General features: G+C 40.9%; 4 protein-coding genes across 4 annotated transcripts; all 4 read right to left on the reverse strand.

Annotated features, from left to right (window-relative positions):
* Positions 1-5,754: 5,754 nt before the first annotated feature.
* LOC121682489 (mucin-5B-like) lies at positions 5,755-17,640 on the reverse strand. The gene is made up of 29 exons (XM_042062646.1): positions 17,336-17,640; positions 16,911-17,025; positions 16,603-16,690; positions 16,394-16,500; positions 15,945-16,161; positions 15,738-15,863; positions 15,520-15,637; positions 15,052-15,190; positions 13,581-13,688; positions 13,297-13,366; positions 13,054-13,191; positions 12,804-12,968; positions 12,610-12,704; positions 12,381-12,507; positions 12,011-12,266; positions 11,319-11,383; positions 11,046-11,146; positions 10,650-10,801; positions 10,020-10,158; positions 9,550-9,660; positions 9,266-9,445; positions 8,919-9,158; positions 8,665-8,821; positions 8,118-8,246; positions 7,101-7,251; positions 6,969-7,012; positions 6,684-6,866; positions 6,175-6,571; positions 5,755-5,881 (listed from the first exon to the last, which is right to left on the reverse strand). The coding sequence occupies exons 1-29, from the start codon at positions 17,638-17,640 to the stop codon at positions 5,755-5,757; spliced, it is 4,350 nt and encodes a 1,449-aa protein (XP_041918580.1).
* A 12,345-nt stretch (positions 17,641-29,985) lies between these two features.
* On the reverse strand, positions 29,986-36,737 carry LOC121682490 (intestinal mucin-like protein). Its single transcript, XM_042062647.1, has 18 exons — positions 36,717-36,737; positions 36,116-36,293; positions 35,381-35,628; positions 35,090-35,273; positions 34,047-34,230; positions 33,736-33,914; positions 33,559-33,628; positions 33,337-33,470; positions 33,138-33,172; positions 32,705-32,873; positions 32,410-32,496; positions 32,267-32,307; positions 31,991-32,113; positions 31,756-31,854; positions 31,486-31,614; positions 30,630-30,672; positions 30,377-30,488; positions 29,986-30,286 (listed from the first exon to the last, which is right to left on the reverse strand). The coding sequence occupies exons 1-18, from the start codon at positions 36,735-36,737 to the stop codon at positions 30,082-30,084; spliced, it is 2,241 nt and encodes a 746-aa protein (XP_041918581.1). The 3' UTR covers positions 29,986-30,081.
* An 8-nt stretch (positions 36,738-36,745) lies between these two features.
* LOC121682491 (mucin-2-like) lies at positions 36,746-43,665 on the reverse strand. The gene is made up of 8 exons (XM_042062648.1): positions 43,331-43,665; positions 40,763-40,966; positions 40,295-40,462; positions 39,812-39,928; positions 39,233-39,463; positions 38,775-38,926; positions 37,135-38,396; positions 36,746-36,937 (listed from the first exon to the last, which is right to left on the reverse strand). The coding sequence occupies exons 1-8, from the start codon at positions 43,663-43,665 to the stop codon at positions 36,746-36,748; spliced, it is 2,661 nt and encodes an 886-aa protein (XP_041918582.1).
* A 3,372-nt stretch (positions 43,666-47,037) lies between these two features.
* On the reverse strand, positions 47,038-63,938 carry LOC121682492 (mucin-5AC-like). Its single transcript, XM_042062649.1, has 26 exons — positions 63,914-63,938; positions 63,234-63,495; positions 62,193-62,307; positions 61,783-61,873; positions 61,572-61,678; positions 58,841-59,057; positions 58,634-58,759; positions 58,416-58,533; positions 58,019-58,157; positions 56,805-56,912; positions 56,572-56,641; positions 56,330-56,467; positions 56,080-56,244; positions 55,886-55,980; positions 54,463-54,589; positions 53,884-54,139; positions 51,821-51,873; positions 51,538-51,638; positions 51,175-51,326; positions 50,949-51,087; positions 50,687-50,797; positions 50,407-50,586; positions 50,065-50,304; positions 48,893-49,049; positions 47,729-47,857; positions 47,038-47,228 (listed from the first exon to the last, which is right to left on the reverse strand). Exons 1-26 carry the CDS (start codon positions 63,936-63,938, stop codon positions 47,038-47,040), a joined length of 3,612 nt encoding a protein of 1,203 aa, XP_041918583.1.
* Positions 63,939-71,612: the final 7,674 nt, after the last annotated feature.

The following is a 71,612-nucleotide window of genomic DNA, read 5'->3' on the forward strand; positions in this document are numbered from 1 at the left end:
TGGGAAAGTGGCAATGTTGGATACATCTTAGCCCTGCACTCAACTTCTGTTGGCTGTATACAACCTATACGTCCAGAATTAATGAGTTGGGAAATTGATTCAGTGTCTCCTCCATCAGTGCCAGGTGTAGGGGGTCCGAGGTCAATCCAGTCAGACCACTCACAGGTACAGGGTGTTGTGCCGGGTACAGGACTTGTTGTTGGGACTGATGTAGTTGTTGAAGTTGATGACATAATTGGTACAGGTGTCGAGGGCGTTTCAGTGGTTGTAGTTGTTGTGGAGGTTGTTGTTGATGTTGGAGTTGTAGGTGTAGAGGGAGTTGATGTAATTGCGGGTGTTGTAGTGGTAGTAGTTGTGCATGGTCCACAGCAGCGTACTCTGATTTCATAATTGAAACACTCTTGCTTATTGGCCTGGTTTTTGTTCAGGCAAACAAGTCCAACCGATGGATTGCAAATCACATCTTGGCCCAACTGGGAAAGTGGCAATGTTGGATACATCTTAGCCCTGCACTCAACTTCTGTTGGCTGTGTACAACCTATACGTCCAGAATTAATGAGTTGTGAAATTGTTTCAGTGTCTCCTCCATCAGTGCCAAGTGTAGGGGGTCCCAGGTCAATCCAGTTAGACCACTCACAGGTACAGGGTGTTGTGCCGGATACAGGACTTGTTGTTGGGATTGATGTAGTTGTTGAAGTTGATGACATAATTGGTACAGGTGTCGAGGGCGTTTCAGTGGTTGTAGTTGTTGTGGAGGTTGTTGTTGATGTTGGAGTTGTAGGTGGAGAGGGAGTTGATGTAATTGCGGGTGTTGTAGTGGTAGTGGTTGTGCATGGTCCACAGCAGCGTACTCTGATTTCATAATTGAAACACTCTTGCTTATTTCCCTGGTTTTTGTTCAGGCAAACAAGTCCTACCGATGGATTGCAAATCACATCTTGGCCCAACTGGGAAAGTGGCAATGTTGGATACATCTTAGCCCTGCACTGAACTTCTGTTGGCTGTGTACAACCTATACGTCCAGAATTAATGAGTTGTGAAATTGATTCAGTGTCTCCTCCATCAGTGCCAGGTGTAGGGGGTCCCAGGTCAATCCAGTTAGACCACTCACAGGTACAGGGTGTTGTGCCGGGTACAGGACTTGTTGTTGGGATTGATGTAGTTGTTGAAGTTGATGACATAATTGGTACAGGTGTCGAGGGCGTTTCAGTGGTTGTAGTTGTTGTGGAGGTTGTTGTTGATGTTGGAGTTGTAGGTGTAGAGGGAGTTGATGTAATTGCGGGTGTTGTAGTGGTAGTGGTTGTGCATGGTCCACAGCAGCGTACTCTGATTTCATAATTGAAACACTCTTGTTTATTTCCCTGGTTTTTGTTCAGGCAAACAAGTCCTACCGATGGATTGCAAATCACATTTTGGCCCAACTGGGAAAGTGGCAATGTTGGATACATCTTAGCCCTGCACTCAACTTCTGTTGGCTGTATACAACCTATATGTCCAGAATTAATGAGTTGGGAAATTGTTTCAGAGTCTCCTCCATCAGCTCCAGTGGTAGGGGGTCCTAGGTCAATCCAGTTAGACCACTCACAGGTACAGGGTGTTGTGCCGGGTACAGGACTTGTTGGTGTTGTAGATGTTTTTTTGCTGGTAGATGTCATGGATGTTGTCATTGTGGTCGTGGGGGTAGTTGTGGATGTTGTTGATGTTGTTGATGACGGAGTTGTTGTTGTTGTAGTTGATGAACATGATCCACAACACTGCACTCGAATTTCATAATCAAAGCAAATCTTTTGGAGGCCTTGGTTTTTGTTCAAACAAACAAGTCCAACAGATGGATTGCATGTGACATCCTGGCCCACTTGAGAAAGTGGTAAAGTTGGGTATTGCTTGGCCCTACACTCAACTTTTGTGGGATGTTCACAGCCAATACGTCCAGAATTAATGAGTTGTGAAATTGACACAGAGTCTCCTCCATCAGTGCCAGGTGTAGGGGGTCCTAGGTCAATCCAGTTAGACCACTCACAGGTACAGGGTGTTGTGCTGGATGCAGGAATTGTTGTTGGGACTGATGTAGTTTTTGAAGTTGATGACATCATTGGTACAGGTGTCGAGGGCGTTTCAGTGGTTGTAGTTGTTGTGGAGGTTGTTGTTGATGTTGGAGTTGTAGGTGTAGAGGGAGTTGATGTACTTGTGGGTGTTGTAGTGGTAGTGGTTGTGCATGGTCCACAGCAGCGTACTCTGATTTCATAATTGAAACACTCTTGCTTATTGGCCTGGTTTTTGTTCAGGCAAACAAGTCCTACCGATGGATTACAAATCACATCTTGGCCCAACTGGGAAAGTGGCAATGTTGGATACATCTTAGCCCTGCACTCAACTTCTGTTGGCTGTGTACAACCTATACGTCCAGAATTAATGAGTTGTGAAATTGATTCAGTGTCTCCTCCATCAGTGCCAGGTGTAGGGGGTCCCAGGTCAATCCAGTTAGACCACTCACAGGTACAGGGTGTTGTGCCGGGTACAGGACTTGTTGTTGGGACTGATGTAGTTGATGACATAATTGGTACAGGTGTCGAGGGCGTTTCAGTGGTTGTAGTTGTTGTGGAGGTTGTTGTTGATGTTGGAGTTGTAGGTGTAGAGGGAGTTGATGTACTTGTGGGTGTTGTAGTGGTAGTGGTTGTGCATGGTCCACAGCAGCGTACTCTGATTTCATAATTGAAACACTCTTGCTTATTGGCCTGGTTTTTGTTCAGGCAAACAAGTCCTACCGATGGATTACAAATCACATCTTGGCCCAACTGGGAAAGTGGCAATGTTGGATACATCTTAGCCCTGCACTCAACTTCTGTTGGCTGTGTACAACCTATACGTCCAGAATTAATGAGTTGTGAAATTGATTCAGTGTCTCCTCCATCAGTGCCAGGTGTAGGGGGTCCCAGGTCAATCCAGTTAGACCACTCACAGGTACAGGGTGTTGTGCCGGGTACAGGACTTGTTGTTGGGACTGATGTAGTTGATGACATAATTGGTACAGGTGTCGAGGGCGTTTCAGTGGTTGTAGTTGTTGTGGAGGTTGTTGTTGATGTTGGAGTTGTAGGTGTAGAGGGAGTTGATGTACTTGTGGGTGTTGTAGTGGTAGTGGTTGTGCATGGTCCACAGCAGCGTACTCTGATTTCATAATTGAAACACTCTTGCTTATTGGCCTGGTTTTTGTTCAGGCAAACAAGTCCTACCGATGGATTACAAATCACATCTTGGCCCAACTGGGAAAGTGGCAATGTTGGATACATCTTAGCCCTGCACTCAACTTCTGTTGGCTGTGTACAACCTATACGTCCAGAATTAATGAGTTGTGCAATTGATTCAGTGTCTCCTCCATCAGTGCCAGGTGTAGGGGGTCCCAGGTCAATCCAGTTAGACCACTCACAGGTACAGGGTGTTGTGCCGGGTACAGGACTTGTTGTTGGGACTGAGGTAGTTGATGACATAATTGGTACAGGTGTCGAGGGCGTTTCAGTGGTTGTAGTTGTTGTGGAGGTTGTTGTTGATGTTGGAGTTGTAGGTGTAGAGGGAGTTGATGTACTTGTGGGTGTTGTAGTGGTAGTGGTTGTGCATGGTCCACAGCAGCGTACTCTGATTTCATAATTGAAACACTCTTGCTTATTGGCCTGGTTTTTGTTCAGGCAAACAAGTCCTACCGATGGATTACAAATCACATCTTGGCCCAACTGGGAAAGTGGCAATGTTGGATACATCTTAGCCCTGCACTCAACTTCTGTTGGCTGTGTACAACCTATACGTCCAGAATTAATGAGTTGTGAAATTGATTCAGTGTCTCCTCCATCAGTGCCAGGTGTAGGGGGTCCCAGGTCAATCCAGTTAGACCACTCACAGGTACAGGGTGTTGTGCCGGGTACAGGACTTGTTGTTGGGACTGATGTAGTTGATGACATAATTGGTACAGGTGTCGAGGGCGTTTCAGTGGTTGTAGTTGTTGTGGAGGTTGTTGTTGATGTTGGAGTTGTAGGTGTAGAGGGAGTTGATGTACTTGTGGGTGTTGTAGTGGTAGTGGTTGTGCATGGTCCACAGCAGCGTACTCTGATTTCATAATTGAAACACTCTTGCTTATTGGCCTGGTTTTTGTTCAGGCAAACAAGTCCTACCGATGGATTACAAATCACATCTTGGCCCAACTGGGAAAGTGGCAATGTTGGATACATCTTAGCCCTGCACTCAACTTCTGTTGGCTGTGTACAACCTATACGTCCAGAATTAATGAGTTGTGAAATTGATTCAGTGTCTCCTCCATCAGTGCCAGGTGTAGGGGGTCCCAGGTCAATCCAGTTAGACCACTCACAGGTACAGGGTGTTGTGCCGGGTACAGGACTTGTTGTTGGGACTGATGTAGTTGATGACATAATTGGTACAGGTGTCGAGGGCGTTTCAGTGGTTGTAGTTGTTGTGGAGGTTGTTGTTGATGTTGGAGTTGTAGGTGTAGAGGGAGTTGATGTACTTGTGGGTGTTGTAGTGGTAGTGGTTGTGCATGGTCCACAGCAGCGTACTCTGATTTCATAATTGAAACACTCTTGCTTATTGGCCTGGTTTTTGTTCAGGCAAACAAGTCCTACCGATGGATTGCAAATCACATCTTGGCCCAACTGGGAAAGTGGCAATGTTGGATACATCTTAGCCCTGCACTCAACTTCTGTTGGTTGTATACAACCTATACGTCCAGAATTAATGAGTTGTGAAATTGATTCAGTGTCTCCTCCATCAGTGCCAAGTGTAGGGGGTCCCAGGTCAATCCAGTTAGACCACTCACAGGTACAGGGTGTTGTGCCGGGTACAGGACTTGTTGTTGGGACTGATGTAGTTGATGACATAATTGGTACAGGTGTCGAGGGCGTTTCAGTGGTTGTAGTTGTTGTGGAGGTTGTTGTTGATGTTGGAGTTGTAGGTGTAGAGGGAGTTGATGTACTTGTGGGTGTTGTAGTGGTAGTGGTTGTGCATGGTCCACAGCAGCGTACTCTGATTTCATAATTGAAACACTCTTGCTTATTGGCCTGGTTTTTGTTCAGGCAAACAAGTCCTACCGATGGATTGCAAATCACATCTTGGCCCAACTGGGAAAGTGGCAATGTTGGATACATCTTAGCCCTGCACTCAACTTCTGTTGGCTGTATACAACCTATACGTCCAGAATTAATGAGTTGTGAAATTGATTCAGTGTCTCCTCCATCAGTGCCAAGTGTAGGGGGTCCCAGGTCAATCCAGTTAGACCACTCACAGGTACAGGGTGTTGTGCCGGGTACAGGACTTGTTGTTGGGACTGATGTAGTTGTTGAAGTTGATGACATAATTGGTACAGGTGTCGAGGGCGTTTCAGTGGTTGTAGTTGTTGTGGAGGTTGTTGTTGATGTTGGAGTTGTAGGTGTAGAGGGAGTTGATGTACTTGTGGGTGTTGTAGTGGTAGTGGTTGTGCATGGTCCACAGCAGCGTACTCTGATTTCATAATTGAAACACTCTTGCTTATTGGCCTGGTTTTTGTTCAGGCAAACAAGTCCTACCGATGGATTGCAAATCACATCTTGGCCCAACTGGGAAAGTGGCAATGTTGGATACATCTTAGCCCTGCACTCAACTTCTGTTGGCTGTATACAACCTATACGTCCAGAATTAATGAGTTGTGAAATTGATTCAGTGTCTCCTCCATCAGTGCCAGGTGTAGGGGGTCCCAGGTCAATCCAGTTAGACCACTCACAGGTACAGGGTGTTGTGCCGGGTACAGGAGTTGTTGTTGATGGGGTTGTTGTTGTTGTCGTGGTGGATGTTGTTGTTGGTGTTGGCATTGGAGTTGGAGTATTTGTTGTTGTTTGACATGGCTCTATGTTACAACACTCAACCTTTATCTCATAATCAAAGCACATCGGTACTGGGCTTTGATCAATGTTTTTACAAACTAATCCCACTTCAGTGTTGCAGGTCACTTTTTGATCCAGTTCTGACAGAGGAACATTTTTATAACGGACTGCTTGACAACTGATATTTACCGGTCTTTCACATATTTTATAACCCTTCTTGATGATATTACTAATGGATTCCGTGTCACCTCCTCCAGGGCCAAATTGTGGATAATCAACATTTATCCATTTTGACCAAGTACATACTTTACAATACGGAGTTGATGTTGTTTGTGGAACAGTTGGTGGTAGAGTTGTACAATGCTCATCACTACAGCAAAGCACACGGATTTTGTAATTGTAGCACAATTGGAAAGGGCCTGTTTGGTCTTTGTTCTTACACGATAAACCTTTTGCCACATCACATTGAACAATTTGGCCTAGACTGTTTATGTCTTTGTCAGGGTATTTTTGTGCTCTGCACTCTATTTCCGTGGGCTTCTCACAGATGTGGTGTCCTTCTGCCCTAATTTTGTTATAGATTTCAGAGTCTCCTCCAGATTCTCCAGGTAGGGGGAACGTAGTATCAAACCATTCGGTCCAGACACATTTATTTTGGCATGTAGTTGTGTGTAGAGACGTTGAGTATTCAGTCGGGATAGATTTTGTTGTTTCTGTTGACATAAAAGAAGCATAATTAATGTAAATCACACATTTAGTAATACTGCTCTTGACTGAAGTGGACTCTTTTTTTTTTAAGTCTATCATTTCAGTATGTGCACTTACTTGGTGTAGTGAATGTAAACATTGTTGTTGGGATTGATGTTGGTGTTGTTGGACAAGGATGAATGGACCGAACAATACCATGCTCTTCACAAACAGCAGTTAAGCAGCTACCCATTCCATCGGTGGTGTTATAAATATGTTCACCATTGTAGTAAACCTTATTAAGGTATGTACAGGTGCAAGCTGCAGGTAGAATTGCACAATAGCATTTTTGTTTATCAAAATCTGGCTCTAGTAATGCTTTTACAACAAAGACTCAATATGACTCCGTAAAATAATTGTCACCTGTGGCATCATGTTTGCAGATGATGGTTGTGGAAATGCATTGGCTGTGAAAAGATAAAAGATAAGTTTAATGTCTAACTCATTCAGTCATCTCATGTGTATTTGTTGTATAATGTACTATGTCTGATATACCATGTTTCACAGTTGTTTGTGGAAGGAACTTTCTCTCCATTGCTGTAGTGTCTGCCATCAGTATCAAAACAACCACATTTCTCCCTCTGTACACACTTCATGGTGTCTTCATCAAAAAAGGGCTCATTGACAGGACATTGAGGGTAACAACCTGAGAGTGAAGGGGCAGAATAAACCTTTTCTGTATGCAGGATTAAATATAGTGACCTTGGCTGGAGACAAGGTTTCCTAGCGACATAGGTCTAGAGGTTGGCTACATTTAGTATACATGGCAGCAGTGTCATTGCAACATCACACTCTCATATATAGTTTCCTTTGTTATAGTTTCCTTTCTTAAGATAGAATGGTGAACTGTGACAGGAAGTGAGGTAGGATGGGGGTAGGATCAGGAAATGACCAAGGGTTAGATTTGAAGTCTAGTAGTCTAATTGTTATGAAACCGCTGTTTCAAATTTGTTTGTATTAGTAGAGAGTTGTAGAGTCATGAGCATTATCATGAGTCATGACCAGTAAAGTATATGTGAATGCATCCGAGTGTATACATGGATGTTCAATTCAATACACATTGAAAAGAGTACACCACTCCAGCTGATCTAATTGACATTGCCAACAGATTAGGCAGTTTCTCTCTGATCAAGGTGTTTGTATGAGTCATTTTTATTTCGATTGAGCCATGAATCCGATTACAAACGGATGAAATGTGTTCATGGAACCCACCCAAGTTCACCCTCTAACACCCTTGAAATTCACTTCTTCAAGGAGGAAATGTGTAAATCCTACTGATCCATTTTATCTTTCATTAGGACTGTTGCCTGTTTTAGGATTATCTTCAAAATCCTGAGTGACAATTATAGTGAGTTATGATTTTAGAATCTGAGGACTACAATCTCAACAGAGGCTTACTCAAGACTGATGGCAATTAAGTTGAGAACTGGGAAGCCATACTAAAATGAGTCTAACATCTTTATGAAAATGGATGTTTAATAGTACTGTATGTTAAATATGTGTGGTGTCTACCTTCTAGCGCTGGTATCTGCTCAGAGCACTGCCCAGTGGGATTCCTGCAGGTCTTCATGCATGGAGCTCCACAGGGTTTGTAGTGCCACTCACACTCACCAGGTGGGTTGTAGTAATCACAGAAAAGAGCTGCAATGAGAGGACACGCCATTGGGAAATTATTTAGACAGGATTACAACATTTGCCTAAATAAATCATTAGATCATATTGAATTAAAATGTAGGCTGAATAATATTTCTGATTAATTCACAATGCAGTCAGGGTATAATAGTAGAAATCTTTGAGGAAATAGATACCATCCAAGCCTAGTATACATATAACTACACCCAACCCTAAACTCGACACTAGCATCAACTACTTCTTTAGACAAAATTCAATGTATTATTTTGGTAATTATATATTAGTTAATTATGCATACAGTGCATCTTCCCAAAATAGTCTGTGCACCTATTTTACTGTTCTCTGATCTTAACATATCTTATCATTTCAAGACATGCAAGTGAGGCCACGCTTGAGTTACTTTGATCTAATATGAGCAGAGACTTACGGCAGATCTTTGGGGTTCTCCAGGCTACACAGGCTCCAGCTTCATTACAGGCGGCTGCATAAGCGGCCACTGCAGTGCAGAAACACTCACAGTCTCCACCACTATCACAGGCACATGAGTCACTCACGCAAGCATCATAGAATGGAGAAGGATCCACCTTGTCAGGAAAGATATGCCAGTTAAGCACACAAGAATTGCACCAGGAGAACAAGATGGGCTCATTAAAAGATCCATGAAGCAGCAATTCAGCTTACCTGAAAATGGCACGATGCAAATGCTTCACTTATGATAATGCTACACTTTTTCTGAGCCCAAGATTTTCTGTAAGGGTTGGATGTGCAGGGACTTTGTATCTGTTTTACATCAGGGCAGCTTGGAGAAACTTTCCAGCTATTTCCAAACTCCAGAGACTGAATGGCCTGTCCTTGGTTTCTTGTGCCAAAGTCATTGTTAGCGTTGCCATCATAGTTCCCACAAAGGCCACAAGCATGACCCTTTAAAAAGAATAAAGTGATCAGTGAGAACGATTTTTGACTGGGTCATTTATTCATTCCATTTATTGACACTATCCAAACATTACGCAAATATTAGAGATCCTCACCTTAAACTCTGGACTCAGCTTAAGGAACAGACTTGTTCTTCTGTCCCACATGAGAATCAGACCATTGTTAGCTTCAATCACAAGGTAGATCCCCATTGTGCGGATCTGGTAGGGCACCTCTGCTCCTGAATTTCTTTTAACAACTTGGTAACCTCCATCTGTCAGTATCAACTCATTGCTCTACAAACAGGACAGCATTCAAAAAGAGGACAGCAAACATCATCAGGTTTCTGGACTTCATATAGCAGCCATTCACCATTACAGTCATTGAAATGTGTCCTCACCCCCAAAAACAATTTGATGGCTTTGGAACATGTTGTTCCTGTGGTTCCACATGGAATGTTCTCAGTGATGACTCTGAAGGTTCCATTAGTACTTCCATGTCCACAATAATTCTGCAAAAAGCAAAAATCTGTAAATTAAGTAGATTTTTCAAACTGTACAGATGCATATAATAAGGTTCAGTGACACTGGGATTCTTGTGTGACTCTGCTCTGAACTGCATTAGAGGTGTGGTCCGTGATTGTAATCCCTTTGTACACACTTTGTCAAACTTAGTGAACAGCTGCTAGTGCCCCTCTGTTTGTTCAGTTCTTGCATTCAAAACAACAGAAGTGAAACAAACATAGTGGTTTGGGCCAAGCACTGTCGACAACATCACCCAACAAACACAGTGCAGACAATTTGACTGGCTGAAACTGAAGTTTAGGATACATATTACAAAATGTTTTATCAAAATTACATTCAAACACACCTCAGTTAGGACGTATTCACAGCCCCCATCAAAGTTGAATCTCTTCCCATCAAAAGTGATGTAATGTCCATCTCCATAGATGGCACAGGTGCCATGGCACAAGTTCGATGTGCAGTCCCATGTTGTGTCTTTGCAAGTGCTGTTTCCAAACAAGGGAAAATATTCAGAGAAAAAAGTCTCCAAACAGTTGTACTAAAGTCAAAGTCAAAGTCAAAGTCAGCTTTATTGTCAATTTCTTCACATGTTCCAGACATACAAAGAGATCGAAATTACGTTTCTCACTATCCCACGGTGAAGACAAGACATATTTTACCAATTTAGGTCCACAGACAAACATAACATTCAAGTAAACAAAAAAAGTAAGTAAATAAGTAAACAAAAAAGTAAGTAAATAAGTAAATAAGAGGGCACATATAATAATGAAAAAATAAGAGCAGCAAAATGTGGTTGAAATTGTGCATAGACAGTCAATAAAAATACTAGTGCAAAACGAACAAAACACCGTACGGTTGGGACAGAGAGAGGTCGCTGCGTGTGTACGCGCCGCCATCTTGGATCCAGCTTTATAGTCTAATAATACTAATATACAATAATAATGTACAATAACAAAAGGTGGACTAACAACCATACCATTTATTGCAGTCAACCTTGATGCTGTCCCCAGCTTTGTACTGAGCTCCATTGTGGTAACAGGGACACTGGTCCTCTTTTACACAGCCACCTTTTCCATCAGAGACTAGGCCAGAAGGACACACGCAGCCTGAGACACACTCAGTGCTGATCTGTTTCAACAAAGCAAAATACAGTACATTACTAAGACAGGAGAGATACTGTATGCGTTCATAAATCATTATAAGGAGCTAGCACTGGTGAGGGGAAATGGTACAGACTCCAAGAACAAACTATAGTTCTGATAGACAGAAGCTGGGGATGGGTGAGAGCTGCTCAAGGGTGTAAAGTGGAAGATCACCACTCTCAGGTTAAACCTACTAAGTAAGAACTAGCAAGGGATTCCCCAACACTCACACAGGCCATGTGCAGGGTTTTGCAACTCCTCTGACACTCAGCACCTTTGGCTCCTGCGTCAGCATTAGAGCAGTCGAAATACACCATGGGTGCTGGGCATGCTGTTGACAGATTAGAGATGTTATCCCACATTCACATGAGCTTTCCCACTTATTTCAGTGTATGATAAGGTCAGTTGAGGTCAGAATCAATCTGATTTACTGATATTGGTGAAGGTATTGCCAAAAACTATTTCTGACTGTATAATGTTAGCAAGACTTTGAATGGCTGTACAAATGGACTTACTAGTAGAATATGTAGTTTCTCCCATGCAGCTGAGTTTGCCTGCTTTGCATGTGCTGAAATAATAATAATATTCATTTTAAAAAAGAGAAAAATGTCTATACTCATACTCAGGTTACTTATATGGGGAAAGTCTCCATCTCTCAAACTTAAAGACAATCTTCTGAACGAAATTTCTCTAAGAAATCTATGTAAATGTTACAGTATTGAGAAGAGCTTCTGACTATTCAGTGTCAACTCAGCCAACTTTTGGCAAGACGAAACAGTATAATGGAGAAATCCCAAATATTAGAGCAGCTTCTCTGTGAAGTTACAGACACTTTTAAAGAAGGGGCAGGGTCATTCACAGTTTTTGCCTAAATTGAAGAGCAAGTTCGACTATTCATAACACTACTTAGAAATTATGTGGTACTGGTCATTTTGATTATAGAAACCGAAAAATTCATTGAAATCTGTGACATACGGCTCCTTAAATAAACACATTGTGACAGATTGAGCTTTTCTGAAAGTTTAAACATCCACCCCTCAAAAAGTATGTCCAACTAGGATTTTCCTTCCTGCTGTACTAGTCAAACTGTTATTGTAGTATCAGAAAGCAACCATTGTAGCCATCAACTGAAAGTCAACTACCAAGTGGTAACTCACTGCACTAGTTTTCACTAAAAAAGCAAATAGCTTCTTACCATGTGGCCTTGTCCCTGCTGATGACCTCCCCTGGAGGAATCACCTGGCCCTTGTAGTAGCAGGAGCAGTTAGCTGGTGCAACACATTTTCCCCCTTCATCCAGATATGTTCCCTTTTCACATATGCATCCATCCACAGGTGCAAATGTAGCTGAGCAGGTGAAGTCAGGATCGCTGTAGCAACGGCACGAGCGGTCACTGTTTTGTATGCTGTAGGCATACACCATGTTGCTCGGGCAGTTGTTGGCATATTTCTCTGAAGACAAAAAAAGATGTTTTCAGCACCAATTCCTGCATTGTAAAATAGAATGAGAGTAATATCCACAAAGATTAATGACTGTTTTGTGTTGGATGCTGTGTTGCCACTCACTGCAGGTTGTGTCTCTCCACCCGTTCAGCTGGATGCCTTTAGCTGCACATGCATGCACGTAGGATGAGAGAGCAGCACACATGCAGTCCTCACTCTTCTCACAGTTGCAGCTGTCGTACATGCAGTTCTGCGGCAGAAAATCACCAAAAATGAATCAAATTTGGTTTGCCATGCCTCTTCTCATGGTGGTCTATTTGTTGCAGTTTGTGAAGTGTGCTTAAGGACAAACCTCTTTGTAGATGTCTGGGTTGATCTCACTGTGGCATGGGGAAAACACGCCGTCAGGGTCTGTGAGCAGGGAGCACCACTGTTGGGCATACTTCTCTGTAATGATAAGAAAACCGTATTCATCAGCTTATTATCCTGGCCATCCTTAGCATGCATTTTGCAAACACATCAACAAGCTTGTCATGCTATCTCTACCATTGTCGACGCTCAAGCTGCAGGGGTTCTCCAAACTGCTCTTCACATCAGGACAGCTGGCTCTTGTTTTCCAGGTGTTGGCAAAGCCTGATGCTGTCCCCTCAGTAATTCCATTCATCGCCAAGAAATCATCAGCCTGAATGCTGTTAAAGTTTCCACACAGACCTGTGGGTGCATTGAGAGTAACTGAATTAGGCCCATCTAAAGGTCATTGTTGGACATTGTTGTGTTTCACCACATTGGTACGTACCACATGTCTTTTGCCTGAGTTTAGAATCTGCTGTGATGTACACCTGCATGATTGGTGACAGCTGAATTTCCAGCTGAATACCAACTGAGGTCTGCACGATGATGAAAAATGTGGATGCTTCAAAAATTTTCACCCCAGCTGTGAAAGTAATTAAAGAACACCATATTATAAATGCATTACCAAATAAGCCAGTCATAAGAATTATAAGTTGTTAAATTCCAGTATTCTGTGTCGGCAACAAACCTGTAGACAGGGGCAACTGAGAGTACTTCCTGTTTACAAAAACTTTTCCATTGGACTGGATATTAATCACCTGGGCAATGAAGAAAGAGTTACATGTATGTATTAACTACACTGGTAATGTATTCTTAAATGTAGAACATTTAAATATTTGAATCATTGAATTTACATTTAATATTTAATGTGATGTGATCTAAAAACAGATACAAATTTAATTGTTAAACAAATTGATGGCACAGTTGACCATGAGAGGGTTTTATATATCAACATTAGCAGGTAGTACTCACAGTATCTCCAGAAACTGCCAACGTCAAAGCCTTCAGACAAGTCTCTGTGTCTGTCAAACCACACCTGACAAGATCCCCAAGCACTGTGAAGTCGGCCCCATTACATTGCTGCAAAAGCATGTTTGAATATGATAACATATTAGGTGTATTTCAGGTATTTTGTGAGTCTACACTGAATCCAATCACACCATTACCAAGATGGAACAAAGATATGAGTGGATTCTGAAAAAAGCTTCTCAAAAAGGATAACAATTGAAATACCATGGAAATTATGAATGAAAGAAGAAAAAAAGTTGAATTACATTAAGTAATCATATAGGCAGAATACTTTTCCAGAAATAAAGGCAAAAAGTGAAAGCCAATTTAGGTAAATAATGGTTGGACATTAAACTGGAAGGGATACAGAAATACATGTTTAATGTACTCTCAACCTGCACAATCTGACAAATTAAGGGAACCTTTAAAAGGAAGAAGTCACAGAATGGATAAGGATAAGGGCAGTGGACTGCCTTGAATCCTTATAACCAATTAGTGAATGAAACACATACAGTAGTGATCCACGAAAAGAAAATTGCCTGAGCACTAATGACTACATTGTCAACTGAAATGTCAGATAACATTCCTCAAATTCCTGAGTTGAATTGTAGCTGGGAATCTGGCTCTATAGAGACTACTTTTTGGTTCTATTTTATTGATCTAGGCTAGATATGATTTGGACTGTAACACAAATGAACAAGCTGAATAATTTTCCATTTTTTTCTTAAAGTGATAATGATATCAAATAAAATATTAAAAGAAATATATAAAGACCACTGTGACATGAGTTTAAAATGGAAGTGGACGAGAAGCATTTTAACGGTGAAATTATGCGTGTGGTCTTTCCGTGGTAAACTCCAAGAGGATGCAAGAAATAATCAGTATTGCTTTACTGAGAAAGTAAACGATTGTGACCGATCGCACCGATTGAGCACCGATCGCAAACTCACAAAAGTAAGCTGTGCCATCCAAATAAGAAAGATGCGTTCATAGAAAACAATGATAATAGATGGTATGCAGGATGATGTAGCCAAGTGAAGGAAGAAATTCAGTCAAATGAACGAAATTAAGATGAAGTCTCATTATGTGTCTTAAAGAGAAGAGTGCACAGAAAGCACGTTATTTCTACAAGACACCGTATCTCCAGACAAAAGTACTGGAAAAAACGTTTTCACCTAAAAACATTCCCAATGTGAATGATCATCTAATTTCTAGGCAGATCTAGGCAAGTTATGCACCTGGCATAGCAGAGTTTGACATGATTGAGTGAACAGGCATGAATCATTAGTACCGGTATTTATTTCTTTGAGCAGTAATGATTCTCAAACAGTATTATTAGAATACATGGATTAGCAGGACTGGATCATTATAATTATATAAATGTCAGTAATGGAGTTGATCTCAGCACCTGTCAGAGTTGTGTATGGAAACTGACCTTGGTGAGGACATAGGTACAGTCCCCATGGAAAGTGTAGGCTTTCCCATCATAGGTGAAGAAGTGGGAGCCTCCCTCCACAGAGCATGTTGCTGGGCAGTCCTTCTCTATACAGCTCCACTGGCCACCACCACAGGTACTGGTTAGAAACACAATTGAGTATATTTAGTCAATTTGAACAAATTATCATTCAAGCAACAGTAAGATGTTTCTGTGCAAAACTACTGTAGGTTAACTCTAAAGCCAAAAGATATGCCTTGCAAACATTAATAGCAACAGACTGCATATAGTTGGCTCAGGTGAACATTACATTTGGTTGTATCATTGTGTAAAAACAGTTCTTACATTTCTTGTTGGGTTTCTGACCATGAGCAATTTTAGGAACGTATAAAAACTAGTTACCTTCAAAATACCTCAGGCACCACTAAAATATGCATACTGCTACATGCAATATTCCAGAGTACTTACCAGTGTTTACAGTTGCTGGAATAAGACTCTCCAGGTTGGTATATGTTTCCATTGTTGCTGCAGGAGCACTTTGTTGAGCTGATGCAGCCCTTCCCAGTGACATCATCAAACACAGTGCCTATATAAAGGTAAATAGGTTTTGGGCTACTGAGTAACTTCATACATCACGGACACCAACAATAAATGAAACAGCAGACCGATTTGTCAGAGATTCATACCTGGTGGGCAGAAGCATCCATCCATGCAGTGCTCCTCACACACCTGTCCTCTGTCAGGGTTTGAGCAGGTGTCCACACACAGGCTTCCACACTCCTGGTGCACCATGTTGGAGGGGCATGATTTTGCTGGAGGACATATGGGCATATTAGTTACTGCTGCTTACCTCATCCCTGTGGATACTGACAGAGATAACAGGAGATACTCACAGCAGAACTGCTCTGTCCTCCATTCGCTGGGTTTCCCTCCAGCATGGATGCACTGACGTGAGTACTCAGATATGGTGCCGCACAGGCAGAAGGAGTCAGAGCTGTTGGCACACAGGCAGAGGTCCCTCGCACAGGCCTTGATGAATGAGTCGGCGTTCACTACGGCTTTACAGCTTTCAAAGGCAGGGCTGGAGAGCAGCTGCTCACATACAGACGTCTAATAAAGACAAACAAACAGAATGATCACGAATTTACTAAATACTGTATTTGCATTTCATTGTATTGAATATATAAAATGTATACATATGCAATAAAGGGAGGGCCATGATTTTTTTTTTATATCAGAGTGTACTGTATCAAGAGAATTGTTAACAACATGTTATTCTTTATGCCACTGAATTGCCTCAAAATAGTGTATCTATGGTGCCAGTTGTCTGATCTAGTACTACCATATCTTTGCACGTTGGTTCGGATGTAACTGGCTCTGTACAGGTTTCAGTTGGACCATCCAGCTTCCAGAGGCTTCCATAGTCAAGATTAGAAATGGGCACACCCTCTGAATAAAAAGAGAATCATATTGTACAGTTAAGCATGCAGTAGTTCTCAACTCAAACCACAGAGACACAGAATGGTGTTAGGGGAAAAAAGTATTTACCACTTGTGACAAACTCATTATAATTCTGGACACCATTGAAGTCTCCACACAACCCACACGTTTGGTTTACATATTTCTTGTCCAGTTCCACCTATGAGCATAAAGAGTCTTGTTGTAGTCAATCAGCTAAGAGTTGAAAATGTACTTGCCTTTAATTTTTTTTGTTGTTGTTGTTGATTTGATTTATTTTGGATTTGACAGACAACATAATTCCAAAGGATAACATGTTACATGCTACAGATACTGTAACTATGCCAAAGAAAATATCTATGGCTTAATGAAGGTTGTAAATGATACACAGAGTCCCATACCATGAAGGCATCATCCTCATTCCACTTGGCCAAGAGCCCCAGCTTTGCCTTGATGTTGATGTAGGATGAGCTCTTCTCAATGAGAACTCCTGATTCACTGAATGGCAGTATCACACTAAAAAAATGTGCCCAAGGAAATGCACATCAGACTCTTTAACTTTGAAACATTTTTCAAACGTGCCATTTTTTAACGAAAGGACAGACACTGTCGCTGTCTTAATCTCAAATTATTTCATCCTTCCTTAGAGGATCTAGGTTTACAAAGCCATGTCCTCACATATTAAAACAAGGACATTACTGAGCATACACAAAGGACTTTACTGAGCGTATACCTAAACACATGCAAAGTCGCAGATCTGCCAGTACGCTTCACTGTGATCTCTGATAACAAGGGAGAAAATTGTAAAGATTGAACATCCACTTACAGTTTTCCATTTACAGAGACAGAGCCCTTCACCAGCTCGACTACAGTGCCCTCCAGCACCATGGTGATCTTGCTGATGGTCGGGAGGCCATTCTCCAGCTCCCTCCTCATCTGGATGTTGAAATCCTCATAGCTGCTCTTGCACTGAGAGGCCAGGACGTAGTTGCAGCTGGACGGGAGCTGGAAGATGTCTCCATCAAACGTCTTGAAATGGTAGTTACCCCATGTGCTGCAGACCTGTTCGTTGTGTGCTGGATTTGTTCCTAAGAATATATGTTGTGAGTGTATTAGTCCAGAATTCCTCATCATTACCATTTGAGTTCAGAGTCATCTTCAATGTTGTGCATGTATCTTTTTCATTTGTTATTCTACTTGGAGTAATAATTTTATTTTGTTCTCCAGTTTTAATAGAGTGGCTACATATCAGAAGGTTTGAAAACCTTAAATCACAAAATAGGAATGTGGACATTAATAACACTGAGATTGAATTACTGATTTGCAACCTATAAAAACAGTTGCAAACAGAAGACTAATACAGTTTAGAAATAGATTTGCCATAAACAAACATGAAATTGGCTGACTAAGTTTTACCTAGCTCAATTTATCTATTAGGCTACATTCATTCACATGGGGACTGTTGCATCAATGAACTGCACAGCTGAATTTGTGTAATTTTTTGACATGTGTATATAGCTGTCAGGTATGAAACTGTCAAACTTTCGGAATCATCTGTGATGTAAATATATGACTTTACCTGCAAGCATTTGCATCCTGGTCATTGTTGGAATTACATTAACCTTTGTGGGACCTGCAAGAGTCAAAGAGATTATATAAGACATGTAACCATGAACTGTTGATTGTTTAGAAAGCATATCCCTTTGCCATGCCAAGACATCCCTACTATCCTGTGGGTACAACTGTGGGCAACAACACCCAGATCAACACATAAAACCTTCCCTGTGCACTGCTAAACCAGCCACACAATGAACATGGGCAAAGCCATTGTACCTGTGTCTGAGGTAGTAAGTCCAATGCATACAGCCATCCATACTAGCACCCAAAAGGGTGTCTCCTTTGCTGTCCCCATAGTGGTCCTGTGGATAGAACACTGCTCCACAGTTGTCTGAGAGAGGTGCACACCTGGGCTCTGGACTTTATACTACCACGTCTGTGTGGATTTGCTGGAAGGAAGGTGTGGCAGAACTTGATTTACTTGGGTCATCAACACCTCATCAAAGGCAGCAAAGCAACTCTCTTGCTTTGTCTTGTTTTGTATTTTTCCTTTTAATTTAAGATGTGTTTTAAATAAGGTGTGTGATTAATTAACTTTTTTATTTAATTAAACAAATCCTGTAATTGTGGGGAATTTGAAACTACCATTCATGGAATTTGGGAATGGACCATTTAATTTGTTTGTCTTGTTTTGACTCATTTCTTACACTCACACAGGTGCACAGGGGAGTTTCGTGTTCCATAGATGAAATACTCATTATATCCACTGAGTGTACATTGTAGGTGTCAAGCTCTATTGTCTTTCTTATCTCAAACATTCAGAACTCATAACCGCCTCTGACTCAGGATACGTATAATGACCATATTTAGTTATTTGTGAAGCAACACCTAATCATTGTTTCAATTTGTAGATCATTTAAATTGCGTAGTACAATTACCATCCCAAACGTCATTGAAGTGTTTGTTGCTCAGGTGATCAGGTGGACTAAATAACAACATATCTGCACAGGGTCATTGTAAAAATGCAACAATAATACAATCTTATATTTTATGATTTATGAATTTAGAATTAAGCTACATTATTATATGTGGTCACTGGTCATTCAATATCAAGATAATATCAATTATTGATGTTATGATCAGGCCTATATAATTGATTTATCAGGCCTAATAATTGTTTTAAGGTATCTGACATATTTATTAAGAAAGTCACTTAAACCAGTGGCATTAGATTTCCTCTGTCTAACATTGTTGTTTCTCTAAGAGACTGAACCAAGGCACTCTTCTTGTTATAAAAAGAAAAGGTTTATTTCATAATAGAACATATTTTTGTTATCACGCCTTTCACCTTCTTGCTGTGTTGCGAGTTTTTCCACTTGAAGAACACCAAAGGCCTCCTGCTTAGTTTCTTTTTTGTTTTATAGTTCATACAAATTAGCATGCGTATGAACATTCCATTTTGACCAGTATTTTTCTGTCTCTTAAGTTCAGCAATAATGACGAAAGTTTAAATTAAGTAATTAAGCGGTAGTGTAGATGGCATGTGGCAGTTCAGATGTGAGGTTGGAAGGCCTGCCAACAGTTTGATTTAAAGGTGAATCATTGCAGTGTTGAAACACTTCTTTGTTTATCCTAGTAGTCTCCTAACAATGCAGGTGTGTTCATATTTAGAGATGGATAATCAATTAGTGACGAACAAAAGCAGTGTAGTCTCCGCCAAAATTAGTCAGTTGCATGAATTGGTGTTAGGCATGATTTTTGTTGTGTCCAAAAATAGCATCATTTTGGCAGACGTCATTGTTGTACAAAATGAGACACAGTTCAGACATATTTTGGGAAATAAAAACAACTGATCTTATTTACTTGTGTTTATCACTTGAGTTTTTGAGTTAGTGCTGTGAAAAAGTATTTACCCTTATCTTTTGCTTATTTGTCACATCTAAATGTTTCATATCTACATAGTTGGATGGTTCTTTAGCACGGAGGATGCAAAGTCTATGATTTCCAGTCCATCTTAAATGAGCTTGGGCCCAGAGATGGTGGCATTCGTCATATTTATATATGGTTTCTTCTTTGCATGGTAGTTTTAAACAGCATAGATGGAGCATCAAATAATGTTCATAGACAATGCTTCCCCTTATTTCAAGGTTCTATCTAACATTTTTGGTCAAGATTGAGTTATTGACATATGTTCTGTGACAACTTCATAAGGTGAGGTGAGGTGTTTGAAGTTGTATGCATTTTTTGGACATTATATCCAAAAAGGAGTGTTCCATTTATCAATATAACTCTATGGAATTATAAAACTTTCAATATCTCTACTCAGAATGCAGATAGAACCTTATAATTCCAAGAGGACGAACGGTAATTGGAAGATTATTATTGTTAACAATGACAGTGGTTTCATTATAGAAGCCATGAAAACCTGAAACCTGGCCCTGAAAACCACAGCCAACCAATATTGTTTTTCAGGCCTGTCCTTTGTATACAAACTTGTATTACAAAGATTTCTTTGGATTCTCTGAATATTGTAATGATAATATGTTCTGATGAAAATATATTCTTATTCTTATATTGTTGCATTATTTGCCCCCAGTTTTTCACAGTGATGACAGCTTCTGCAGCTTTACTTCTGAAATACTCTGCCTCAGGATGCTTTTTTTACACCCAATCATGGTGTCAGTTAACCTAATGAGTTCTGAAATGTTTTTCCTTGTGTTTTCTTTCGCATTACAACTTTACCCAGCCTTTTGTTGCCCAGTCCCAACTGTTTGGAGACGTGTTGTTGGCATCAAATTCAAAATGAGTGCACGTTTTTCATAAAACAGAATGTTTATCAGTTTAAGTTATCAGTTTCAACATTTGGTTATTTTTGCAAATAAATATGGGTTTCTGTGATTGAAGATAGTCACATTCTGCTTATAGTAAAAAGTTTACGCAGTGCCTCAACCTTTTTGAAAATGGGGTTGTAAGTGTGACAAATGTACAAAAACGTCCCCAGCTCCTGCAGCCATTGACCAATGATTAAATTGATGCCAAAATCTACATATTGAATGCCATCCATGAACATGTAGAAAGCCCAAATTATTTTGCCAACACCATTCAACCTCACATGCTGGCTAAAAAACTTATGGACTATTTCAACCTGGATCATCAGCTAATTCTGTGGATTACAGACTTTCTGACCCAAAGAACACAGACAGTGCTGGTCAACAAGAGGTTCTCTGACATCAGATACACGTCCACTGGCTCACCCCAGGGTTGTGTCCTCTCACCACTACTTTTCATCTTGTACACAGATGACTGTAGAAGCCGCCATGCTGATCGTCATCTAGTGAAGTTTGCTGACGATACTGTTCTCCTTTCCCTGCTACATGGTTCTGTCCAAGATCACGGGCCTGTCCTCAGTGAGTTTGTGGAATGGTGTGATAGCTCCTTTTTGGACCAAGGAGATGTACATTCACTAAGCATGGAGGAAGCAGGACTGAAACTACAATCCATGGGAAACCAGTGGAAGTTGTACATGAATATAAATACCTGGGCACTGTCATTGATGACAAACTGCGTTTTGACCCTAATACAGAGGTGATTATTAAAACGTCAACAGAGGCAGTATTTCTTGAGGAAGCTTTACTCCTTTGGAGTGAACAGGAAGATTCTCAGCATTTTTTACACCTCCTTTATTGTAAGTATACTGACCTTTTCATCCATGTGCTGGTTTCACTCCCTCTCAGTCAAAAATAAGAAACACCTCCAGAGCATTGTGAACACATGTTCTAAAATCATTGGCCACCCTCTTCAGTCTCTGACATCACTGCACGACAAGGCAACATTAAGGAAAACCAACTGCATCCTAGAAGACTCTACCCATGTCCTACACAGAGTTTTTGAATGGCTGCCCTCTGGCAGGCGTCTGCGCTGTCCTCTGGCTAGGACTAACAGGAGGAAGGCAACCTTTACTTTTGAGGCTATTGGCCTTTTGAACTTGAATATGCTCCAAGCCCCCTCCTCCTCCTACATCCTGATTTGTTGATATTGAGGCAATGATTCCATGCAAAGGCTTGGGCTTGGGCCCGGTAGGCCAGTAATCCATCCCTGACCTGGACAATAAACTGGACTGGTCAGTCAACATTCTACAAGAAAGGGCAGAGCAGGCTGTACTTCCTGAGGAGGCTTCGGTCCTTCAACGTCTGCAGCAAGCTCCTCTGGACGTTTTACCAGTCTGTTGTGTTGCTATAGTGTCCTCTTCTATGCTGTGGTATGCTGGGGAGGAAGCACTAAGAAGAGGGATGCTGGGCGACTGGACCGGCTGGTAAGGAAAGCTGGCTCTGCTGTGGGAGCTGAACTGGAGTGCATCACTTCAATATCAGACAAAAGGACTCTGAACAAACTGATTTTTTGGACAATGACTGTCATCCACTCCACAGCACCACCATAAAGCAGAAGAGCTTGACCAGTTGGAGACTACACTCACTGCCATGCACACCTGACAGACTGAGGAAGTAATTTGTCCCCAGGGCCATACAGCTCTTCAATGCTTCACTTAAGGGAAGATGAGAGATAGACTTCTCTGCATAGTGAATCTGCCTCTACACCTTCCTCTACACTTCCATGACCTCTGACTGTACTGGCTGTCCACTGGCCCTCTGTGTTACTGCTTGCACTGTCTACACTGTTTACTGGCTATATTAGCCCACTTGCACAACACCTCCCTCCATTCCCTAGTCCGGACTGTGGTCTAACCTCATACTTGACCAATGGCTGATACCCTATTACATCAAACCTTAATACGTCAAACCTATCCTTGCACTGCTGCTATAATTCTTATATTACTATGCTTACATATTTCATTTCTTCGTGTATATTGCCCATACATTACCATATCTGTTATATTACTTTGCTTACATTTTTCTATACTTATATTACTATGTGTAAATTACTATTCTTATACTAATATACTTACTTTTTTCTTTTACATTGCCCACATTTAATGCTGGTCTCTTATATTGTTCATATTTAATGCTGGTCCCTAGACTTAATCCCTGCACTGCTGCACTGTTGGACTTTTTTTGCACTACCACCATGACACACACGTCATAAAGCACCTTAGGATACATTCAGACTTAGCGTCTTTTTCTGACAAAAGAAGTTATGCAGACCGCTTTTTCATTTTGAAAAAAAAATCTGCCAGCGTTCTTGTTCCAAAAAGCAGCCGGGAGCGTCTTTTTGCGATAGACAAAGTGACTAACGTTACGTGTGGGTACCAAATGTCGCGGAAGAGAAAACTCACGTTGGCTATTGCTTTTGGTATGTTATGGTAAAGTTGTGAAGTCATGTCAAACAATTCCCTATGCTCAGACACTAAAACGAGTCTCTCGACCGGTGTTCTGTCACCTTCTCCATTTTTTACTTGCTGTCATGGGAAACCACAGGTCTCAGTAATCTGCTTGTGATTGGTCATCCGTAAAAAAGACAGCATAACGTATGGCGTTTTTCCGCTAGAAGTTGAACATTTCTCAACTTCTGAGCTGCAGAAAAAGACGGTTGCAGTCGCGTTTTAAAAGAAGCCGACGACTTTTTTGAAAACACGGTCTACTCCATAGGGTTATAATGTAAAACGGACGCCGGTGTTACATGGCAACTGGCTCCCATGTTAACTGGCTGCGTTGATGACGTTTCATGATTGATGACGAGTCTTTGACAGATGTGGCCGCTTGCAGATTTGTCACTTTCTGATACTAGAGACGCACACAAATATGCATGACATGTTTAAAAGTCAAAATTGTATGTAATACTACATGCATTGGACCATGAGTATGCCACGCAAAAAACAAACACCTAAATTAACTCCACGTGGATATCTAACCACGAATAAATTGACCTGTCTTCATGGTAATATAGCGTCTATCCACTTGCGCCACGAACCAGCTGACGTTATTCACAGAAATTGACTTCAGTTGTATGATTAAAAGAAGTCAGCTAACGTTATTATAATTGTAACAAGTTAACATAGCTGTTCATGTTATCTGGCTACCATGTTATCATGCTACCATTGCCCAAGCCATTTAGTAGGCCTTCAAAGTATCATGGTTAAGTTTTACAAACGTTTCACTGAGGTTAGGTGGCCGCCCCTACCTGTGTCTGTAAAGCCACATGAACGTCAGCAAATAAATCAAATAAAAATGTGTTGCCTAATTGTGTATCCTTTTGTCCAGCCTATTAAGTTCATGAAACACAGACATTGACACGCACACTGCAATGGGCAGGAGAAGTCTATAACGTGTCCATATTTTACACAAACTTTGCGCACAGGGAGAGTCAAAACTCAGGCTTATAGGCTATTAACGTTAATGTTGCTGACATGTAAACATGGGTTTGATGTTTTTTTGATACTTTATGCTTCTCCTGTGGCGCAACAGGTTAATATCTATAGCCTACGTTGCTTTCTCACGCAGTCGACATGGGTTCAATCCTCCTCATCACACGTTTTTTTATTATTATTTATTTATTTTTAGACCAGCAACGCTTCCTCAATTTAGGCTACAGATACTAGGTGGCAACAGAGAGCCTGACCAGCAGTCAGTGAAATGTTTGAAAACTTAACCATGATACTTTGAAGACCTACTGGCTTGGGCAACTGCTGTAGCAAGACAACACCATCAGCCGTGTTAACTTGCTACAATCATCAGCTGACTTCTTCTAATTGCATAGACTAGCCTAAGTCAAGTAAATTTCACTGTGACTTATCAGCTGGTTCGTGGCGCAAGTACGGAGGTTTCATTTAGGAAGCAGGTTCGATACCCACGTGTAGTTATTATTTGGATATTTATTTTTTTGGTGGCATATTCATGGTCCAGTGTATGTAGCGTACCACAGACAATTTTGACATTTAAATATGTCATGCATATTTGTATTTGTTCGTCTCCAGTTTCCACCAGAAAGTGACAAATCTGCAAGCGGCCACATCTGTCAAAGAAACGTGAAACGTCATCAACGCAGACAGTTAACATGGGTGCCAGTTGCCATGTAACACCGGCAGCTGAGAAAAAGACGCTTAGTCTGAACGTACCCTTACACTGCATACTGAAACACAGGGTCTGTCACTGCAAGTGCCTCATGCTTATACATCCTTAGTACTGTACATTCATGTGGATTCTTGATTTAGTATATTTTACTGTCCTATTACTAATGTGGATTTGTTATTTGTTTATCATCCTGTTATGTTGTGTGTGATGTCTTGAGCTGGGACCTTGAATTTCCCCTTGGTGTGCTGTTCTCGTTATAGGAGTCAATGACCAGACCGAGTGTTGAGAAAGTGTCGTTTACTTATTGAATGTTGGAGGCAACTATACCTATGTACTGCTACACATGCCTGCAGGTTCTGCCCAGACTACACCACTTGCACATGCCTGTAGGGGGTCATGCAGTACGTCACTGTTGTGACAAATGTTACATCTCATGAACATTACACTTGGGGATCAAGAAAGAAGGAAAGAAAGAAAGAAAGAGAGCGAGTGAGTGAGTGAGTAATCTATCTATCTATCTATCTATCTATCTGATAAACCTAACCAATCAGAGCAATGGAATGTGTGAATCCTGTAGGGAGAACAGCCAAAAACATACTTCTTCCTGACAATGCTTCAATCCCTGTTTTCTGTGTTTTTTTTTTTGTTTTTTTTTTTTCATTGTCAATACCTTTTACAACAGACATGATAGCAACATCTAAATATTTAGCTTCTCTAGTGATATGCTCTTTCAAACAATATCAATCAACTCAAGCACGCTCAGGTGACATGTTTCAGTCTCCACGCTTTCAGTTTAGTTTGTGTGGCTCCTGCATGCCGGAAATAGGTCATGGACTAAGGCCTGACTGGATGAACTAAAAGTACTTACAAATAACATTAGTGCATATTGATGCACACAAGGATGCATGTGACATGACATTTTGTTTTCAGTTTTAATACCTAAAACTACAGAGTAATTACAGTTTTTGGCAATTGCTTACACACTTTTTGCCTCATTGTGTCAAAACTTTACACACAAGCCACATAACACAACACTTGGAGATAAACAACTATCTATGCCAAAATGAAACACTGCAATCAAGACTTAACAATCCTTTCCAAAAATATAATTCTTGCAACAAAACCATACACACATGCACTATTTCAATTGCTCTTTCAAATCACACACTGATGTGCTCTGTACAAAACACTGCAGTCTTTACGTTACAGGTCTTGGGAAAACCTCTGTCATGTTTATGGAATTACACTGTCAGATAAAAAAAGTCTGATGCCGCTTTTTCTGATAGAGATTTTTCTGAGACCTGATGCCTTTCCTTCTGATGTCTGATACCTGACTCTGACAGCTTCATCTGAGGCCGTTTTGCCTGATGCAGTTTTATTTGACACAAATTTTCCTGACCCGTTATTATCTGATGGTGTAATTCCATAAACATGACAGAGGTTTTCCTGAGACCTGATGGCTTTTCATCTGATGTCTGAGACATGACTGTGTAATTCTGTGCACTTGACAGAGGTTTTCCTGAGACCTGATGCCTGTCATCTAATGTCTGACACCTGACTCTGACAACTGAGGATGTCCTAATATGTACACGGTACACTCATATTAAATGTTTTTCAGTTTCAGTTACGCTCATGGTGTAGCTTCCCTTATATCACAAGTACATTTGGTGCAACAAGCAAACTGGTACAGTAAGCAGAGGTATTTGTGATATAATCATAGACTGTATGGATATAATACCAAATAGCTTTCTGCAAGCTAGTTCACGTGACGTGTTATGATTCTTCAGCCGAGTTTGTTTGTAGTATCCATGGCAACGTGGGTTTATTTTAGCCTACAAGAGTGAACTAGCTTGCAGAACAAGCTAGTTCAAACAACTATTTCGTAGTTCGTCAACTATTATTATATCAGAAACTAGATGTACCGCAGAACGGTACAAAATATGACCGCCGCCCAGTCCAGCACATTTTTTCCACAAAAATAAATCACGCTGAAAGGCCTATATGATTATAACTGTCTCACTAAATTGCATTATCCACACTCAATTCTCACTGGTATCTGCTAGACAACAAGTACCAAAACATGATTAGTTCATAGATTTCACATGTAAAATTAATTTTATACAACCCCACCCCCATCTTGCCTGTTCATAATTCTGAGAAATTCTTGAATTGTGTGCATGTGTGCGTGTACATGTTTATGTTTATGTGTGTGGGTGTGTGTGTGTGCTTGTGTGTTTGCCTGCATATGTGTGTTTGTGCATGTGCATGCATGCGTACATATGTCTACTGTGTGAGTATGTCATGCGTATGATTACTGTGAATGTATGTGTGTGCGTGTGTATCTGTGTTAACATGACCCCTGGAGGCAAACATACGGAAAAAATTGGTCATCCTAGGCCCTACGGTTCTCAAGATATTCACTGTGTCTGTGTCTGCCCTACCCTCCTTTCGGGGGGTCCAGTACAGCGGGGGGCTACAGATCAAAACAAAAAATGATGATTCCATGCTATCCATGTGGGGTTACATGCCCACCAAGTTTCGTGTACCCCGGTCTTTCAGTGTCCCGGAAATCCTTGTTGGTGTACGGTCACTAAATGTACACATAAATTATTTTATTGTAAGGCCCCCCATAAACGAAAGTTCACAAAACTTGGCATGCATTCGGAAGGTGTCATAATGATCCTACACTTTCAATTTTGTGCAGTTTTGAGCATGTCAGCCAGAGATATTGTGATGAAAACACCTAATTTTTTGCTTTTTAATTTTTAACTAGGTGGCGCTATACATGAAATAAGTGGTAATGGGATGGGTTGACATGCCCCCTTAAGACCAACATACAAAAAAAAGGTGGACCTCCTAGGCCCTACGGTTCTCGAGATATTCACAGAAAACTGTCTCCGGCCACCTACAGGCCAGTTGGTGTATAGTAACATAAATTAATTTATTGTGTGGCCCCCCATGAACGGAATTCCACGAAACTTGGCGTGCATTCAGAGGGTGTCATATTGATCCTACACTTCCAATTTCGTGCAGTTTTGACTATGTTAGGTCACAGATACCTGCGATTACAACACCTCATTTTTACTTTTTTGTGTTTAACTAGGTGGCGCTATACATGAAATGAGTGGTTATGGAATGGGTTGACATGGCCCCTTGAGATCAACATACAAAAAAAATGGTCCTCCTAAACCTTACCATTCTCGAGATATTCACAGAAAACTGTGTCTGCCCTACCCTCCTTTCGGGGGGTGCAGTCCAGCGGGGGGGCTACAGATCAAAACGAAAAACGATGGTTCCATGCTATCCATGTGGGGTTACATGCCCACCAAGTTTCGTCTACCCCGGTCATTCACTGTCCCGGGAATCCTTGACGGAAATTTGGAAAAAGACCGCGGCGGTCATAATAAGTTTGCTTCTTGTACCAGTCAGGCGCGCCTGCAGGTGTACGTCCGTACGCACTGTGCGTACCATCAGGCTACTCAACAGCGAGAGAAAATTTCCCTTGTGTGTGTGTGTATTCACACCAAATTGGCCTACCATACCTTCCCAACTATGTACAGTATCCCATTAGCTGCATGCCATCAGGCTATTTACCATTTTCTATTACATAAAGTTAGTGAACACATTTTGTTTTGAGCAGGAGAGAGAATACGCACGCAGGCACGCAATAGGCTACTTGTTGTTTTCTTTTACTCGGCTATCTATATATGGTTATCAGGGGTGATGGGTGTGCGTACCATAGCATTAATTCCTGCAGGCGCCCCTGGTACCAGTTAACAGAAATAGCTGTTTTCCTGAAACCTGACTCCTATTTATCTGATGTCTGAAACCTGACTCTGATAACTTTTCATCCGAGACCTTTTCGTCTGACTCCGCTTTTTCTGACAGTGGTTTTCCTGAGACCTGAGTCTGATAACTTTTCATCTGAGACCTTTTTGTCTGACTCCCCTTTTTTCTGATGGCGGTTTTCCTGAAACCTGACTCCTTTTCATCTGATGTCTGAAACCTGACTCTGACAGCTGAGGATGTCCTAAAATGTACAACGTATTTGGTGCCCTGACGTGGGGCCCTTGTGTCCCCCACCAAATAGGCCCAACTGAAGGCCAAGTGGCCTTGCCCCTAAAATTATGAAATGCATATAAACTTAATATATATAATTAAAAATGTATAGTATTTTATGATCTGCATAATTAGATCATAATTTAAATACATCATATTGATATTTAAATTATTAGGCTACACAGTGAGAGTGTGAGTGTGCCTAACCGATTGTCCCGGGCCGATTTTTTGTCCCAGTCCAGCCCTGATAGCAAAGAATCATTCCTGCCTCAAAATCTGAATTGCTGGTAAAAAGGTCTAGACTCATTGTGGAGACATGGAGAGGCTTGGTAGGTAGGTATTATAAGAACCATTGTGAGAGCTATGAATGCAAATAAAAATGTTTACACTTATTATTTAAAAAGGGTATGAATAATTTTGGATATGCCATTTTTTAATTTCTGTCCAAGAACCACTGGACTCCTCTAGACTCTTGTCAGCAGTATAATTTATGGAGAGAGAAATCTCATTTACAGCAAGTCAGCATTTTAAAAAGTGGTTAACAATGTTTATATTTTTTAAGAGCAACCTGTGGCACTTCTGGGTCATCATTTAGCTGGGTCAGGCATTACAGTATTATGAATGGTTGTGTGTAATTCTGTAGTGGTTGCATTACATAACTGCAATTTATTTTTTCCAGTGCATTACAAGTAGCTACAAATAAATTCATCATGATTGTTACATGCAAAATTATCAAATGTAGCAGCACTTATGATAAATAATAATGTCAAGACACGATCATGCATGCATACTAATGTTTATTAAAATAAGATTTAGGAAGATACAAAAGCAGTCTCATGCTCCTACCATACGAAACTGCTGATTACTTTACGTCTGTGACATAAATAGAGAAGGTGATTTGTAATAAGAGGTGCAATGATGCGCTAACTCATTAACGTCTTCTTCGTAGCTTTTTAGTCGCTGTTTTTTCCATAGTGGTGCATGTTGACTGAAGACAGCCACATTGCTCAATGTAGTTATATGAATAACTGAACTTTGAGCCATCAGGGCAGACCATCTCCACCTCTCTTTTGCTAGTGGTAATCTCCTGGCAACAGGAACAGGAGGGCTGAAACGTGTTTGTACTCGGAGAGAACCTGAAAGACAGCATATGGAAAGTGTTAAATTAAGTTATTGTTACTATAGATTTGACAAGATCTTCTTTGTTCTGCTGATCTGCTACTTACCAGGAGTATGTTGGACAAAGACCTTGACAAGTCGTCAAGTCAACCTTCTGGGAGGATGTGCAGCCCTTATGCTGCAGGTATGTAGATTCCGTTGTCTGGTTGCATTTCCTTACTATAGAAAGAAACAGACATGCAGCTTTTAGCACTGCTCTCACAAGCCAAAGAAAATTATCAATGTTTAACATCTCCCAGTGGATTAGTACATTAATACAATATCTGATGATTAAAATAAAACCTTAACAAAAGAACTTACCACACCAATGACAGCAACCATCAGGTGCAATGACCTCTGTCCCCTGTACAGATCACACAGAAGATAAAAAATAAGATCTATATATACATATACATTTATTAATTTGATACATTTGTCCAAAGCGGTATTCTTGAAAGAGTTGTGTCTCTTCAAGAGTTTTTTTGAAGATAGAGAGGGACGCCCCTGCTCTGAGGGAGCTCGGCAGATTGTTCCACCATCAGGGGACCACAGATGAAAAAAGTCTGGATTGCCGTGGGAGTAGGGGAGGCAGTGCCAGATGACGCTCTTTGGAGGTGTGCTGTGGCCGAGGGGTAACATAAGCCTTTATGAGAGTAAGTGGGTGTAGACCCAGCAACCACTTTGTATGCAAGCATTAGTGACTTGAATTTGATGCGGATGGCTAAGGGAAGCCAGTGGAGCTCAATGAAAAGTGGGGTAACGTGCCCTTTTTGGCTGAAAACCAGACGGTCATGGAAATGATTGTTTTAATTACTTTCAAATGATGAAATGAACACAATAAAGTATATATATATATATATATAAAGAAAACCAGACGGGCCGCAGCGTTCTGGACCATCTGTAGCGGTTGTAGGTGATATAGGTGATGCTATCATAAGACCACAGTGACTGGCAGTATGTGATGATGGTGTACAAACTAAATAGCATAGCCTTCTCCCTACGTTGTTACAGTATGGATAGGGGCACTTAGAACATTACAAAATTATTTACTTTAAGTTTGTAATAATATTATTTAAGCCTACACAGTGATTACATTTAACTAGTACTTAATTTCTCTATAGTGTATGGCTCAAACATGATCAAATTCCCTATTCACATTTAGTCGTTCCACACTTACAGGAATGCAGTCATTGGGGTTGTAGGGAGGACAGAGTGTTCTGGCCTCCATAGTGATGAACGTGCTCCCGACCTTCACACACTCATACTTTACACACTTGTTCCCAGGTGGACTCCAGATACCATTGACCTGTCAAAAACAACAAAGTCCATATAATAGTGTTTAGTTTTGTTTGTGAGTGGGTGCACTTGAATATACATTTAACTGCATTACATACACAGCTTTGATATTGGCTGGCTGCAACATATAATATTTTGGTTATTAACTCACAGGAATAGAGTGTGTGAGGTTTCCTGAATACACAACCACACACATGGTCTGCACACACTTTGTACAGCATTCTCCTGGTGGCAAAACTGGCTCGAAGCCCTTAGGAAAAGAAGACATCATAACATACTCAGCATGCCTCCAAAATGATTTTGAAAATTCAGCTCAGGTCAAATGTGTGTGTGTAAATTCCTACAACTTCACTGTTGTTTTTTTGACTATGTAGGAAGCCTCTTACCGGTGGACAGTAAGTGTTACATGTAATAGGCGCACATAGGATCCTGTGTAAGCCGCCATCATTTTCCAGTTTGTCACTACACAGACAGGTTTCACAATGCCTCATAGGCACACTGCTGCCTGGCTGCAATAGGACAGGAAACAATTGTTTTATAAAAATCATTCAGATTTGTAGGATTTTGTATTGTATATGACCAAGTAATATGACGACACAATAAGTTCTATGCTAAATGTTAACCATGACTGCATAGACATGAGATTTCATGCGAGTTCTTACCAAGTATTCCGTGTTGTTGTATACACAAACAGGTTTAGGAACTGCAAAGTAAATAAAAAACAGAAATACCTTTTGTAATTAACTTTTGCCATGAAGGAGCAACCGTTTTAGGACCAGAAATTTTGCACTAGATAAATCCTTACCACACTTAGGGCAACATGCCCCCACTTCAGTCTTTTGAATGTAGCCAATGGGACAAGAGTGGGTTGGACATGTGGTGACATCACATACTATAATGACAAAACCACAGGCATATTCAAATTACACTCTTTAGATGTTTACTGTTTGTTGTCTGTGTTCTGTTGTTATTTTAAATTACTGTCAAAAATAAAGGGAACTTGGTTTTGCACCTTGAATCTACAAAAACAAAAAAGGTTACATAGGGACTTGCAGTCTTTCCCTAGCAATGACTGTCAACATCTGTCAGTGGTTACTTACCACATTTGTTTATTTCACAGCATCCTACTTTTTCAGCCACTTTAATCTGGCCAGGCTGATCACAGATGGCAGGGGGCTCAGATGGGCATGGTAAAGGATTGCAGTAGACTCTTTCATTGTCTGCATCACATGTGCAAAGATCACAGCCATCGATCCAAGTTGAATTTCCCTGATTTAACAATAAAGAACATGTCAGGGCACAAGAACAAGTAAAAAAATGTAGACATCAATCAATCAATTTAATGTTGGACGAAAAAATTGACCTAAAGTCCATGTAAAATAAATGTTGATTTTTTTTCGACCCCAAAAGGCATGCATTTGTGCATTTTGTTTTCACAATTAATGTCTACATGAATATCATGGTTGTTTTTCTGTTCACAGAAAAAAAGGATCTGAGATATTTAGAGCTCTAATATTGGAGAGTTTTCTTTACCTGTTTCCACTTTCCATTTGGTAGGCGGCAAATAACTTAAAAGGAAAAAAAGAACAGAAAATGTTCATTTAGAAATAACATTTTCTACACAGATTGCGCCCTGGTCATTTCTTTGGTACATACAACAAGTAATGCATCTACGTTGTGAACTGCTTGAAACAAAACCAGATGTTTTTTGTCCTTCGTTTCATTTTCTTACCACATGGTTCTTTAACGCATTCATTAGAATCAGGGCTCAATAAAGTAGTTCCATTTGGACAATAGCATCCCTCCCATGTCATAGATGTCGAAGAGGTGAATTCAGTTTTCTCTTGAATGAATTTGTAATTATAACTATAAGGGAAAAATAATATAAATCAGATGACTTCGTATTTGTATTTGAAAAGATTAAACACACTCTAGTCTCATTAGTTCAGTATACCTTCTATCACAAGTGGATGGAACTTGTGGACCACAGGCCTGATAGACCAGGGGTGCATTGCATTCGAAATCTGTGTAAACAGGGCACATATTATAAGATGAAAAGGCATAATAAGGTATGTATAATAAGGTATAATTTCAGTTGTGAGATTAGAAAATAGATTTCTACAAATCTTACCACACACTCCAGCTGTGGCACCTCTCCAGTCAATGCAAATGCCATTCAAAGCGCACTGCTGAGCATAAGACTGAAGGCTGGCACAACCAATAGAGATATTTCTTGTATAGCATATGTCAAACTCGCATCCCTCAATAAATACATCATAGGGGATCACCTCATGGCACATTTCAAAGACCCTTGGCAGAAGATATGTCATAATCAGCAACAGCACATTTCAGATTTTGTCCAACTGATTACAAATTACATTAAAAGTATATAAATTATTTTTTTTCCAACACGATGTGTCATCTTATTTGTCACTTTCTTACTTGCTTGCAATGATTTTACAGATGGCTGAAGTTTCTGGTGGACAGGCTGTAGGTGGGATAGGGGTTGGGGGTACTGGGCAGTTGCTATCATTAATCTTCCAATGGTGGGCCATATCTGGGCAAGATGGATCAATTTTTCCATTGGGCAAGAGGCAGTCGTCCGTCCTATTGTTGTCACATGTTCCTGTGACAAATAAGAGAACATACTTGAATTTTATCAGAGGATAATAGTGCTGCATTTGACAAATGGACACAATAGTCATGCTTAACTCATTGAATGCCAAGCTGTTTTCGGAAGCTTTGTCCTAGAGTGCCAGCAATCTAGACCATTGTTGATGATTTTTGTACAGCCACAGCATATTCTGTGTTATAGCTATGAACACATACAATGGCTCGTTTGAAAGGTGAGACTTTAAGCTCTCAGTGGGTGCAAACCATGTATTTCTACACGCCTCTGTTCCTGAGAAATCCCAAGCTAAACAGTGGCTAGTTTTCATCAAAATTGCAGTTTTTTTTCTAGAAATGGAGATAACGTCTTTCATGAAATATGAAGTGTTGCCTGTAAAGTTTCCGGGAAGTGAGCTGGCGAGACTGCCACCTAGTGATAGACCCACGGTTTTGAGCTGACGTGCATGCGTCACTGATTCGACCCAAAGTGGCAACCGAGTTATGATAAAATGTCCAGATTGTGCATTTTCATGAGTTTTCGATCGAGTTAACCATGGATTGAAAATGAAAAATATATTGTTCCAACTCTCATTGATAGGGTAGCCCAATGATTAACCTAGCTATATTTTATTTGATTTACTACTTTCTGTACAGCTATATATTCATTCTGTTCTTTAAATGTTGAATGGTAATTATTATTAGATATAATAATACAACAAATATACAGTATATTGTTACAAATTGAATTTTACAATCTGCTAACAAGCATAAATAAAAAAAAATGCAAAACTTCAACTCTAACATTCTTATTCTTCAAATAAGGGATAACTTCATCATTACCAGTTCTCTGAACAACAATTGAAAACAGCATTTACCACACTGTCCCTCGGTGTTGCCATGAAATATACTCCAAGGGAGTTCAACACTGAACTGCAGCCCAGAGAACATTATTTGAGCGCCGATGGCTGGTATTGTCACGAAAGCATCAATGCCAGTGTTGGTGACTTCGAAGTCACTGTTCCTGTAAGCTGGGTAGATGCGCTTGTGATTGACATAAATCTATGAGAAAAATGAAATAAGTGTTTACATTATGAAACACATATAATAGTTTTAAACAGATATGTTTTAAAAGAAGTTTGAGAATCAGGAGGACAATATTTTCTTACCAAGTTTGTGACATTTCCTGGAGAGAAATCTTGACTCATATAAATTTCAAAAGATTTATAGTAAATAGTCAGTGATTTAGGACATGAAAGACCATCTGGTGCGTCACAATACACATTATCAATGATGATGCTGAAGTTGTATATTGGTTTGATCTCTTTAACCAATATATAAGAGCAATTTCCTTGGAAATTATAATATGTTCCATCAAATGTCACATAATGAGGATCTCCAAAGCCAAAGCAGTGACCTACAATAGATAAGAAGTATGAATTATGTCAGTCATTGGTTTTGGATATGTAGTAACAATATAGTAGCTTGTATGAACCATTTTATAAGAAAGTTTGTACAACCCAGCTTTTCCTAGTATATGTAAGGGATCACGGCAGCTGAGGAATCCTAATATACGGAATTAGTGGACAAAACAGAGTTGCCACAATATAGGCAATAGTCATGCCTTTATAGCATGCAAAGTAAACAAGCGGTTTAGTTTAAAAAGAAGACGAGTTGTTCAGTTCAGTAATGGTGGGCAGTTAGCTTGTTTACAGTTGATTCCATTGTTGCAAAGCATTGATATGGAACTGTGATTAATCTTTTTTTTTTATCAGATCTACTTCATAGGTGTCCCATTATACAGAATTAATAGCCATTCTACTAACCAATCAGAAAAGAGTATTTCTTCTATCTGGGTGATTATTATCATTAACCGATTTTATTTTGATTTTGGAAATACTCACATTGGCATTCCTGTTTGAAACAGCAGCCTGATCCATCAGGAACAGTCTTTGGTTGGAGGCCATTCACACATGTAAGCGGTGGTTGAGGTGGACATTTCTTAGGGTGCTTGATGATTTCACCATTGAAACATGTTTCTAGCATACACTTATCAGTGGCGGATACCCAAGTTTCTCCACTCTGCAGAAATAATAGGGGGAAATTACAGTCAGTCTATTGACAGTCGAAAATCCTTACATGAAAATGAACAGACTGATTTCATTGACAATACCTTTATATTGGGATAACAGTCAGTGGAATGAGTTGTTGGTGAAATAGTCGTTGAAGTTGAATGAGTCGTTGAAGTTAAAGGAGTTGTTGAAGTTGAATGAGTTGTTGTTGAAGTTGAACGAGTTGTGGATGGAGCACTGGTGGAGCTACATAACATGCCCTTTTTTATTGTGCAGTTTTTAAGGCAATGGGCAAAGTAAGTACATCCACCAAGATCGGTATGACTATAAATAACAGAATCTGTGTAAAAAATTAACTTTGGTTAAAAAAATGAAATGGCAGAAATTATCACATACAGTATGTGCTTAATATATAAATAAAAAAATATCTTGCCTGGTTGGTAAATTGTTCCATTTTTGAGTTCACATCCAGTACACTGAGGTTGTGTAACATGGGTGCTGGTTGTGCCGGTAATCACAGTAAATGGGGTGGTAGATGTAGGTACAGTTGTACCTGTTGAACTTAATGGAGTTGTTGTAATCATTGTTGTGGTTGAAGGTGTTGTGGTTGTGGTCGTTGTTGAAGTTGGTAGACATGGTCCACAACACTGGACTCTAATTTCATAATCAAAGCAAATGTTTTGGAGCCTCTGGTTTTTGTTCAAGCAAACAAGTCCAACAGATGGAATACATATCACGTCCTGGCCTACTTCGGACAGTGGCATATTGGGAAACTGTTTTGCCCTGCATTCAACTTCTGTAGCATGTCCACAACCAATACGTCGAGAATGGAATAGTTGGGAAATTGATACAGACTCTCCTCCATCAGGGCCAGGTGTAGGGGGACCAAGATCAATCCAGTCAGACCACTCACAGGTACAGATTGGGATAGGTGTACTAGGTGTTGTAGATGTTACGGTGCTGGTGGATATAGTAGATGTCGCTGTGGTCGTGGGGGTAGTTGTTGAAGTTGACGGTGTTGTTGGTACAGTTGTTGAGGGTGTTTCAGTGGTTGTAGTTGTTGTGGAGGTTGTTGTTGATGTTAGAGTTGTAGGTGTAGAAGGAGTTGATGTACTTGTGGGTGTCGTAGTGGTAGTGGTTGTGCATGGTCCACAGCAGCGTACTCTGATTTCATAATCGAAACACTCTTGATTATTTCCCTGGTTTTTGTTCAGGCAAACAAGTCCTACAGATGGATTGCAAATCACATCTTGGCCCAACTGGGAAAGTGGCAATGCTGGATACATCTTAGCCCTGCACTCAACTTCTGTTGGTTGTGGACAACCAATACGTTTGGAATTTATGAGTTGAGAAATTGATTCAGAGTCTCCTCCATCAGGGCCAGATGATGGAGGACCGACATCAATCCAGTCAGACCACTCACAGGTACAAATTGGGATAGGTGTACTAGGTGTTGTCGATGTTACGGTGCTGGTAGATGTAGTAGATGTCGTTGTGGTCGTGGGGGTAGTTGTTGAAGTTGACGGTGTTGTTGGTACAGTTGTTGAGGGTGTTTCAGTGGTTGTAGTTGTTGTGGAGGTTGTTGTTGATGTTGGAGTTGTAGGTGTAGAAGGAGTTGATGTACTTGTGGGTGTCGTAGTGGTAGTGGTTGTGCATGGTCCACAGCAGCGTACTCTGATTTCATAATCGAAACACTCTTGATTATTTCCCTGGTTTTTGTTCAGGCAAACAAGTCCTACAGATGGATTGCAAATCACATCTTGGCCCAACTGGGAAAGTGGCAATGCTGGATACATCTTAGCCCTGCACTCAACTTCTGTTGGTTGTGGACAACCAATACGTTTGGAATTTATGAGTTGAGAAATTGATTCAGAGTCTCCTCCATCAGGGCCAGATGATGGAGGACCGACATCAATCCAGTCAGACCACTCACAGGTACAAATTGGGATAGGTGTACTAGGTGTTGTCGATGTTACGGTGCTGGTAGATGTAGTAGATGTCGTTGTGGTCGTGGGGGTAGTTGTTGAAGTTGACGGTGTTGTTGGTACAGTTGTTGAGGGTGTTTCAGTGGTTGTAGTTGTTGTGGAGGTTGTTGTTGATGTTGGAGTTGTAGGTGTAGAAGGAGTTGATGTACTTGTGGGTGTTGTAGTGGTAGTGGTTGTGCATGGTCCACAGCAGCGTACTCTGATTTCATAATCGAAACACTCTTGATTATTTCCCTGGTTTTTGTTCAGGCAAACAAGTCCTACAGATGGATTGCAAATCACATCTTGGCCCAACTGGGAAAGTGGCAATGCTGGATACATCTTAGCCCTGCACTCAACTTCTGTTGGTTGTGGACAACCAATACGTTTGGAATTTATGAGTTGAGAAATTGATTCAGAGTCTCCTCCATCAGGGCCAGATGATGGAGGACCGACATCAATCCAGTCAGACCACTCACAGGTACAAATTGGGATAGGTGTACTAGGTGTTGTCGATGTTACGGTGCTGGTAGATGTAGTAGATGTCGTTGTGGTCGTGGGGGTAGTTGTTGAAGTTGACGGTGTTGTTGGTACAGTTGTTGAGGGTGTTTCAGTGGTTGTAGTTGTTGTGGAGGTTGTTGTTGATGTTGGAGTTGTAGGTGTAGAAGGAGTTGATGTACTTGTGGGTGTTGTAGTGGTAGTGGTTGTGCATGGTCCACAGCAGCGTACTCTGATTTCATAATCGAAACACTCTTGATTATTTCCCTGGTTTTTGTTCAGGCAAACAAGTCCTACAGATGGATTGCAAATCACATCTTGGCCCAACTGGGAAAGTGGCAATGCTGGATACATCTTAGCCCTGCACTCAACTTCTGTTGGTTGTGGACAACCAATACGTTTGGAATTTATGAGTTGAGAAATTGATTCAGAGTCTCCTCCATCAGGGCCAGATGATGGAGGACCGACATCAATCCAGTCAGACCACTCACAGGTACAAATTGGGATAGGTGTACTAGGTGTTGTCGATGTTACGGTGCTGGTAGATGTAGTAGATGTCGTTGTGGTCGTGGGGGTAGTTGTTGAAGTTGACGGTGTTGTTGGTACAGTTGTTGAGGGTGTTTCAGTGGTTGTAGTTGTTGTGGAGGTTGTTGTTGATGTTGGAGTTGTAGGTGTAGAAGGAGTTGATGTACTTGTGGGTGTTGTAGTGGTAGTGGTTGTGCATGGTCCACAGCAGCGTACTCTGATTTCATAATCGAAACACTCTTGATTATTTCCCTGGTTTTTGTTCAGGCAAACAAGTCCTACAGATGGATTGCAAATCACATCTTGGCCCAACTGGGAAAGTGGCAATGCTGGATACATCTTAGCCCTGCACTCAACTTCTGTTGGTTGTGGACAACCAATACGTTTGGAATTTATGAGTTGAGAAATTGATTCAGAGTCTCCTCCATCAGGGCCAGATGATGGAGGACCGACATCAATCCAGTCAGACCACTCACAGGTACAAATTGGGATAGGTGTACTAGGTGTTGTCGATGTTACGGTGCTGGTAGATGTAGTAGATGTCGTTGTGGTCGTGGGGGTAGTTGTTGAAGTTGACGGTGTTGTTGGTACAGTTGTTGAGGGTGTTTCAGTGGTTGTAGTTGTTGTGGAGGTTGTTGTTGATGTTGGAGTTGTAGGTGTAGAAGGAGTTGATGTACTTGTGGGTGTCGTAGTGGTAGTGGTTGTGCATGGTCCACAGCAGCGTACTCTGATTTCATAATCGAAACACTCTTGATTATTTCCCTGGTTTTTGTTCAGGCAAACAAGTCCTACAGATGGATTGCAAATCACATCTTGGCCCAACTGGGAAAGTGGCAATGCTGGATACATCTTAGCCCTGCACTCAACTTCTGTTGGTTGTGGACAACCAATACGTTTGGAATTTATGAGTTGAGAAATTGATTCAGAGTCTCCTCCATCAGGGCCAGATGATGGAGGACCGACATCAATCCAGTCAGACCACTCACAGGTACAAATTGGGATAGGTGTACTAGGTGTTGTCGATGTTACAGTGCTGGTAGATGTAGTAGATGTCGTTGTGGTCGTGGGGGTAGTTGTTGAAGTTGACGGTGTTTCAGTGGTTGTAGTTGTTGTGGAGGTTGTTGTTGATGTTGGAGTTGTAGGTGTAGAAGGAGTTGATGTACTTGTGGGTGTTGTAGTGGTAGTGGTTGTGCATGGTCCACAGCAGCGTACTCTGATTTCATAATCGAAACACTCTTGATTAATTCCCTGGTTTTTGTTCAGGCAAACAACTCCTACCGATGGATTGCAAGTGACATCTTGGCCCAACTGGGAAAGTGGCAATGTTGGATACATCTTAGCCCTGCACTCAACTTCTGTTGGTTGTAGACAACCAATACGTTTGGAATTTATGAGTTGAGAAATTGATTCAGAGTCTCCTCCATCAGGGCCAGATGATGGAGGACCGAGATCAATCCAGTCAGACCACTCACAGGTACAGATTGGGATAGGTGTACTAGGTGTTGTAGATGTTACGGTGCTGGTGGATGTAGTAGATGTCGTTGTGGTCGTGGGGGTAGTTGTTGAAGTTGACGGTGTTGTTGGTACAGTTGTTGAGGGTGTTTCAGTGGTTGTAGTTGTTGTGGAGTTTGTTGTTGATGTTGGAGTTGTAGGTGTAGAGGGAGTTGATGTACTTGTGGGTGTCGTAGTGGTAGTGGTTGTGCATGGTCCACAGCAGCGTACTTTGATTTCATAATCAAAACACTCTTGATTATTTCCCTGGTTTTTGTTCAGGCAAACAAGTCCTACAGATGGATTGCAAATCACATCTTGGCCCAACTGGGAAAGTGGCAATGCTGGATACATCTTAGCCCTGCACTCAACTTCTGTTGGTTGTGGACAACCAATACGTTTGGAATTTATGAGTTGAGAAATTGATTCAGAGTCTCCTCCATCAGGGCCAGATGATGGAGGACCGAGATCAATCCAGTCAGACCACTCACAGGTACAAATTGGGATAGGTGTACTAGGTGTTGTCGATGTTACGGTGCTGGTAGATGTAGTAGATGTCATTGTGGTCGTGGGGGTAGTTGTTGAAGTTGACGGTGTCCTTGGTACAGTCGTTGAGGGTGTTTCAGTGGTTGTAGTTGTTGTGGAGGTTGTTGTTGATGTTGGAGTTGTAGGTGTAGAAGGAGTTGATGTACTTGTGGGTGTTGTTGTGGTAGTGGTTGTGCATGGTCCACAGCAGCGTACTCTGATTTCATAATCAAAACACTCTTGATTAATTCCCTGGTTTTTGTTCAGGCAAACAACTCCTACCGATGGATTGCAAGTGACATCTTGGCCCAACTGGGAAAGTGGCAATGTTGGATACATCTTAGCCCTGCACTCAACTTCTGTTGGTTGTGGACAACCAATACGTTTGGAATTTATGAGTTGAGAAATTGATTCAGAGTCTCCTCCATCAGGGCCAGATGATGGAGGACCGAGATCAATCCAGTCAGACCACTCACAGGTACAGATTGGGATAGGTGTACTAGGTGTTGTCGATGTTACGGTGCTGGTAGATGTAGTAGATGTCGTTGTGGTCGTGGGAGTAGTTGTTGAAGTTGACGGTGTCCTTGGTACAGTCGTTGAGGGTGTTTCAGTGGTTGTAGTTGTTGTGGAGGTTGTTGTTGATGTTGGAGTTGTAGGTGTAGAAGGAGTTGATGTACTTGTGGGTGTTGTTGTGGTAGTGGTTGTGCATGGTCCACAGCAGCGTACTCTGATTTCATAATCAAAACACTCTTGATTAATTCCCTGGTTTTTGTTCAGGCAAACAACTCCTACCGATGGATTGCAAGTGACATCTTGGCCCAACTGGGAAAGTGGCAATGTTGGATACATCTTAGCCCTGCACTCAACTTCTGTTGGTTGTGGACAACCAATACGTTTGGAATTTATGAGTTGAGAAATTGATTCAGAGTCTCCTCCATCAGGGCCAGATGATGGAGGACCGAGATCAATCCAGTCAGACCACTCACAGGTACAGATTGGGATAGGTGTACTAGGTGTTGTCGATGTTACGGTGCTGGTAGATGTAGTAGATGTCGTTGTGGTCGTGGGAGTAGTTGTTGAAGTTGACGGTGTCCTTGGTACAGTCGTTGAGGGTGTTTCAGTGGTTGTAGTTGTTGTGGAGGTTGTTGTTGATGTTGGAGTTGTAGGTGTAGAAGGAGTTGATGTACTTGTGGGTGTTGTTGTGGTAGTGGTTGTGCATGGTCCACAGCAGCGTACTCTGATTTCATAATCGAAACACTCTTGATTAATTCCCTGGTTTTTGTTCAGGCAAACAACTCCTACCGATGGATTGCAAGTGACATCTTGGCCCAACTGGGAAAGTGGCAATGTTGGATACATCTTAGCCCTGCACTCAACTTCTGTTGGTTGTGGACAACCAATACGTTTGGAATTTATGAGTTGAGAAATTGATTCAGAGTCTCCTCCATCAGGGCCAGATGATGGAGGACCGAGATCAATCCAGTCAGACCACTCACAGGTACAGATTGGGATAGGTGTACTAGGTGTTGTCGATGTTACGGTGCTGGTAGATGTAGTAGATGTCGTTGTGGTCGTGGGAGTAGTTGTTGAAGTTGACGGTGTCCTTGGTACAGTCGTTGAGGGTGTTTCAGTGGTTGTAGTTGTTGTGGAGGTTGTTGTTGATGTTGGAGTTGTAGGTGTAGAAGGAGTTGATGTACTTGTGGGTGTTGTTGTGGTAGTGGTTGTGCATGGTCCACAGCAGCGTACTCTGATTTCATAATCAAAACACTCTTGATTAATTCCCTGGTTTTTGTTCAGGCAAACAACTCCTACCGATGGATTGCAAGTGACATCTTGGCCCAACTGGGAAAGTGGCAATGTTGGATACATCTTAGCCCTGCACTCAACTTCTGTTGGTTGTGGACAACCAATACGTTTGGAATTTATGAGTTGAGAAATTGATTCAGAGTCTCCTCCATCAGGGCCAGATGATGGAGGACCGAGATCAATCCAGTCAGACCACTCACAGGTACAGATTGGGATAGGTGTACTAGGTGTTGTCGATGTTACGGTGCTGGTAGATGTAGTAGATGTCGTTGTGGTCGTGGGAGTAGTTGTTGAAGTTGACGGTGTCCTTGGTACAGTCGTTGAGGGTGTTTCAGTGGTTGTAGTTGTTGTGGAGGTTGTTGTTGATGTTGGAGTTGTAGGTGTAGAAGGAGTTGATGTACTTGTGGGTGTTGTTGTGGTAGTGGTTGTGCATGGTCCACAGCAGCGTACTCTGATTTCATAATCGAAACACTCTTGATTAATTCCCTGGTTTTTGTTCAGGCAAACAACTCCTACCGATGGATTGCAAGTGACATCTTGGCCCAACTGGGAAAGTGGCAATGTTGGATACATCTTAGCCCTGCACTCAACTTCTGTTGGTTGTGGACAACCAATACGTTTGGAATTTATGAGTTGAGAAATTGATTCAGAGTCTCCTCCATCAGGGCCAGATGATGGAGGACCGAGATCAATCCAGTCAGACCACTCACAGGTACAGATTGGGATAGGTGTACTAGGTGTTGTAGATGTTACGGTGCTGGTAGATGTAGTAGATGTCATTGTGGTCGTGGGAGTAGTTGTTGAAGTTGATGGTGACGGTGTCGGTGTTGTTGTTGTTGTAGTCGTAGTTGGTGGACATGGTCCACAACACTGCACTCGAATTTCATAATCAAAGCAAATCGTTTGGAGCCCTTGGTTTTTGTTTAAGCAAACAAGTCCAACAGATGGATTGCATGTGACTACCTGTCCCAATTGAGAAAGTGGTAAAGTTGGGTACAGCTTGGCCCTGCATTCAACATTTCTGGGTTGCTCACAGCCAATTCGTCCAGAATTAATGAGTTGTGAGATTGATACAGAGTCTCCTCCATCAGTACCAGGTGTTGGGGGTCCCAGGTCAATCCAGTCAGACCACTCACAGGTACAGCGTGGGATAGGTGTACTGGGTGTTGTTGATGGAGTTGTTGTTGTGGTTGTGGTGGATGTTGATGTTGGTTGTGTCGTTGGTACAGTTGTTGAGGGTTTTTCAGTGGTTGTAGTTGTTGTGGAGGTTGTTGTTGATGTTGGAGTTGTAGATGTAGAAGGAGTTGATGTACTTGTGGGTGTTGTAGTGGTAGTGGTTGTGCATGGTCCACAGCAGCGTACTCTGATTTCATAATCGAAACACTCTTGATTATTTCCCTGGTTTTTGTTCAGGCAAACAACTCCTACCGATGGATTGCAAGTGACATCTTGGCCCAACTGAGAAAGTGGCAATGTTGGATACATCTTAGCCCTGCACTCAACTTCTGTTGGTTGTGGACAACCAATACGTTTGGAATTTATGAGTTGGGAAATTGATTCAGAGTCTCCTCCATCAGGGCCAGATGATGGAGGACCGAGATCAATCCAGTCAGACCACTCACAGGTACAGATTGGGATAGGTGTACTAGGTGTTGTAGATGTTACGGTGCTGGTAGATGTAGTAGATGTCATTGTGGTCGTGGGAGTAGTTGTTGAAGTTGATGGTGACGGTGTCGGTGTTGTTGTTGTTGTAGTTGTAGTTGGTGGACATGGCCCACAACACTGCACTCGAATTTCATAATCAAAGCAAATCTTTTGGAGTCCTTGGTTTTTGTTCAAGCAAACAAGTCCAACAGATGGATTGCATGTGACGTCCTGTCCCACTTGAGAAAGTGGTAAAGTTGGGTACAGCTTGGCCCTGCATTCAACATTTTTGGGTTGCTGACAGCCAATTCGTCCAGAATTAATGAGTTGTGAGATTGATACAGAGTCTCCTCCATCAGTGCCAGGTGTTGGGGGTCCCAGGTCAATCCAGTCAGACCACTCACAGGTACAGCGTGGGATAGGTGTACTGGGTGTTGTTGATGGAGTTGTTGTTGTGGTTGTGGTGGATGTTGATGTTGGTTGTGTCGTTGGTACAGTTGTTGAGGGTTTTTCAGTGGTTGTAGTTGTTGTGGAGGTTGTTGTTGATGTTGGAGTTGTAGATGTAGAAGGAGTTGATGTACTTGTGGGTGTTGTAGTGGTAGTGGTTGTGCATGGTCCACAGCAGCGTACTCTGATTTCATAATCGAAACACTCTTGATTATTTCCCTGGTTTTTGTTCAGGCAAACAACTCCTACCGATGGATTGCAAGTGACATCTTGGCCCAACTGAGAAAGTGGCAATGTTGGATACATCTTAGCCCTGCACTCAACTTCTGTTGGTTGTGGACAACCAATACGTTTGGAATTTATGAGTTGGGAAATTGATTCAGAGTCTCCTCCATCAGGGCCAGATGATGGAGGACCGAGATCAATCCAGTCAGACCACTCACAGGTACAGATTGGGATAGGTGTACTGGGTGTTGTTGATGGAGGTGTTGTTATTGGAGTTGTTGTTGTGGTCGTGGTGGATGTTGTTGTTGGTGTTGGCATTGGAGCTGGAGTATTTGTTGTTGTTGGACATGGCTCCATCTTACAACACTCAACCTTTATCTCATAATCTAAGCACATCGGTACTGGGCTTTGATCAATGTTTTTACAAACTAATCCCACTTCAGTGTTGCAGGTCACTTTTTGATCCAGTTCTGACAGAGGGACCTTTGGATAACGGGCTGCTTGACAACTGACATTAACTGGTCTTTCACATATTTTGTAACCCTTCTTAATGATATTACTAATTGATTCATTGTCACCTCCTCCAGGGCCAAATTGTGGATAATCAACATTTATCCATTTTGACCAAGTACATACTTTGCAATATGGGGTTGATGTTATTGGGGGGACAGTGGGTGTTGTGTAGTCAGTTGAGATATATTCTGTTGTTTCTGTTGACATAAAAGAAGCGTAATTGATTACAAAACACAAATCTAGTAATTCTGGTATTACTTGAACTGCACTCAATGTTTTGAAAATCTATGATTTGTTGTTTAGCCCTTTGTAGGAAAAAAACAATGGGGAAAAATGATGATAAAAGGTTAATGTTCAAGTTCACTGTAACCATGAAAGGCCCATTCTTGTGAATGCTATATCTCAACAATGGATATACTATATTTTTCATGCACTGGTAATTCCTTGTTATGTCATCTCTAGTGGCTTAAATTAGCATTTTTGTGCCCTTAATCTCCAATTTCTATAATTTGGCAGTGTTTGAAATTATAGTTCCTTCATGCCCATTTATTTACAATAGTGACCCATTACACCCAATTCAATGGTTTGGTTGAGTAAGTTTTCAAAAAAATATCAGACCATCAAAATATGTATATTTTTCTATGCAAATGTATATGTGTTCCATTGCCCCTTATTAACAATATTTTGCAGGAAAAAACAGCTGAACTTTGAAAACATAGTATACAGTATGTGCTCTTACCTGGAGTAGTGGAGGTAAACACTGGTGATGACACTGTTGTTGTTGGGGTTGTGGGACAAGGATAAATTGACCGAATAATAGTCCCATTCTCTCCACAAACAGCTATGAAGCAGCTACCCATTCCATCGGTAGTGTTATATATATGTTCGCCAATGTGGTAAACCTTATTATGGTATAGACAGGTGCAAGCTGCAGATACAATAGAATTTTATTTGATCAAAATCTGGCTCTAGTAATGCATTTTTACAACAAAGTCTCAATACTATTCCATAAAGCAATTCTCACCTGCGGCATCAAATTTGCAGCTGATGGTTGTGGAAATGCATTGGCTGTGGAAAGATAAAAGATAAGTTTAATGTCTAAGTTATCCAGTCGTCTTATGTGCATTTGTTGTTTAATATACTTTGTTTGATATACCATGTTTCACAGTTTGCTGTGGAAGGGACTTTCTCTCCATTGCTGTAGTGTCTGCCATTACTATCGAAACAACCACATTTCTCCCTCTGTACACACTTCATGGTGTCTTCATCAAAAAAGGGCTCATCAGCAGGACATTGAGGGTAACAACCTGAGGGTGAAGGGGCAGAATAAACTTTTTCATACAATGTTTGAAGATCCTTATGATCAAAGATAAAATGCCCTTCTATTAACAGTGATTACAATTGTTTTGACCCAAAGGAAAAATTCTTGTCTTGAAAAAAGTATTTTCCCAATGCACAATGATGTGTTCAAATGTGATCTTTTGGACGTCATTCTTTGTCCCACAAGAAATAAATCAGCTCTTACTAGTCGTTTTTTAATTCTGGTTCTTGAACCGGTTCTATTCCAAATTATTTGAACCTTGGTGCTATCTAGTGAACCAGCCTGCATTTCCACTAGTTTTGAATGGAACCCAGGATGCATCAACAGAGGGTGTAGCATGCATAACTAACCTGTCGAATGACACACCCACTTCGGTTCACAGAAAAAAACAACTATTATTGGTAGCAGCTCCACAACACCTTTAAGAAAGTGGACATTCAAGCATACACAGTATGTTAAATGTGTGTGGTGTGATGTCTTTCCTACCCTCTAGCGCTGGTATTTGCTGAGAGCACTGCCCAGTGGGATTCCTGCAGGTCTTCATGCATGGAGCTCCACAGGGTTTGTAGTGCCACTCACACTCACCAGGTGGGTTGTAGTAATCACAGAAGAGAGCTGCAATGAGAGGACAAGCCATTGGGAAATTATTTAGACAGGATTAGAAAATGATCATCACAGGTCAGGGCCACACCATTTTCAACTTCATAGATTACTATTTGCATAAATAGTGCAAATGGATTTTCGCAAAAATGTAATAGTTATTATTATTATTATTATTATGTCTTCCGGATTTTTTTTCTTCAAAAATTTTGTGTCAACGATTCCCGGAACACTGAAAGACTGGGGTACACGAAACTTGATGGGCATGTAGCCCCACAAGCATGACAGGGAACCCCCCCCCCCCACACGCATAAAACACAGACATGCAGGCACACACACACACATAAACACACACACCCCATTACCCCCACACACCCACTCACAAAAGAACACACACACACACACACACATAAAACACACACACATGCAGGTAAGCAGACATACACACACACACACAACATTACCCCCCCCCACCCCCCCACACACACACACACACACACATACACACACACACACACACACAGAGAAGCACACATATACAAAAAAAGTGTCTGAACGGTGGGAGAGAGAGAGAGTGATACAAGGCAATGATATATAGGCCTACACCGGCGCCAGGTGAGGCCAATCTTCTTTAATTAGTCTCCCCACTGCAAGCCAGCAACCTGCCCGTGTGGCCACCATGGAAAACGGCAGATGGCCCGAAGGGGGAGCAGAGGGGCGTCACACAAACGTACATATGTACACACTAATTTACATACACAAAAGTTGCAAGAGTAGGGGATGGAGAAGGAGATTGAGACAAATTGACAAGTATGATTTATTATTGGGGAGATAATGTTCAGGACTGGCAGTGGTCATATTTTGCTGAAAATCTACGCATCAAACATTTCCTGAGTGCTTAATTTCAGATCCATTCTGGTGGTTTACAGAAACAAAAGTATAACAATTGTGTCACTGTCCAAAGATCACTCTGAACTTACCATTTGAAAACTTGTATAAAATACTTATATAACTGTGGGAGTACTCTAGAGATATGTTGTTATTACTTACGGCAGATCTTTGGGGTTCTCCAGGCTACACAGGCTCCAGCTTCATTACAGGCGGCTGCATAAGCAGCCACTGCAGTGCAGAAACACTCACAGTCTCCACCACTATCACAGGCACATGAGTCACTCACGCAGGCATCATAGAATGGAGAAGGATCCACCTTGTCAGGAAAGATATGCCAGTTAAGCACACAAGAATTGCACAGGGAGAACAAGAGGGCCTCATTAAAGATCCATGAAGCAGCAATACCATAAATCCTCAAATTATGTCCGGGATTGTATTTATAGCCGGACCTTGGATAATAGTCGGGTCATGGTCGATTCGGACAAATAAAGGCCGGGCCCCAAATACAAGCCGGGGTAATAATTGCCGACTAGTAGGGCTATCAGTCCACGAGCACTAGAAGATATTGTTTCGATTTAACTCAATGTAAGAAACTAGCTCTTTTTAATATTTTATATTGTTGGTTGGTTTAATAGGCTGTCGGCCTTAAGGTTGCAAGCCTATTGTTGCCAATGAAAAGTCTCCATTATGTCTATTAAGTCATCCATCCAGCCTATGGATTTAATACAACAAGTAGGCCTAAATCATACATCATTAAAAAATTACTCTCAATTTAACTCAATTTAAGTTACTTGGCTACGCAATAAGATTTTCATTAAAGCACAGCGCACGTTCAATAAAATGAAAACGGCTGCCTTTCCTGGAAATCCTGTGGACACTCTTTCAACTACATGAAACTTAATAGTGAACCTTCAAATACCCCCCAGATTTCAGTGTCCATCAGTCCCAACATTTAGCAATATCAAACAGTCCAACAGTAAATTAAATCCCAAACCAAAACGAAAAACTTCTGCTTTTAATAGCCAGTATACGCTCCAAACGAAACGCATGTCTCACAACAAAAACATGTTAGAAAAAAATATGTCCTTAACTTGCTGTTATTTACGCTAATTTGTTATTGTTCATGAAGGCGTGTCTGGCAAGTTGTTATTTTATGAGTAGCCTTTTAGCCTACTTTATTTAAGAATAAAATTCTACAACAGAAGCCTAATAAGAAATAAAGGCCTGCCTTGAATATAAGCCTGCCCCAAATAAAGACCTGTACTTTGCGTAAAGTAAATAAAAGACCCCAGTCACAATTTGAGGATTTACGGTAGTTACATTCAGCTTACCTGAAAATGGCATGATGCAAATGCTTCACTTATGATAATGCTACACTTTTTCTGAGCCCAAGATTTTCTGTAAGGGTTGGATGTGCAGGGACTTTGTGTCTGTTTTACATCAGGGCAGCTTGGAGAAACTTTCCAGCTATTTCCAAACTCCAGAGACTGAATGGCCTGTCCTTGGTTTCTTGTGCCAAAGTCATTGTTAGCGTTGCCATCATAGTTTCCACAAAGGCCACAAACATGACCCTTTAAGAAGAATAAAGTGATCAGTGAAAAACAAAAAACGTCATTTATTCATTCCATTTATTGACACTATCCAAATATTACACAAATATTAGTGATCCTCACCTTAAACTCTGGACTCAGCTTAAGGAAGAGACTTGTTCTTCTGTCCCACATGAGAATCAGACCATTGTTAGCTTCAATCACAAGGTAGATCCCCATTGTGTGGATCTGGTAGGGCACCTCTGCTCCTGAATTTCTTTTAACAACTTGGTAACCTCCATCTGTCAGTATCAACTCATTGCTCTACAAACAGGACAGCATTCAAAAAGAGGACAACATCATCAGGTTTCTGGACTTCATATAGCAGCCATTCACCATTACAGTCATTTAAATGTGTCCTCACCCCCAAAAACAGTTTGATGGCTTTGGAACATGTCGCTCCTGTGGTTCCACATGGAATGTTCTCAGTGATGACTCTGAAGGTTCCATTAGTACTTCCATGTCCACAATAATTCTGCAAACAGCAAAAAATTGTAAAATGCGTTAAAGGTGCGGTCTGTGATTGTAAACCCTTTGTACACACTTTGTCAAATTTAGTGAACTGCTCCTCATGCCCCTTTGTCTGTTCAGCGCTTGCACTCAAAACAAGGGACACAACAACACACCTCAGTTAGGATGTATTCACAGCTCCCATCAAAGTTGAATCTCTTCCCATCAAAAGTGATGTAATGTCCATCTCCATAGATGGCACAGGTGCCATGGCACAAGTTCGATGTGCAGTCCCATGTTGTGTCTTTGCAAGTGCTGTTTCCAAACAAGGAAAGATATTCAGAGAAAAAAGTATCCAAACAGCTGTACTGTTAATAACAAAAGGTGGACTAACAACCATACCATTCATTGCAGTCAACCTTGATACTGTCTCCAGCTTTGTACTGAGCTCCATTGTGGTAACAGGGACACTGGTCCTCCTTTACACAGCCACCTTTTCCATCAGAGACCAGACCAGAAGGACACACACAGCCTGAGACACACTCAGCGCTGATCTGTTTCAACAAACAAAAGTACATTACTAAGACAAAGTACATTACTTTTCCTAAGTGAGGGGAAATGGTACAGACTCTAAGAACAAAGTATAGTTCTGATAGACAAAAGCTGGGGATGGGTGAGATTTTCTCAAGGGTGTAAAGTGGAAGATTACCACTCTCAGGTTAAACCTACTAAGTAAGAACTAGCAAGGGATTCCCCAACACTCACACAGGCCATATGCAGGGTTTTGCAACTCCTCTGACACTCAGCACCTTTGGCTCCTGCGTCAGCATTAGAGCAGTCGAAATACACCATGGGTGCTGGGCATGCTGTTGACAGATTAGAGATGTTATCCCACATTCACATGATCTTTCTCACTTATTTCAGTGTATGATGAGGTCAGTTAAGGTCAGCTGTCTGATTTACTGTTATTGGTATAGGCATTGTCACAAAATCACACCATATATTTCTGACTGTATACCATTTGTAATGGCTGTAAAAATGGACTTACTAGTAAGATGTGTAGTTTCTCCCATGCAGCTGAGTTTACCAGCTTTGCATGTGCTGAAATATTAAGAAGAAGAAGAAGAAACATTTTCATGAGACATTTAAATGACCACAACTGAGTATACACAAAAAGTCCATCTTTCAAACTAAAGGCACTCTTCTGGAAAAAAAATCATCCAGAAATCTGTGTAAATGTTACACAGTCTTGAGGAGGGGTCATGGCTATAGGGCTAGGCGGTATCAACTCAACAAATTGGGAAATTCCACCAGCTTGTATATTTGTTTTTCCTCAATCAAAAATGCAGAAATGTTCTGTTCCACTGCAACATCCACTGTTAAGTAAAGTAAAGAAATATTTTTTTATTTATTTATTTATCTTTAGAAAATGAGGCTAAACTGCTTATTAAAGACAGAATTGTTGCAGGTGTGCTAAATTTGTCATTTATTTTCTGGTGCAATCTTTCAATGCCTAATGTCTGTCAGATGAGATCACTTATGGCCTTGAATTTGTATGGGCACTCACAAAACTTCAAACAAAAAAGGAAAAGAACTGCAAACAAACTTAATGATTTTTTTTCAGTATTTGAACTCTACAACAGATAATTTGACATTTGCAAAGAAGTAGCTACAGCCTCGTGGACATGGACATTTTCTAGTTCTAACCATCTACAAAGGTTGAAATGGGCAACTGCAAACTACTACTACTACAACAGCAACCAACCTAAACATTCCATTAAAAATATTCTCACTGGCCAGTTTCTAAGATAGCACAGAAATTGTAGCTCAGATAGGCCTGGTGATTTTCATCCAAAAGTCATTGTTTTATGAAAGAACGTTTTACAGCTAGAGGCTATTCAGAACAGTATTTACAGATAGCCGTTCAAAGAGCAGCAGGCTCTTTGACACTTCCTTCTAACCAAAAAACTCAAGTCTCACGCTCCTCCCCAGTCCTGCTTCTCTACAGGATTTAACATACAGTAAGAGTGAGCAAGATCAAACACACTATTTACATTGGGATATTTTTAAAATCCATCCCTCCTAGAAATTTCTGCTATACCGCCAGTGATCATCTTCAGATGTGCAGGTAACATAACATCAGAGACCACATAGTTCATAGTTCACTCAGACAGACATTCACCCTCTTCTCCCCCCCCCCTCCTGGTTTCCTACCCCCCCCCCCCCCCCCCCACAGGGTTTTACTAATATGGTCACTGTGCCCATTGCTCCGATCGGTCAATTCCTCAAACATCCGCACACAGGCAAAAGCTTGAAGATCAATAATTTCATCAATTGCAGCAGCACTCGCATAGCGTGCTGTACGTGTAGTTTATTGTATGTTGGACAAACGAAACAAGCCGAACATAAGAATGCAATTCAATCAAAAAATCTAACTTACACAAGGGCACGGCTGAATAATAATCATGCTTCTCTCAAAATTCAGGGCATTGAGACAATCTCCCCATTGTCAAGAGGCAGTGATATTGTTAACAAACTCCTCTGCAGACAAACTTGCTGGATATTTACACAAAACACCATAGAGCCATATGGTCTACATTAAGAAATTAATTTGTCTTGTTTTCCATGACTTTGTGTATTTGGTTCTGTATGCAATTTCTTTTGGATAACTATTAATTGTTTCTTATATTGTGGTGTCAAACAAGCTGTGTGTATTGACATGTTGAACAATAAGAGACTGCCAATTACGTGTAGGCTGACCATTTAAAGGTGCCATTCATACATTATTTTTTCCTGACTACGAGTCCTGACGTTAGTCTGTTTGCACCATATTAAAAATATGTCCCTGTCCCTGCTCTGAGATCCAATGGTTTGATGAAGTGTGGATTCTCCTGTTCATTTATAGTGAATAGAGAAATGCTTTAATATTTGGGATTTCCCCATCATAGTGAGTCTTCTTTCACAATCAATTCATATGAAGTGGAAACCCCAACAGAAAGACTATAGCATTTTGCAGAGTACTGGGATACTCTGCAGAAGATAAAGGATCAGAATGCAAAGCTAACACGTTTTTCATGATGTTTTCACAAAAAGAAGTAAACAGCTTCTTACCATGTGGCCTTGTCCTTGCTGATGACCTCCCCTGGAGGAATCACCTGGCCCTTGTAGTAGCAGGAGCAGTTGGCTGGTGCAACACATGTCCCACCTTCGTCCAGATATGTTCCCTTTTCACAGATGCATCCATCCACAGGTGCAAATGTAGCTGAGCAGGTGAAGTCAGGATCGCTGTAGCAACGGCATGTGCGGTCACTGTTTTGTATGCTGTAGGCATACGCCATGTTGCTCGGGCAGTTGTTGGCATATTTCTCTGAAGACAAAAAAATAAGTTTTCAGCACCAATTTCTGCATTATATAATACAATGAGTAGGTCAGTAAGTAGGTACTTTCTTTATATAGTCCATTTGTCATGCACAGAGTATAACACAAAGCTCTCTACACACAGACATTAAGACATAACAAACAATAACAAAAAATACATTACATAAGTGAAATTAGTTCAGAGATTGCATTCAAAATGAAATGTCCATGGGCCAAGGTGACTGTCGTGAACTGCGCATAGCATGGTGTCATGAGAGCAATATCTACACAGGTAAATGACTGTTTTGTGTTGGATGCTGTGTTCTCACTCACTGCAGGTTGTGTCTCTCCACCCGTTCAGCTGGATGCCTTTAGCTGCACATGCATGCACATAGGATGAGAGAGCAGCACACATGCAGTCCTCACTTTTCTCACAGTTGCAGCTGTCGTACATGCAGTTCTACAGCAGAAAATCACCAAAAAAATCTAAATCAAATTTGGTTTGCCATGCCTCTACTCATAGTGATCATAACTGTTGCAGTTGATGTTGTAACGTGTGTATTAAAGGTTTCACAACTGCTGATATTTGCTAGTTGACAAGTTTTTCATAATAGTTGTTGGCTAGTTGACTAGTCGTTTTGCACCAGTATGCACCATGCATATTTGCACCATGCTAGCGCTAACATTATGCATTAGGCCGCCGTGGCCTACTGGTTAGGGCTTCAGACTTCAGACAGGAGGATTGCCGGTTCGAACCCCGACCAGTAGAAACGGCTGAAGGGGTTTGGTGCCTTAAGCAAGGAACAAGTTTCATTTTCGGTCAAATACTTCCCTACATTTGCCCACAACTAGTTGATTGCTGTTTACAGCACAGACTAGTGATTTTTAACTAGTCGACTAGTTGACAAAACCTCTAGGGCCCTATCTTACACCTGGTGCATCGCAGTGCCAGACGTGACGCAACTGTCTTTGCACAATGTGTGGTCAAGAGCATGATCACAAATTGCTATTTTGGCACCACTGAAAATGATAATGCCACTGACCAAGAAAAACTTGGTCTAAAATGACATGTGCAGTATCACAATGTTTTTTTCAGAGTGCATTGTCAAGAAGTATAACTAGTGATCTGCCCTTTAGCAACGACCCCCTCACAACGTAACACAAAGACTCTACTACTGTGCTTGGATGAAAGTCCTTAGGCTTTTTATGCAGTCATTTGAATATTATTAGGGTAAGTGTTGCTTTGTTTTCGATTATAACCTCATCAGTCAGTACTGTAAACATAAATAACAGTGTGTAAGACACTGTTTTGTCGTTGCTTATGACTTAAATTACTAGGCAAGCACAGACGCATATTCAGTATTCTACTTGTCACATTCAGTCTACTTTATTGAAAGCTTGCTGTTGCATAGACAGTCGTGCATGCAAGCAGATTCCTCCTGCAGAGATGCTTTTACTCATCATTGTAATAGCACCGCACCATAGTACACACACTACTGGGAATGTAGAGATGAGGATGGTATTCTCATTGGTTTAATTGATGTTATGCCCAAACTAGTCCCATGCTTAATTAAGAAACATATGAACAGCCTATTTGAACCATGTGCCTGGCATCTGAACACTTGGAATCCGATCACTTGTTCCACTGTCAAATTATCAAATGTGGCCTGGACACACCCTAAATGCACTTAAACCATATGCTTCAGATCATGCGTTTTAGATAAAAATATGCCCCATAGTATGCTTAAGGACAAACCGATTTGTAGATGTCTGGGTTGATCTCACTGTGGCATGGGGAAAACACGCCGTCAGGGTCTGTGAGCAGGGAGCACCACTGCTGGGCATACTTCTCTGTAATGATAAGAAAACCATATTCATCAGCTTATTATCCTGGCCATCCTTAGCATGCATTTTGCAAACACATCAACAAGCTTGTCATGCTATCTCTACCATTGTCGATGCTCAGGCTGCAGGGGTTCTCCAAACTGCTCTTCACATCAGGACAGCTGGCTCTTGTTTTCCAGGTGTTGGCAAAGCCTGATGCTGTCCCCTCAGTAATTCCATTCATCGCCAAGAAATCATCAGCCTGAATGCTGTTAAAGTTTCCACACAGACCTGCGGGTGCATTGAGAGTAACTGAATTAGGCCCATCTAAAGGTCATTGTTGGACATTGTTGTGTTTCATTACATTGGTACGTACCACATGTCTTTTGCTTGAGTTTAGAATCTGCTGTGATGTACACCTGCATGATCGGGGACAGCTGAATTTCCAACTGAATGCCAACTGAGGTCTGAACAATGATGAAAAATGTGGATGCTTCAAAAATCGTCACTCCAGCTATAAAAGTAATCAAAGAACGCCATGTTATGAATGCATTACCAAATAAACCAGTCATGACCATTTTAGGCTGTTAATTCCAGCATTATGTGCCAGCAACAAACCTGTAGACAGGGGCAACTGCGAGTACATCCTGTTAACAAAAACTTTTCCATTGGGCTGGATATTAATCACCTAGAAAATTAAGACAAAATCATTTAAATGACATGTATGTAACTACTGAATTTGATGTGATCTAAAAATAGATACAAATTTTCCACAAAATTAAACAAATTGACGGTATTGTCAACCATGAGTGGAGAAGTTTTATATGTCAACATTAGCAAGTAGTACTCACAGTATCTCCAGAAACTGCCAGTGTCACAGCCTTTAGACAGGTCTCTGTGTCTGTCAAACCACATCTGACAAGATCCCCAAGCACTGTGAAGTCGGCCCCATTACACTGCTGCAAAAACATATATACAAAATATTAGAAGTTTACAAAAGTGCACTTACAAACTTTCTAATGCCTCGTTATTGAACTAAAGGTCATAGTTGTACTACTGTAGAAGTTTCATACCATTCAGGGCATTATTAGTGGGGTAATTTACGAGATAAAAGTTGATTCCATTACGACTGCAGAACGTCATTAGTTTCTGACCCAGAAGGGATAAAGACATCAATTTGAAGTTAGACTCAAGCTGCACAAAATGAATGAACCTTTGAAAGAAGAAACGGAATCACGGGATGAACAAGACAGAACGTGTTTTAAATAAAAAGTTAAATCGGTGAAAACTGTTGACTGTGTTGTGAAGTGGAATTTCAGAAAACATTTTGCAAAGTTACTTCTCCTATATGGAGTTTTCTTTGCATCTCAAAAAGACTGAATTCCATAATTGTCAAAAAAATGTATCTGTGTTTGTGTATTATTGACTGCTGAGCCTGACTGGTAGCCTGATGTGGAATAATGACATGACATTTGACAAGACTTTGGGCAAGATGAAGTAAAAGAGCATAGGTCGCATGCTCTGACTCATAAGAGGGTTGAAGACGCACATTTGACACAATAAGTTGTGCAATCCAAACAAGAAAGACAAAAAAACGCAAATTTATGGTATGCAGGATGGCAAAGACATTTGGCCAAATTAACAGAAATATGGTAAAGTCGTTTTATTTCTCAAAGAGAAGAGTGTACAGAATTCACAGTACTTCAAGATGAATGACAAGAAACACACTTCTACACACTTCTACACTTTACTTCCCAACATTCTTGAATTTCCCCATGGGGATCAATAAAGTATCTATCTATCTATCTAGCACCCCAGCATAAATGCTCATCTAAGTTCTCTACGATGATTTGGCTGGGTGTGCTGCCGGGAAAGGCAAAGGCCAAGCTTAACTTATAAGCTTAGAACAAGCATGAACATATAAGTATGTCTTTCTTTGATCAGTAAAGATTCTCAAACTGTATCAGAATATATGGATTATCAAGACTAGATCATTAAAATAAAAGAAATGTCAGTACTGGAGTTGATCTCAGCACCTCAGTCGGAGTTGTGTATGGAAACTGACCTTTGTGAGGACATAGGTACAGTCCCCATGGAAAGTGTAGGCTTTCCCATCATAGGTGAAGAAGTGGGAGCCTCCCTCCACAGAGCATGTTGCTGGGCAGTCCTTCTCTATACAGCTCCACTGGCCACCACCACAGGTACTGGTTAGAAACACAATTGAGTACATTTAGTCAATTTGAACAAATTATCATTCAAGCAACAGTAAGATGTTTCTGTGCAAAATTCTAAAGCCAAAAGATATGCCTTGCAAACACTAATAACATGGTGGTATCATTGTGGAAAAACAGTTCTTACATTTCACCATGAGCAACTTTAGGAACATATAAAAACTAGTTACCTTCAAAATACCTCAGGCACCACTGTGCATACTGCTACATGCAACATTCCAGAGTACTTACCAGTGTGTACAGTTGCTGGAATAAGACTCTCCAGGTTGGTATATGTTTCCGTTGTTGCTGCAGGAGCACTTTGTTGAACTGATGCAGCCCTTCCCAGTGACATCATCAAACACAGTGCCTATATAAAGGTAAATAGGTTTTGGGCTACTGAGTAACTTCATACATCAGGGACACCAACAATAAATGAAACAGCAGACCGATTTGTCAGAGATTCATACCTGGTGGGCAGAAGCATCCATCCATGCAGTGCTCCTCACACACCTGTCCTCTGTCAGGGTTTGAGCAGGTGTCCACACACGGGCTTCCACACTCCTGGTGCACCATGTTGGAGGGGCATGATTTTGCTGGAGGACATATGGGCATATTAGTTACTGCTGCTCACCTCATCCCTGTGGATACTGACGGAGATAACAGGAGATACTCACAGCAGAACTGTTCTGTTCTCCATTCGCCGGGTTTTCCTCCGGCATGGATGCACTGACGTGAGTACTCAGAAATGGTGCCGCATAGGCAGAAGGAGTCAGAGCTGTTGGCACACAGGCAGAGGTCCCTCGCACAGGCCTTGATGAATGAGTCGGCGTTCACTACGGCTTTACAGCTTTCAAAGGCAGGGCTGGAGAGCAGCTGCTCACATACAGACGTCTAATAAAGACAAACAAACAGAATAATCACAACCTTTACCAAATGTATTTATTTCATACATTCTATTTCAAGAAACACAAGGATCATGGAGACTTTTTAAAATATCAGCAGGTATACTTTTTAATAAATAATTCTGACAAAAAGGAGCCACCATATCATTCTTGATATGGTGGCTCCTCTTTGTCACAAGCGTCCGAAATTTAAATCTCAAGTCTGGTTAGATAATGCCAGGCCTGCCAGAGAGCTGAAAGGAAATGGCTAAAAGACCGTCTTCCAGTCTCCCATGACATTTTTAAATCTACTTTAGCATCCTTCCAGGCAGCCGCCAAAGCAGCCAGAGCTAAATACTTCTCTGATATTATTAATCAACATGCTAACAGACCCAAAATTCTGTTTCACACTATTAATCAAATCACCAACCCTCCACTCTCACCTGCTCCCTTCACAAGTGCTGATGCTTGTGAGAAATTTAAGAAAATTTTCATTGATAAAATCGAAAACATCAGAGCACTGTTCTCTCCCCCTCTTCTGCCTTCCCCCCCCCCCCCCCCAGTTAAGGTGTCTTCAGGCCCTTTATTTACTTTCAGTCACTTTGCTGATGTATCGCTAGCAGATCTCAAGGACATAGTCCTCTGTATGAAACCCACATCTTCCCCTGGTGATGTTGTCCCCTCTCCTATCTTGAAAGAGACCTTTGATATGTTGGGCCCTTCCATAAAGCTAGTTATCAACTCCTGTTTGACATCTGGTGCTGTCCCTGCCTGCTTAAAGCATGCGGTGGTCCAAACCCTGCTTAAAAAGCCCAACCTGGATGCAAATTCTTTGAATAATTACCGCCCCATCTCTAAACTCCCTTTCCTTTCCAAGGTACTGGAGAAAGTAGTGCTGGCCCAGTTGCTTCCCTTTCTGACTGAGCATAACATCCTTGAGCCCTTCCAGTCAGGTTTTAGAACACTCCACAGTACTGAATCGGCTCTGCTAAACGTCACCAACGATCTGCTTCTCACTCAAGATTCAGGTCAAAATGAAATCCTGGTTCTATTGGACCTCAGCGCAGCGTTTGATACTGTGGACCACAACACCCTCCTTACCCGTCTTGAGGACTGGGTAGGCATAAAGGGGACAGCACTACTTTGGTTCAGCTCCTACCAGAACCTTCTCAGTATCCCTTGGTTGTTTCTCTTCCTCCTCAGCTCCTGTTTCCTATGGGGTCCCGCAAGGCTCCATTTTGGGCCCTTTGCTGTTCTGTTTATACATGCTCCCCCTTGGTGACATCATCCGGCGATATGACATCTCTTTTCACTTCTATGCTGATGACACCCAGCTATACCTGCCCTTAAAATCTGATAACTCCATTCAGCCTCTTCTGGATTGTCTCCAGGATATTAAGTGCTGGATGAATAATAACTTCCTTCAGCTAAATGATAATAAGACAGAGGTCATAATTTTTGGTCCTTCTAAAGCTAGACCCCTGATTGAAGGGAAATTAGCCCACCTCTCCTCTTTTGTCAAGCCACATGCCAAAAATCTAGGTGTCATCCTTGATTCAGAGCTCTGTTTTAAAAGGCAGATTAGCTCTGTTATCAAGAGTAGCTTCCATCAGCTGAGAATTATTTCCCATCTCAAACCCTCTTTGTCTCCCAAAGACTTAAAAACAGTAATTCATGCATTTGTTACATCCCGGTTAGATTATTGCAACTCCCTCTATCTTGGTCTCCCCCAGTCCCAACTTTCTCGTGTGCAGTTGGTACAAAATGCAGCTGCTAGGATGCTTACTGGCACCAAGAAATACCAACACATCACCCCTGTTCTGGCCTCCTTACACTGGCTCCCTATTAGCTTTAGGGTCCACTTCAAAGTCCTTCTAATTGTTTATAAGGCACTGCATGGGTTGGCTCCCTCATATATTTCAGACCTCCTCCATCCCCTCTCAGCATCCAGGTCCCTTAGATCTGCCGACAAGGGTCTTCTCTCTGTGGCCCGCACCCGCCTCAAGCAAAGAGGCGATAGAGCTTTTGCGGTGGCAGCCCCACGTCTGTGGAATTGTCAGCCCCCAGATGTTAGACTGTCTCCCTCCATCACCACTTTTAAATCAAGACTAAAGACCCACCTTTACTCCTTGGCCTTCCCTGCTTCCTAGCTGTCCATCTCTCTCCTCTCTTCTTCATATTTTAGTGTCTTCTGTACTGTTGCTATTTATTTGTTTAGGGCTGTCTATTTGTCTATTGTATTTCTGTATTTGTCTTGCTTACTCTCTCTGTGCTTGCCTTTTATATTTTGCTTGTTCTGATTTGCTTTTATTTTCTATTTTTAGCCATATCCTCTGTACAGCACTTTGGTCAGTGGAAACTGTTTTAAATGTGCTCTATAAATTAAATTTACTTACTTACTTACTTACTTATCAATCGTTAAAAAGAAACAATTAACAAGACATCTGCACTCTTTATGGCACTGAGTAGTGTATTCCTCTAAAATTATTTTGAATGTGGTAGCAATTCTATGATCCAGTCATACCATATCTTTGCACGTTGGTTCAGGTGTAATTGGCTCTGTACAGGTTTCAGTTGGACCATCCAGCTTCCAGAGGCTTCCATAGTCAAGATTAGAAATGGGCACACCCTCTGAATTAAAAAGAAAACCATATTGTGTATAATCAACCATTGTTCTCCACACAAATAACTTGATCATCACAAGTCAGAATGTTATAATGACGAAAATGATTTACCACTTGTGACAAACTCATTGTGTGTCTGGACACCATTGAAGTCTCCACACAACCCACAAGTTTGGTTTGCATATTTCTTGTCCAGTTCCACCTATGAGCATAAAGAGTCTCTGTGTCAGCTAAGAGTTGAAAGTTGACCAGAACACAGTACTGACTCTATGACACTGCTCTCAAGCTCTTGAAGGTCAAATTCATATGCTACTAGATAGAATAGTTTTGCAATACTTTTGAAGAATCACCCATACAGTTCTTAAAACATGGTAAAAAGGAATTAAGATGAAACCCCAAATCTTAAATACTCACTTACTTTTCTTTTCTCTTAAGATAACTATTGAAATGATAACCTGTCATTTAACAATATATATAAAAAAAACTTATGAAGGTCGTAGATGAGGTGCAGAGTTTCATACCATAAAGGCATCATCCTCATTCCAATTGGCCAAGAGCCCCAGCTTTGCCTTGATGTTGATGTAGGATGAGCTCTTCTCAATGAGAACCCCTGATTCACTGAATGGCAGTATCACACTAAAAACACAAACAAATGTCCCCAAGGAAATGCACATCAGACCCGTTTCATTTGAACCATGCTGTCTTACTATTTGAAATTACATTACATTACATTACATTACATTTGGCTGACGCTTTTTAGCCAAAGCGACTAACAACATAGTAAACAGTTTAATTTTTAGAGCAGTTCTCAACAATTTTAGGACAATTTAAAAACATTAGAGTACAGTAAGAATAAGTGCATCAGTGAGTGCTGTTTTTAACAGTTACTTGTCAGTTTGAGACGGCTGGTGAGTGCTAGGATCAGTAAGACTTGTTGTAAGTGTTGCTATGAGAGGAGATGTTCTCTAAATTACATCCTTTGTTAGAGGATCTATGTTTGGGTCATATCTGACAGTAGCATGGAAGCAGGCCTGAACTGATCATGCCCAGAATATTTGAGGTCAGAAAATTCTGTCTGGATTCTATGCCCGTATGAAAGCTGTGCACACCAATCAAATCGTCTGGGTGGGCTTTAGGCGATGATGGACAGATGATCAACGGTGGATATTCATGTCACCTGAGCACATTTCGGTTGATTTTATTTACAACAAAAAGGCTGTTGCTAGAGAAGCTAGACATTTAGCTATCGTGTCTGTTGTACAAGATATTGAAAGCGTAATAACAAAAAATGAACAGAAATGAACAGCAATTAAGGCATTTCATTTGTCGAGAAGGATGTTTTGGCCATTCTCCCTACAGGATTCACATATTTCGTTGCTCTGATTGGTTAGGTCTACCAATTGTGTGCAGAGGCATCCCCTGTATCAGTTGAAACATGCCCCATAATCACATCCCAATGGCGCAGTACCAGACTCAAATTCTGAATAGAATTGACCAGTATTCTTCAATGAGATCTCTAATGACAGAAGAGAAAATAACGGAAACATTGAATATCCACTTACAGTTTTCCATTTACGGAGACAGAGCCCTTCACCAGCTCCACTACAGTGCCCTCCAGCACCATGGTGATCTTGCTGATGGTCGGGAGGCCATTCTCCAGCTCCCTCCTCATTTGGATGTTGAAATCCTCATAGCTGCTCTTGCACTGAGAGGCCAGGACGTAGTTGCAGCTGGACGGGAGCTGGAAGATGTCTCCATCAAACGTCTTGAAATGGTAGTTACCCCACGTGCTACAGACCTGTTCATTGTGCACTGGGCTTGTTCCTAAGAATACATGTTGAATTTATTCACATTTTCATTTGTTCTTCTTTTTTTCAGAATTCCTCATCAGTATCAATTGATTTCAGAGTCATCTTCAATATAATGCCAATGTAACTTTCAATTTACTCTACTTCTTGGGTGTGTAGGAGAAATTATTTTATATTGTTCTCCAGTTTTACACACACACACACACATGCATATTGATAACACTGAAATTTGTTGAATTGTTGGTTTTTAACTTATAAACGGCTCTTTGCTGTTGTATATTTCTGAATTAGACTAATACACACCCTGAAGGGAGTGCCACAGTAGGCCCCTAATGAATAGAGCTGCTGTATTTGTAAGATTATTTGAGATGCACTTTTATGAATCCGGCATTATCAAGCCTTTAGCGTCATGTGATGTAAGGATATGACCTTACCTGCAAGCATTCGTATTTTGGTCATTGTAGGAATTACATTAACCTGTGCGGAACCTGTAAAAGTAAAAAAAAAAATGTATAAGAGTCAATAAAAAGAGCATACTTGAAGAAAAAATATGTGTATATTTTCATGTGGACAACAACACCCATATCAAAACATAAAACCTTCCCTGTGCACTGCTAAACCAGCCACACAATGAACATGGGCAAAGCCATTGTACCTGTGTCTGAGGTAGTAAATCCGATGCATACAGCCATCCATACTAGCACCCAAAAGGGTGTCTCCTTTGCTGTCCCCATAGTGGTCCTGTGGTCTGATGCTCCACAGGTGTGAGAGAGGTACAAACCTGAACTCTGGAATTTATACTACCAGTCTTCGTGGATTTGCTGGGAGGAAGGTGTGGCAGTAGGGCTGAACTTGATTGACTTGATTGACCCCATCAAAGTCACCATAGCAACTCTCTTGCTTTGATGACTTGTGTGTTTTCCCTTTGATTTTAGATAATGTTAGAAATATGTTTAGGTTTATTTTACATTTTTTATGATTTTGATTTTGGTCACTTATTATAGTAATTAACCAATTAAAAACAAGAGCTACTACTATTACTACAAGAGTAGTAGAGGAGTAACATATGTCCTGTTTGGCAGATTAAAGACGTGCCGCTGCATTTTAAATCACCTGCAACAAACTACACTTGCAGTTAGTCCTGTTAATATCGCATTATTATACTGTTCTTTGGAATGCTGCAGATAGTTTCACTGCTATTTTATGAAGTGAAGTCAATCATCACTTATGACACAGTGCAGTTCTAGCTGGGGTCATTCATGAAGTACCGAGCTGGATGTTAATATTTAGAGGGACAGCTCGATTGGCTTGAAATACTAGGAGTTTAGTTTAGGACAGATTAAGCTGAAGGTTTTACAGGGGCATACAGAAATCCAAACAGAAATAGGGGTAAGAATAGGTAAAGCTGATCATTTACAAGTCAAGTAAAGTCAAAACTATAATTCTGATTGATATAAATCTGAAACTTTTTGAATGTAACATGAAATCTACCTGAAATGAGTGAAGCTTTGGTTTTACATGTGTGATAGCAGACAAAATTGTAGACAAGAAAGACTGAAGAAGGGTGGATGGAATGATAATAATGTGACTGTTCAGATCTCAGAGACTTCCTCCTCATTAGGAGGGGGAAATTTAATTCTACAAAGCGCCAATGTAAACACATTCAGGAAGGTTGGAGAATGTTGACTGTTTAATTTAATTTAATAAAGTAAAGGCAAATAGGAACTAATCTAGAGTTCATGGATTTTGGAAGGGGAACCTTTTGTTTACTTGTCTTGTTTCGACTCCGCCGTACACTCAGACTGCTGCATAGGTTTTTTTTCCCTTCTTTTGTCAGTAAGTGTGTGCCTATTCTATTGTCTCTTATCTTATACAATCACAACTCCTAATGTGCAAGGCGGCTCTGGTATTTGAGTCAAAGTGAAACAACACCTAACACCATTTTTTCTTTTTTTTACTAATCACCTCTACTAGTCTGGTCATAGATAGTAGAGGTACAATACACTCATTTCACTTTGGTGCTGCACCATGACCAACCCAGTCATGGGTGGAACATGGTATGGTGTTAGGATTCATTGCAAGTGCAAATGAATTTTGGTTAAATTTGATGAGTAATAATCAGTAATCTATGTTTATAATCCATTCTTAAACTTTATTAATGATGATCCTTTCACGGCTCCACCGTTAATTGTTTTAAAATGCACTGTGGTTTTGCTATTCTGTTGAGATGAACATGCTTATGAACATTATTCTTTTTTCATCAGGTCCCTTTTAAATTAGTCATTTTTAGATAATGATCTTATCCGCACACACAAACTGGACTTTCTGCTTTTAACTGAAACATGGCTGGCTCAAACTAGCAACATTACTCTCACTGAATCAGCCTCCAAACTTTGTTTTTTTTATGAGTAAAACCATAAACAGAAGAGGAGGAGGACTTTCCACTTTGTTTAGAGCATCTTTCATTGCATGCAGTTATCATTTGGTGACTTTTTATCTTTTGAATACCTCTGTGTGCCCTCATCAAGTGTTCTTGATGAGGGCACACAGAGATTTTATCAGCAACTATTTATAGCTCTCCCCCAAACAGTCAGTTAAAGTTTTTCTTGATGAGCTGAACAACCTCCTGTCAATTATATATATATATATATGAATATTACCGTGGCATTATATCAGGAGATTTCAACTTCCATATCGATGTCTCTAAAAACTACAGATTTAATTGCACTATTGGACAGTTTCAACCTAAGTCAACATGTACAGGGGCAAATACACTCCCTTGGCCACACCCAGGACCTTGTGATCACAAGGGGTTTCACCATTACATCAGCTGTTAAAGACCAGGCCCTACCCGACCATTTCTTTTTACTTTGATGTTTTAATGTCACCTGACACTCAGAAGAGATGCATAAGGTTTCAAAAGCGAATGATCACACTTGTGCTCTTTTTGAGCAGGAACTCTCTCAGAACCCTGGCCTATTATCAGGCCCAGTACATGATAAATGTGATAAAGTAGTGAAAATCATGGATGACGTCACCCCACTTAAATTTAAAACAGTCAGAGAAACACTAAAATCACTAAATCCAACTGTTAAACTCGTTAAAAGAGAATGCAGGAAGACTGAAAGAAAATGGCACAAATATAAACTCCAAAACTATTATCAGATCCATAAAGAAATGCTCCATACTTATAATTCTGAGATATGCAAGGCAAGACAGAATTTGTTCTCTAACATAATCAGCAATAACATTAACAACACTTTGTGTGCTTTTCTCTACAGTTGAGAAGTTAACCTCAGCACATTTGATATTGTTGACTACAACATACTTTTACACATTGGAATGACCTCTCAGGTACAGTTTTAAACTGGCTCAAGACATACCTACAGGATAGGAGTTTCTTTGTTCCTATTGGTGACTGTGCATCTATGACGACGTCTTTCAACCTGTGGTGTCCCTCAGGGATCGATCCTGGGGCCTCTATTTTTCAACCTCTATATGCTCCCACTCAGACAAATAATCAAGAACAATGAGATTTCCTACTACAGTTATGCTGACGACATCGAAATTGACCTAGCCCTTTCACCAAATGACTAAGATCCCCTTGACTCTATGTGAATGCATCAATGTAATTAACAACTTTCTCCAGCTGAATAAGGACAAGAAGGAAGTAATTATATTTAGCAAGAGGGATGATAGGATTAGAGTTACCACTCTTCTGGTTTAAAGCAAAAGAACAATACATTCCCCCCCAGACCTCTTAGATCAAAAAAAAGAAATTGGTTATAAAACCCATTGTCAGAACAAAACATGGTGAAGCAGCATTTGCCTGCTATACAGTTCACTTCAGGAACCAACTTCCAGAGGATATAAGAAACGCTCCAGCTGCTACCTGTTTTAAATTCAGACTCACGACTCTATTTTCCCTTACAGTATATATTTTTTTATTTTTCTTTATAAAATGTGAATGTGTCCCTTATGCTTATATATATATTTGTAGGTCTTTTATATTTATATATATACACACACAGGCCAAAAGTTTGGACACACCTTCTCATTTAATGCGTTTCCTTTATTTTCATGACTATTTACATTGTAGATTCATCAAAACTATTCAAAAAATGTCTGTCTAGGAGCGCTTCCTGGACTCAGATTTGTTTGTTTGAGGTGCTCTTTGGATGGGAAAATGTAGATGAGAGAGGCCTGTGGGATTGATCACATTCCACTGACCTTGAGGAAAGGTGGTAGACAAAGACAGTTAAATCAGAAAGAAACCTTCTGGATTTATAAATTGCAGGCTACTAAATATCCGGGCCTAAATGAGGACCTTGACTTCAGAGTCTTTATTTGAATTTTTGCTTGTTTGTGTTTTTTTGTTTTGTTTTTTTGTTTGTGTTTGTTTTGGGTTAACTCTCTACATATTAGTTTTTAATTTGACAATAATGTGTCTGAATGTTGACTTTTCTGTATGCATGGTTGTACGACATTTATTTCTCACAGGGATGTAAGGATGACACCTGCTGGTGGTTGTATACTCTTACACTTATCACCTGACTAGCACATCTGCAATGTGGAGAGTCCTGATTGGTTGACTTATTATTTAAAAAAACCTCTCCTTTCCTGTTGAGAACTGTTTGACTCCCTGATGAAGGCTTGTTTGCCGAAACGCGTCTGAGTTTTTTTTTAAGGTTTACATGTAACCAAGCCAACAAAATAAAGGCTTTTTAACCTTTGACAATTGAGAGTGCCTTGGAATCCCCTGTTTTTCTCTCATCTACATTTTCCCATCCAAAGAGCACCTCAAACAAACAAATTTGAGTCCAGGAAGCGCTCCTAGACAGACATTTTTTGAATTCTACAAGCATCTGGGATTTGCTTTTGAGGAGCAGCTCCACAGCTACAGTCTACTGTGTTGGACCTTCAATACTCATCATCTCAAGATGGAGAATACTTTCTCATATTCCCGTGAAGAGGGGCAACGGATTATCACAGCAACATCACTGTTGGATGATTTACCCGGCGGTGAGCTACCCAGAGCTGATCTACAAAAAGTCTTTAAAGAACTGAGGCACCTGTTGGAGAAAGACACAAGACTCCATTTGAACTTAGTGACTTTGTCAGACTACTGGAGAAAAGGATTCATCCCCAGAGGACTGAGGATCAAGAAATTCCCGGCCTATGGAGGAGATGGTAAGAAGGGCTTCAGAGACAAGTGGGAAGCCATTCTCAACAAATGTTCCTCTGATTTAATGCTCTTGCTTATAGAAGAGTCAAATAAAGATAGAGAAGAACTCAAGAAAGCAATTGCTGAGGCGAAAAAGACAATAGCAGAACACTCAGCTACTACCATCAAACAAGAACTTGATGAAAAATTGAAGACAGACCTGATGAAGTACACCCAAAACCTCAAAGAAGAAAAGCTATGGAAGTTCCAGAGGGATGCCACAGACTACAATGAGGGCAAAGTCTACAACTGGAATAAGAGACCACAGAGGAGTACAGATGGAGGCCCATCAACGAAAGCAAGGCCTAGGACAGTCTCCTTCAACTTCACCAGCAGCGAAGAAGAGGACAACTACATGACCTCTGAACCCGAGACCACCCAAGAGGATGTGGACGTGGACGCGGACGAGGCAGGTCCAGAGGCAGAGGAAGTGGAGGACACGGAGGGGTAGAAGGAAACGAGGAACCCAGGGAGGACGCGGAGCAGAACCAGGCACGAGACGTAATCAACGTCTCTGGCAAAGCTCTGTCAGAGGAGAGTATCCAAGTCCTTTCCAAAGGATTGTCCTTTGCACCTACCCATTCAGCAAAGTTGTTTGATACAAAGATTGACCTCTTCCGATTCTAGGAATCTACACCTTAAGACACGGTACAAGCATAATGCCACTACTTCTGCAAGCTTCACAGACACAGGTCAGACAGACTCTTATTCCAGTAGACGGCAGTTTAAGCCTAAATCTACTTTCTGCCCATTGGTTCAAAATGCTGCTTTGAATACATTTGCCAATAAGGTTAATTTTGATGTGGAAAACTTATTTAAGAACAAGAGGGCTCACAAACAAAGTAACCTCTCACACAAAGAAAAGATAGCATTGGAAGCCCTGTCCAAAGATGATGAAATAGTAATTAAAAAGGCGGATAAGGGGGGTGCTATTGTTGTGTGGGGCAAGGATATGTATGTAAAAGAGGCATTTCATCAGTTACATAATACAGAGTTCTACCAGCCCCTGCCTTACAATCCAACCGAATCACTCAAACAAGAATTGGGAAGAATACTTTTGGAGGCAAAAGACAATGGCTGGATTTCAGAGCCTGAATGTAGTTTTCTATTGAATGAAAATCCGAGAATGGCAACGTTTTATATGCTACCGAAGATACATAAATGTATTGAGAACCCGCCAGGTAGATCTGTCATCTCAGGAAATGAAAGCCTCACTGAATCAGTATCTAAGTACATTGACTTTTTCATTAAACCTTTTTTACCTTCCCTCCCTGCATATGTTCAGGATACATCTGATGTTTTAAACAAGATCAAAGAACTGCAAAATGTAGGCACTGAAACTTTTCTTGTCACAATGGATGTGGAAGCATTGTATACTAACATTGAACACCAACAGGGGCTTGAAGCACTCTCACATTTCTTGAGTCTACGACCAGCATCAGAGATGCCACCTACTGACTTCCTGCTTTCATTGACAGAATGGACATTGACTAATAACATCTTTATTTTCCAGGACAAGATTTTTAAACAGATAAAAGGGTGTGCCATGGGGGCGTGCTATAGCCCTTCATATGCAGGTCTTTACTTGGGCAAATGGGAAGAAGACTTTGTTTTAAACTGTGAAAAGAATGTGTTTCTGAAGTATATTGTGTGGTGGGGCCGCTATATTGACGATGTTTGCTTACTTTGGTCTGGGTCAGAAACAGAGTTAAAAGAATTCCATTAGTTTCTGAACAGCATTAACCCTAATATTAAGCTGTCCCTGGAATATAGTAAAGACTCTATTCACTTTTTGGATCTTACTATCTTTAAAGATGAACAAGGGTCTTTACATACCTCTATATATAGGAAACCAACAGACAGAAACACCATTTTACATGCTAAAAGCTTCCACCCCAATTGGCTTAAAGAGAATGTACCTTTTGGGCAGTTCCAAAGAGTCCGAAGAATTTGTGACCAAGATGAGGTTTTTGATCGTAATTCTAAAGAGATGATGACAAGATTTTTGGAACGGGGATATAAGAACACCACGCTCCAGAATGCCTACTCTAGAGCAAAACACACTGACAGGTCATCGTTATTGAAAAGAAACACACACAAACAGACAAAAGACAGACCAATATTTGTCACTAAGTACAGCACAGAGGCTGAACAAATTAAACAAATTATAAAAAAGAATTGGGGTATTATTGAGAGTGATGGCCTACTGACCCAGGTCTTCCCTGAACCACCTTTGATAAGTTTTAAAAGATGCCCTACTCTGGAAGACAAACTGGTCCACAGCTACCTCAAACCAGATGGGCAACAAACATGGATGGACACCAGGCCCAAGGGTTGTTACAAATGCCACCACTGTAATCATTGTTCTAATGTAATGCAGACCAAAACTTTCCAGGATGTTGTATCCCAAAAACAACTCATTATTAACCATTTCATTAATTGTAAAACCTCTTTTGTCATTTATAGACTGGAGTGCCCTGCATGCAATGTTTTCTATGTAGGAAGAACAAAACGACGACTACAAGATAGACTGGCTGAACACAAATATGCAATCCGCACTGGCAACATTAACTATCCCATGGCAAGACATTACATGGAACATCATAGTAGTGACCCGTCCACCTTACAGGCCTGTGGGATTGATCACATTCCACTGACCTTGAGGAAAGGTGATAGACAAAGACAGTTAAATCAGAAAGAAACCGTCTGGATTTATAAATTGCAGGCCACTAAATATCCGGGCCTAAATGAGGATCTTGACTTCAGAGTCTTTATTTGAATTTTTACTTGTTTGTGTTTTTTTGTTTGTGTTTGTTTTGGGTTCACTCACAATTTGACAATAATGTGTCTGAATGTTGACTTTTCTGTATGCATGGTTGTATATACGACATTTATTTCTCACAGGGATG

This window comes from Alosa sapidissima, chromosome 14, assembly GCF_018492685.1.
Source record: "Alosa sapidissima isolate fAloSap1 chromosome 14, fAloSap1.pri, whole genome shotgun sequence".
Taxonomy (NCBI): Eukaryota; Metazoa; Chordata; class Actinopteri; order Clupeiformes; family Clupeidae; genus Alosa; species Alosa sapidissima.

Excerpts from the sequence above, each read along its gene's own strand:
- LOC121682492 (XM_042062649.1), bottom strand. The coding sequence starts at position 63,938 with ATGACCAAAATACGAATGCTTGCAG. Across the intron at positions 61,874-62,192 it reads ATGAGGATGATGCCTTTATG|GTGGAACTGGACAAGAAATA; the intron begins GTATGAAACTCT and ends TTATGCTCATAG. Across the intron at positions 56,913-58,018 it reads GTACCTATGTCCTCACAAAG|CAGTGTAATGGGGCCGACTT; the intron begins GTCAGTTTCCAT and ends ATGTTTTTGCAG.
- LOC121682490 (XM_042062647.1), bottom strand. The coding sequence starts at position 36,737 with ATGGAACAATTTACCAACCAG. Across the intron at positions 33,629-33,735 it reads TGCCACAGCTGGAGTGTGTG|ATTTCGAATGCAATGCACCC; the intron begins GTAAGATTTGTA and ends CTGTTTACACAG. Across the intron at positions 32,114-32,266 it reads ACAACAACACGGAATACTTG|CCAGGCAGCAGTGTGCCTAT; the intron begins GTAAGAACTCGC and ends GTCCTATTGCAG.
- LOC121682489 (XM_042062646.1), bottom strand. The coding sequence starts at position 17,640 with ATGAGGAATTCTGGACTAATACACTCACAACATATATTCTTAGGAACA. Across the intron at positions 17,026-17,335 it reads GTCTCTGTAAATGGAAAACT|TGTGATACTGCCATTCAGTG; the intron begins GTAAGTGGATGT and ends ACATTTTTTTAG. Across the intron at positions 8,247-8,664 it reads GAGAACCCCAAAGATCTGCC|CTCTTTTCTGTGATTACTAC; the intron begins GTAAGTCTCTGC and ends CTCTCATTGCAG.
- LOC121682491 (XM_042062648.1), bottom strand. The coding sequence starts at position 43,665 with ATGTATCCAACATTGCCACTTTCCCAGTTGGGCCAAGATGTCACTTGC. Across the intron at positions 40,967-43,330 it reads ACATCTACCAGCACCGTAAC|CACTACCACTACGACACCCA; the intron begins ATCGACAACACC and ends ACCATGCACAAC. Across the intron at positions 38,397-38,774 it reads GACATCTACTACATCTACCA|CTACAACTCCAACATCAACA; the intron begins GCACCGTAACAT and ends CTCCTTCTACAC.